General features: G+C 46.4%; 1 protein-coding gene across 1 annotated transcript; it reads left to right on the top strand.

The window, feature by feature from the left end:
- Window positions 1-34,214: 34,214 nt before the first annotated feature.
- Window positions 34,215-60,736, top strand: RPIA (ribose 5-phosphate isomerase A). Its single transcript, XM_027861176.1, has 9 exons — window positions 34,215-34,553; window positions 41,723-41,783; window positions 44,188-44,243; window positions 48,247-48,306; window positions 50,443-50,507; window positions 54,086-54,154; window positions 54,549-54,690; window positions 54,872-54,971; window positions 59,839-60,736. The coding sequence occupies exons 1-9, from the start codon at window positions 34,215-34,217 to the stop codon at window positions 59,934-59,936; spliced, it is 990 nt and encodes a 329-aa protein (XP_027716977.1). The 3' UTR covers window positions 59,937-60,736.
- The last annotated feature ends 10,846 nt before the right edge of the window (window positions 60,737-71,582 follow it).

Raw genomic sequence — 71,582 nt, 5'->3', positions numbered from 1 at the left:
CAAAACCTGAAAGCCAACCTGCTGATACATGAAATCACACACTAGAAATATGATTGGATGGCCTTCAAAAACCTCAAGCCCGCCCCCGAAACCTTGTGACCCTGGGCTGCAGGAGAGACTCTTTTGGGGCTAAACACGAAGAAGACTTCATACCCTATAAATAGCCAATTACCAGATTCTCCAATGATGGGGTCTAGTTGGCCAAGGGAGGGAATTGTGCGACACCTGGTGGCCACACCCCTGCATCGCCTCAGGGTAGGGTACAAGTTTCCTCAGCATCAACCCATGAACCAGGTGAACATTTTTAAGGATATGGTTAAATCCCCTAGCAATAAATTCCATAGAACTGTAGAAAATGTTCAGGTACTGAATCCTTTCTTTGAGGGGAGAGTTGCAGTGCTGGATTTTGTCATTTAATTGTTGTAGGAAACACTCACTCAGTGAGGAAACTCCTTCTACCACCACAGATCAACCCCTGTTCTGCAACTTATAATCTTAGAAAATAGGGCCCAAAATTGGAAATAAAATTGAATTGAGAAGAAAGAGAGAAAGAAAGAAGAGGGAGGCGAGAGATTTTAGAACTGAAAATAAAATTGAATTTAGAAAATAAAAGAAAGAAGAGAGGTAGAGAATTTGGAGCTGAAAATAAAATAAAATTGAATTTAGAAAAAAAGAAAATGGGGCCCATTTTCTAGATGGTTCTAAGAGTGCATCCAGCTCTAGAGGTATGACGCTATGACTCAGAACCAGAAAAATCCTCTGTCAGATTTCAAATCCTGTCCCCCACACATATTAAATGTATAACCCTAGCCAAGTCACTTTATTACCCTGAGCCTCAGTTTCTTCATTTGTAAAGTAGGAATAATAATACTTGTACTTTGAGGAAGGTGGGTAGGGGATAAAGAACTGACCTCAGAGTCAGGAAGGCCTGGATTCAAGTCTTGTCTCTGACATACATTGGCCAAACGACCCTGGGAAAATCACTCAACCTCTCAATGCCCCAGCCAAGGCTCTAAGACTCTTGAGTTTCAGAAGAGTTACCCATCTTCCCATCCATATTAGTAGAAGGAATTTCTTTGCCATTCATATTAGTAGGAGTTACTACAGCAATAAACTCACAGATTTCTAGACCTATATGTGTTTTACATTCTTATCTGTGCATATATATATACATGATATGCCCATACACATGCATGCATGAGCATAGATATCTGCTCTACCTACTTCTCAGGATGAGGAAAGTATACTGTGAGCTTCACAATGCTAGAGAGATATAGGTTAGTGATACTATTTGTTATAATGAGACTTGACCCCAATGGTATTCTAATTTTTCTTAATTATCTGTGTGCATTATCTTTTTTAGTTTTTAAAAATAATATATTTTTCCCAATTATATGTAAAAACAAATTTTAACATTCATTTAAAAAAAAATTTTGACCAAATTTTCTCCTTCCCTCCCTTGCCTCCCCTCCAGACAGTAAGCAAGTTGATATAGGTCATAATATGTGCAATTAGGCAGAACATATTTCCATGTTAGTCATGTTGTTAAAGAAGTCTTTCAATTATCTAAGGGTGGTTTGGTAGAGGTGGCAAACCTGCGGTTAGCCAGCCATAAACAGCTATAAAACTTTCAGTTTGATGCCTCTGGGGTAGTGGATAGGATGTCCAACTTAAAATCAGAAAGACTGTGGGTTTTAATTCTGGTTCTAATACTTAATAGCTATATGACCCTAAGCAAGTCAGTTAATTTCTAGAGGTACCTAGGTAGCATAGGAGATAGAGTTATGCGCCTGGAGTGAGGAAGGCCTGACTTTAAATCTGACATCGGACACTAGTTATGTGACCCTGGATAAATTACTTAACCTCTGTTTGACTCAGTTTCCTCAACTGAAAAACAGGAGGAGGGCTTGTTGTGAGGATCAGATGAGATAATATTTGCAAAGTGCCTGGCATATAGTTGTTGTTCAATCATGTCCAACTCTCCATGATGCATGGGGTTTCCTTGGCAAGGACGCTAGAGTGATTTGCCATTTCTTTCTCCAGTGGATTAAGGCAAACAGAAGTTAAGTGACTTGCCCAGGGTCACACAGCTAGGAAGTGTCTCAGGCCAGATTTTGACTCAGGAACATGAGTCTTCCTGACTCCAGGCCTGGCAGAGCCTGTCTGCAGAGCTCCCTATATCAGGAAAGTCTCTTTCCCCAATCCTCCCTCCCATATCTGTTTATGCCTCAAAGGCATACGTCTGATATCCCAACCAACTGAAGGAAAGACTTTTATTTAAAGAGTTTAGTCCACAGCAAATGCCTTCCCTTTAAGAACTTAAAGAATTTCAGAAGTATTTGTTTCTAATTTTTACATTGTCCTCTCAATACTTGACTTTTTCATTTGAGAAATAGGTATAGTCATTGGGGAAGTGGGGAAGGGGAGGGAACAAATATATAGCACACCCACTATGTTTCAAGTACTTTACAGGAGCAGCTAGGTGGTGCAGTGGGTAGAGCACCAGTCCAGACTCAGACACATAACACTTATTAGCTGTGTGACTCTGGGCAAGTCACTTAATCCCAATTGCCTCACCAAAAAAATCCAGGTACTTTATAACTATTGTCTCATTTGGTCCTCACAACAACTATCCCCCCATTTTATAGTTAAGGAAACTGAGGTTAAGTGACCTACCCATGGTCATATGTCTGATAAGTGTTTGAGGTCAGATTTTGAACTCAAGTAATCCTGACTCCAGGCCCAATGCTGTAACTACTGAGCCACCTCCCTCTCCTAGGTGCAGGGAATAGTATGCCCTAATTGCTCCTATAGGGACACAGAACTGGCACTAGAAAGGCCCTTAGTGGCCCTTTAGCCCAATCATCCCATTTTATAGATGAGAATTATGAAGTCCAGACCTCTCTAGAGGTCTGGTGACTCACCCAAGTTCACACAGGTAGATGGTGGAGCAGGGATTCAAACCTGGGACCTTTGACTCCTTACCCAGTAGTCTTTCCACAGCCCCACGCAGTGTAGAGGGATAAGACTGATTTGATGAAAGAAAAAAGGGGAATCCTTTTCACCTCCTGAGTGCCTTCAAGCCCTTCTCCTTCCCTTTGACAGTTTAATACAAAAACGAGAAGTGCTCAGGACTGGAGTTCAGAAACCTGGATTCTGCCCCCTGCTTTCTCACTCACTGCCTACAGTGTTTGACCTTAGATAAATAAGTACCTTAACTTCTCTGGGCTTTAGGTTCTCGCACCTACCAAATGAGAGGGTTGAACCAGACACTCTCCTAGCTCTAAAATATAAGAAATCTCAGGATTCCTTCAAGGTTTGGAGGTGGGGGTGGGGGTGGAGGTGGAGGGAAAGCTTTCTGTGTGTCTGGGACAGTCTAAGAGTATTAGAACCCAGAAGGTGACAAACAGGGCTGGGACAAGGCATTGGGCCCTCCAGCCCAGGTTTAAACGATATGATACCTAACATACAATACAATTCAACCCCATCCAATGCGATTCAACACAACACAATACAATACAATCAACATTTATTAGGCATCTACTATGTACCCGACACTATGCTTAAACACTGGGGATGAGTATAAGAAAAAGAAAGACAGTCCCCGCCTTCGGGGAGCTTACAATCTAACAGGGGAAGATGACACACAAAGAATGTTTCTTTCCCACCCTCTTTGCCACCATCTACCAGAAACTTTGACTCCTAACTATAATACATATGACTTGCGTTATCACAAAATAAATACCTTCATATCACAGGGAGCAGAATTTTCTGGCTTTAAAAATATATGCATTATGCCACCCATTTCCAGACAGGGGGGATTTTTTTGGACATGGCAAATGGGTGAGATTATTTTGTTTGAGCATGCTTTAAAAAAAAAAAAAGGATTGTGTTTTGTTTTTTTTTTAATTTTGGGGAGGTTTGGGGAAAAGGAGAGGGGAATTACCAATAGGGTTGTCCAACAATAACAACAAAAAAAGATTAAAAGAAAGACGAAAAAGAGCGTCACTAAAGCATTTTTTTAAATGTATAGAAGAGAACTGAAAGTTCAGACAAGTAGGACAGTTTTGAAAGTAATATGTTGAATTAATTATATACTTAAAAGAAGCTGGAGAGTCCCACTTTCACGTGTAGTCTTCCTGTTCTACTTTATTTATGGAAATGTTATTTATTTTTTTCTTCTTCAAGTCCAGAATAAAAATAGATAAAAATAAATTATTTTTTAAAATATAGTTTATAAAAAGTAGTATGAAAAAGTTACCCTCCTTTCATACCCTCCTCTGGGTTCTGTCGACATGTGCATTTTATCTCCGGGTAATATTTAACAAGAAGATTTTTTGTCTTGGGTCCTGCTGTCACAGGCAGAAGCATCAGCCTCCATGTTCTTTTCAGGGCTGAAAAGAACTTTGACATCTTTAGCCCATCTTACTCCCCCCAGGTAAACCATCCCACACTTTGTGGTTAAAAGATCTTAGAGGGAAAAGATCCTACCTTCTCAATCAAACAGAAAGATAGTACAATTCATTCAACAGGCATTTAAGCCCTTACTCGTGCAATGCACCAAGGAAGCCACAATGTATAGAAGCAGTCCCTGCCTTCATAGGGCTCCTAGTCTTATGTATACTTATATGCATACATTTCTCCATGAAGTGTAAGTTTCTTGAGATAAGGGACAATTTCATTGTTGTCTTTGTATCGCCAGTGCCTATCAAAGTGGGTCCTTAATAAATAAAATTTTGCTTGCTTGATAGTAAAGAGTTAAGACTCAAAAGCACATAAGCCAAGGTCACGTAGGTAGTAAATGATAGTGCTTATTTAACAAGCAGATGGTGTCAATTGCCACTCCACTGATTCAGTTTAGCAAATAGATGTGAGCTGGGCAGCCCTGTGCCCACCGTGGCAGGTATGTGTAGGTACCCTGCTGAACCAAAAGAAGTCCCAGGCTCTCTACATTCCATAGAAAATCTCTTCTATTTCTTACCTCCAACTCTTACTCTGAAGGCAACACCCATTCACTGTCAGGGGGTATGTCCAGCTGTAGATTTGTCTAATCAGAAACGAACTCTGAGCCCCCACCACCAAGCCGTGCCTACACACACCTATTGGTCAACCCTTGCTTCCTTGTTGAACTTGCTATATTTCGGTGAGTTCTAGTCATGTCACCATAGCCTAATAGGAGGGAATGAGCATTTATATGGAGCCTACTATGTGCCAGGTACTGTACTAAGTGCTTTACAAATACTGTCTCATTTGATTTAAAGGAAGGGACTCCTCACGGAACAAATCTGTTTGGCCATGGGATACAGGGGTTTTGCTCTTGACATAGAATTGGTTTTGTTATGAAAAAAGGAAGAAAAAAAGATGATGATAAAACATCTACTGAGGTGCTGCGAAAACCTCTCTCCCAGACCTGGAAGTCCCCAGAAGGGACTGATACAAATCCAGGAATTCTAGGAATTTCACAGATTGTGTTCTTCTTTGAGGGCACATGCTTTTGGGGCATGGGCCATGTTTTCAGGAGTGTAAATCTTTATATGAAGACATAAAAACTTTGAATTAGGTTGTCAACTTAGCCCAGGATGCAGTGGAAAGAGTCTGGGCCTTGGAATCAGAGGATACAGCTTCTACCACCTAGATATGTGACCCTAGACAATCATTTGACCTTTCTGATCATCAGTTTTATCATGTCCAAAATGAGGGAGTAGGGGCAGCTAGGTGGCGCAGTGGATAGAGCACTGGCCCTGAAGTCAGGAGGACCTGAGTTCAAATCTGCTCTCAGACACTTGACACTTACTAGCTGTGTGACCCTGGGCAAGTCACTTAATCCCAATTGCCTAACAAAAAAAAAAAATGAGGGAGTAGACAATAATAAAAACTAGCATTTATATAGTATTTTCAGGTTTGTAAATGAATGTTATCTTGTTCTATCCTCACAACAGCCCTGAAAGGTAAGTACTGTATTTATCTCTATTTTACAGATGAGGAAACTGAGGCAGGTAGAGGTTAAGTGACTGGCCCAGGGTCACACAGCTGGTGTCTGAGGCAGGATTTGAACTCAGGTCTTCCTGACTCCGGTTTCATCAGCTCTATCTATTGTGCCCCTTGGTTGCCTCTAGATGTTTTCTACAGTTCTTGTTCAGCTCTAGATCTGGATACCTGGGTAGATACCGGTGGGTAGAACATTAGAGTTGGAGTCAGGAAGATCTGAGTTCAAATCCTGACTCAGTCACTTCCTAGCTGTGTGACCCTGGCCAAGTTACTTAACCTCTGTCTGTTTCAGTTTCCTCATGTGCAAAATGGGGATCATAATAGCACCTACCTCACAGAATTGTTGTAAGGATCAAGTGCGATACAGTATGAGATAATCGCTGGAATGCTAGTGACAACAGTACTCTGCTCGTATGGTAAAAATGGAAACCTGAGAAGGTTGGTGTTTCCCCAGGTTTGGCTGGATTATCACTCCCAGGAGTTCTGACTTAGTGAACCCACCCTGGATCGGAGTGAGTGGAGTTAGTAGCCACCCCCAACAAGGAACAACACTGCCATGGAGATCCCGGTGTCCTGCCCCTTCATGGAGCCTGCTACATCTCTCTTCTCCAGCTGCATCTCTGTTGAAACTCTCCAGCCAAAGACCCCTTTCAGCCAAGTGGGCAAAGGGCCGACCAACTGAGAGAGATGCTACACCTGGATTCAAATGCAGGTCCTCTGACTGGCAAACCCAGGGCCAGTCTCCCTACAATCTGCTGCCTTCTGCTGGTGCTCCCTCTGGGCACCTGGGGTCACCTCTGCATGCCCCAAGGAGGCATGGAAGAGGAAATAAGAACAGTTGTGATGTAATCCATCAAAACATTGTATATTTCACAAAAGATGAGTATTCCCTCCCCAAACACAGATGGAAATGTCTGCCAGCTTCATCAGATGGCTCAGGACTTTCTGTGGCTAAAGAAAAATCACCCACTGCTGGCGATACCCTTCTCCAGACTTAGCTAGGCTGGCTGCTAACAACAGCGACAGTAGAACATTTCTCTTCCTTTCATTTCCTTCTCTTCTATTTTACAGGACTCTGTTAGGATGTAAGCTCCCTGAGGACAGAGACCGTCTCACTTTTAAAACTTGGATACCCGGCACTGGCATATGCCTGACCCTCTTTTTTTTTCTCTTCTTCTTCTCCTTTTCATCCTCCTCCTCCTCCTTTTCTTCTTTTTTTTTTTACTGGACCTGTGATTTCATTGGTGTGATGATTTCACTCTTAGTGAGGAAACTCCCTCTAGTGCCAAAGATTAGCAATTGCTCTGAAACATAATCTCCAAAATTTGCTTCCTACCGCTTAATAACACTTGTTTGAAGACAAAAAAAAAACCACTTGTTTGATTGATTTACTGTGGTATTTCCAGAGACATTCATCTCTGTCTCTCTCTGCCTCTCTGTCTCTGTCTCTCTCCCTCCTTCCTTTTATCTCTATTCCTCTCTATCTCTGTCTTTTCTCAGAAACTTGATGTGTTAACTTGGTTGAGTCATTTAAATTCTTAGTTTCTTCACAGACTAAAGGTGCTTATAGTAGATCTGAAACTCTTAACCTTTTTTGTGTATCTTGGATCCCTTTGGCAGGCTTATGAAACCAAAGGACTTCTTAAACGGATGTACAAAGGAAATCAATTATATTGAAAAATAGCTATCACCAGCTGTGTAACCCTGGGCAAGTCACTTAATCAAAATTGCCTAAAATAAAAAAAATTAAAAAAAAGAAATACAGCTATCAAAATATTTTTTAAAACCCTCATCATCTAGCATTCACATATATTTACATATAGGCAGATAAATGTGTAGTAGATAGAGCAGTAGGCCTGGATTCAGGAAGACCTGAGTTCAAATATTGCCTCAAACACTTACTAACTGTGCAGGCCCTGGGTAAAGCACTTCACAAACCTTGTCAATATATAGGAAGGGAAGAAGCAAACATTTATTAAGCACCTACTATTTACCTATTCACCTTTAGCACTGTACTAAGCCCTTTATAAATAGCATCTCATTTGATCCAACAATCCTGTGAAGCAGGTGCTGTTATTAGCCCCATTTTGCAGCTGAGGGAACTGAGGCATCCAGAGGTTAAGTAACTTGCTCAAGGTCACATAGCTAGTCTTCCTGACTCCAGGCCCAGAGCTCCATCCACTTCAATACCTAAATGTCTATATAAACAATTTCAGGGACTCCCAGGTCAAGAACCCCTTTGCTAGGTGATTTCTTCCAGTCCCAGATTCATGATTCTACGATCCTATGAACTGTGCCTACTGGGTGAGGCCACACAGGTCCTCACTAATGCTTGGAAGGCTTCCTCAGGTGTGAACATCAGTATAGGAAAACTGACCCTGTTCTGATGGGTGCTAGGAGCTCTCTGTTACTGTGACTATGCCTTTTAGATTGCTGATAGTGAGAGCCCAGAGTCCTGAGAAAACCAATTTCTTAGAAGAAACAGGGAGGGGAAGGAGAAACATCTCAGGGAGGTCATTACAAAGGACTTTGTGACTCTCCTGTGCAGTTACTGATTGCGTTTTGTATGATGGCTTCTTCTCTGAGTCATCTAAGTTCCTGAGGCCTGGGATCCCCATGATTTTGTAGACTGCCCAGTTAAGACAGTCAGCATAATGATGAAGAAAGGACAGCAGACCCCCAAAGTCAGGAGATATCTGGGTATTCACTGAACAATCAGTCAGCTTCAAATGCCATCTGGCCACTCACCCAGGTCCTCTCTCCATCTGCTCTGACCTTCTCCCCTTTCTAAGCTTCCCTGCAACAAAACTCCTTTCCCTCACTCATCACGCCTCCTCTAAATGTTCTGTCATCCCCTATTAGAGTGGAAGCTCCTCACAACAGGGACTCTCTGTCTGTCTGTCTGTCTCTCTCTCTCTGTCTGTCTCTCATATACACACACACACACACACACAGTCAGTCAGCCAATAAATATTTATTAAGCAACTATTGGGTGCCAGGCATTATGCCAAGAACTAAGGATACCCCCCCCCAAAAAAGGCAAAAAACAGTGTCTGCTCTCAGGGAACTCACGGTCTAATCGGAGAGAGAACATACAACTATGTACAAATAAACTATAGAGGACAAATAGGAAATAATCAACAGAGGGAAGGCACTAGAATAAATAAGAAGTAGGAAAAGCTTCCTGTAGAAGGGGGGATTTTAGTTGGGACTTGAAGGCAACCAGGAGGTCAGGAGGCAGAGAGGAGGAGGGATAATGACCTCCACTGCCTTAAGGAAGTACCTCTAAGGGGAACTGGGGGCATCTAGGCTTTTTGCCATTGGTTCCAGCTATCACTGATGGTGTCCCCTCAAGTGTAGGGGGTCCCCTGCACCCCAGTTCCATTTAAACACTAACAGGTAGATTAACTTTCACAAAGAAATAGACTTCAAAGGTACAAAACTAATTCAAAGCTTAGCTGGGTCCTTTGAGAGCCTGCAGTCCCAGTTCCAAGTCTAAGAGGTCTCTTAGGCTTGAGGTCCTGGCTTCACCTTTATTCCTGGAATCATCTTAGACTGAACTTCTGGTCCATGAGAATCACCTCCAGCACCTAAAGCTAAGTACGAGAGACACAGAACAAGACAAACACCCCCAGCCAGAGAGTCTAAAAGGGGACAGGAGGAGGAAAAGGTACTTCTCCCTGCCTCCTGGTTCAGTTCTTGGAGCTCAGAACAACGGTCTTTCTCCTCTGAATGCAGCCATTAGACTGTGAACTCCTCGACATCAGGGACTGTCTTTTACCTTTCCCTGTATCAGTGCTTAGTACAGTGTTTGGAACATAGTAAGTACTTAATAAATGCTTGACTAACCGACCTTTTAGCTCTAATGCTCCCTCTCCTAACCAGCAGTGTCCTGATAAGGCTCACTACTTCACCCCTAGGAGTCATCTTACCTATCTGAATCATCGTCCTCACTCAATCAGAACCCTCAGGATTTGGTGCTCCTCCAAAGGTGGCTGGCTATCAGCCCCCTGTACAAGCTGTCAAACTCACAAAGCTTCAAACCAGAGAACAGTTTCATTTATATAAGAAAGAACACAGAAATGTCTGAATCTAAACTGAAGAGGGTCAAGAGATTCCCAAGAGATCTGTGTGGTCTTCCATAACTTACAGTACTTCCCTGGGCAGATCTCCAGCTAAGGGGAAGGATTCTAGGTTTATTCCTTCATGTTATGACTCTCCCTCCTATTTGATCTTTTCTAGAGCTTCTTTCCAAGGTTCTACATTGGGTCGTATCTTCACCGGCAACATCTCTTTGGGGCTCTGCTCCCCTCTGATTCAAATTGATCTTTCATTCAATCAATTATAGGATCATAGAGCTAGAATCACCAAAAAGCAAAAAACAAAAAACAAAAAACAAAAAACAAAAAAAAACCCAACAAAACCTTGTGCAGCTGGGGTCCTTCGTAGATAAGCAGATCCTCCTGTCTTCACAGTCTAGCCTCACAGGGGTGGGGAGCCTGCGGCCTCCAGGCCACATGTGGCCCTCTAGGTCCTCAAGGGCGGCCCTTTGACTGAATCCAAACTTCACGGAGCAAATCCCCCGAATAAAAGGATTTGTTCTGTAAAACTTGGACTCAGTCAAAAGGCCGAGCACTCAAAGACCTAGAAGAGGCCGCAGGTTCCCCAGCCCTGGATCGGTTCCCAAGGGAAAAGGATGCTGCTTTTGCCGTGGCCTCACTCCTCCCCCACTCCACTTCCTGGTTTCTCCTCCTTCTTCCACTGTACTGTCATAAATACGCAAACTTCTTTGGGTTCCACATGCTCACTTCTCTTGTGATAAACCTGGTTTTCATTTAAGTCTCATGACATGGTGACTGTCTGTTGACAGGAGCCAGACCGGCAAGGATTTTTAAATACAAACACAGAGGTTTAAGCTTGGTCCCAGAGGTACAGGGAGCCGCGGCCGGAGCTTAAGTGACTAGGGGATTTAAATGATCCCACCTGAATTTAGGGGCAGACCTTAGATGCAGCAAGGTGGTGCTGCAGACAGAGGCCTGAGTTTAAATCCAGCCTCTGTCACTTACCAGTTGTGTGATCCTGGGCAAGCCACTTCACCTCTGCCTGCCTCAGTTTCCTCATCTGTAAAATGAGGGTAATAATAACACCTACCTCCCAGCATTGTTGTTGATGCTGTTAGGATCCAAAAAGTGTGTGGGAAAACTTTATTGCTTTGTTTGAACCTGGCTGAGAGACCAGAACTGTTGCTTAGAGATCAGATTTGTTTAACGCTTAACTGGCGACCCAGGTTATGCTGACCCCTTTCAGGGATCCGAAAACTGATGCGAGGAATGTAAAGCATTACATCCTGATATCTTATCTAGAAACTGCCTCTGAGCTGGCCAATCAGCTACTCTATCTTTGTTCCAACTCTACATAATAGATAACTACCAGGGGTGGGTGAGGGGTGGCAGGTAAGGCTCCCCCCACCTGCCTCTGCCTGACGACTTAATAACCTTCTTTCTAAATTATTTCAGGTGTGGGTTTGTTCTCTGCCATGACAATAGACAGGTGCTTAGCACAGTGACTGGCCCCTGCCTAAGTAAGCATTATGTAAATGTTAGCAATTATTACTTAAGGAAAATCACTTCACAGCTGTGAAGATGGATTGACCAGAGGAGAGACTTAGGCATCCAGAAGCGCCTGCTCCCTGCTCCCTACAGGCATCTTGGGTCTTTCTCACCTTTCTGGCTGTCCCCTCTCCAGGGAGTCAGGACTGGTCCAGTTCTTGAGCTCCCAGGTGGAGGCTGGATCTAGTGAGGTGCCCTGAGCTCTCTGAGAAAACCCTGCCTCCTCAGCCCTTCCTCACCACGGAGCTCCTATTTAGGGGAAGCCCTTGAACTCTCCTGACTCAGCTTCTAACAGTCCCATGATGTGACGCGACAAAGATGCCTTGGCTCTCTGAGGAGCCTGGGGCCGGGAGCCAGGTATGTGGCAGGCACCAACCGCCATTTGTGAAGGTGAACCTACTCTGCTCCACGCTCAGCTAAGAGAATCCAAAAAAGCCTGGGTTTTGTTTATTTAGGGGGGTACTGTCACATACCATCTCGGAGCAGGCTGTATCTACACTTGATGTGTCCTGGCTAATACCCACTTCTTCATCGGACTCTTCCACACCTGGAGAGTTCTATGCCTTGTGATTATAAAGAGCAGGAAGGAAGGAGACATGCATTTATTAAATGCTTACTGTGTGCCAGGTACTGTGCTAAATGCTTTACAAATATCATCCCGTTTGATCCTCATGACCACCCTGGGAAGTAGGTGCTATTATGACCTCCATTTTATAGTTGAGGAAATTGAGACAGATAGAGGTTAAGTACCTTTCCTGGAGTCACACTAAAGCTAGTAAGCGGAGGGGGGCCCTAGGCAAGTCACTTATCCCAATTGCCTCACAAAATCAATCAATCAATCAATCAATCTGGTAAGTGTCTGAGGCCAGATCTGAACTCAACGACAGCATTCTAACCACTGGACCACCTAGCTGCCACCCAGTTGTTTCGTTATAACGTGACCCATTCAAAAATCATATTTTAGGGGTAGCTAGGTGGCGCAGTGGATACAGCACGGGCCCTGGAGTCGGGAGTTCCTGAGTTCAAATGTGACCTCAGATACATAACACTTACTAGCTGTGTGACCCTAGGCAAGTCACTTAATCCCAATTGCCTCACAAAAGAAAGAAAGAAAGCTAGTAAGTGTCTAAGGCTAGATCTGAACTCAAGGACAGCATTCTAACCACTGGACCACCTAGCTGCCACCCAGTTGTTTTGTTATAACATGACCCATTCAAAAATCATATTTTAGGGGTAGCTAGGTGGCACAGTGGATACAGCACCAGCCCTGGAGTCAGGTGGACCTGAGTTCAAATCTGGCCTCAGACACATAATACTTCCTAGCTGTGTGACTCTGGGCAAGTCATTTAACCCCAATTGCCTCACTAAAAAAAAAAAATCATATTTTGAAGAGAAAGCTGATGGAAAGGCATCGTGTTAATATGTACATTTGACATAGACTTTAAATGAACTTGACCAATCCGAATATGCTTCCCCAGCAATGTCACTCCCTCTCATCCGATGACTTTCGGGGACTTCTAAGTTGATGGAAGACTTTTTATGCACCTAGCCTAGAGCCTTTGATTTATGGATTGATTGCTTGAACCGAAGTAACTAGGCCTTGATCACCCTTAGTTCATACCTCCTATTAGTTGACTACATGGGCGTGTTCTCAGCCTATAAAGCTGATAAAGCTAAGTGGGAGGCAGTGGTGAATTAATTAATTCAGAAGCAGCCAGTAGGCGGCTGGTTTACCCAGGGCCACACAACCTGCCTGCATCAGAGGCAAGACTTCAAGAGGCCAGCTCTCTGTTTGCATCAATGCTGCCTCTTTGAAGAGGGAAAGTCCATTATAATTTATTTACATTTCTGTAGTCCTCGGTGGTTTACCAGATAATGCTCACACATATCACTGAAGGAGGAAGCATGGGCATTGGAAATAACACCGGATATGGAAGATTTAGAATCAGAAGATTCAGTTTCAAATCCAAGCTCTGACATTTACTAACTCTATGAGTTTAGACAAGCCTCACTTTCCTAATCTGTAAAATGGGCATGATGATGCTCTTAAGGTGGTTGTGAATCTTCTTAACCGTAAAACTCTATAGGTATGTGAGTTGACTGTTATCTTAACTGATCCTCACAACAAACCTGTGCAGGTAAGTAGGACAGGTGTTGTTATTGTTCAGCCATTTTTCATTAGCATACAACTAACTCTCTGTGACCCCATTTGGGTTTTTCTTGGCAAAGATACTGGAGTGGCTTGCCATTTTCTCCAGCTCATTTTACAGATGAGGAAACTGAGGCAAGCAGAGTTAAGTGACTTGCCCAGGGTCTCAAAGCTAATAAGTGTCTGAGGTCACATCTGAACTCAGGTCTTCCTGACTCTAGCCCTGAGATCTATGCACTATAGCACCACCTTGCTGTCCCATGACAGGTATAATTGTACCTATTTTACATAAGAGGACACTGAGGCTGACAGAAACTCTGAATCACATGGATTAGAGAAACAGAAGATGTAGGAATTTACTAGCCTTAAGATATACAGTCTAAAAGGAGTGTCAGGCTTGGTTGGGCCCTGAATCCAGGATGGACACTGCCTGCATGACTTTGGCTGGACAAATTCCTTAATCTTTCTGGACCTCAGCTACCTCAACCATAACAGGAAATAGACCAGATGACAGCCAGTGTCCTTTTCATCTCTAAAGCCGTCATCCTATGACAAGAAGAAAAATATCATCTCACTAGGGCTTCAACCCTTCAAGGTTCTGATCCAACAGAGTTTGTCCTTTCTCCAAACACCAGGGAGGTGGGGTGAAGCTAGCAGAGAAATCAGATCAGATGCCAGGAAGCACGTGAAGATTGTACCTCCCAAGACCCTGGCTGCATTTACACTTGGTGCCATCATCTTTGTCTCTACCATGCTGCCACCTTGGGTACCTTTGTGTCTCCCCTTCCCCTTTTCAGCTTCCTTTCATGAGTTATCTTTCCCCATCAGAATGTAGGCTCCTTGAGGACAGGGGCTGTCTTTCTTTCTGCCTGATTTGTATTCCCAGTGTTTAGTACTTGGCACATCATGAAAAAACTTAATAAATAAATACATGTTAGTAATAAATACTAACACACATAATCACAGATATAGATACACACACATAAATGCACAAGTAGGATGGTTGTTTGCAGGCTGCTGTGTGCTGTGCAGTTTTGGTGATGCCCAAGTAGGTTATGTGAGTCCACATGGATCTGTCTAAATATGACTCACAGCGAGGCAAAAATAGGTATCTCTAGTTCCCTCTTCCCATCCTTTCTCCAAGGAGATTTTGATTTCTGCCAGGAGGGGAAGCGGAAGGCTAAGGCCAGAGGCTGGCCACTTTGCTCTCCTCAGTGAGAGGGGGTACTAGATTAGAATTTTATCTATCCTTTAAATATAGTTAGTCATAGGGAAGTAATTTTTAGGTTCGACCGGTTCTCCTGATTGCTATCCCTTAATGGGGAAAGTATCCCAAGCTCTCTATCTAAGACTTGACTCCCTTCCTGCCAGATGCCAGTTCCCTAATGAAATCAACTCATTTATCCAAGTCAATAACAAAACAGAAATCAAAAACTACATACATATACACATATACATACATGCATGCATACATATACACACATATGAAACCATATACCAGACAATACATCGTCAATGGGCTTTCCTATTGGGAGTGAGATAACTCAGCTAAATCAAGAGAGTTTTAGATCTCACCTAAAGGGAAATTCCCTGAAGCATCCAGTGTAGTAAGCTGAGGTTAGGGATATGATCTAAGTTGCCAGTTTTTCCACATATCAGCCTCTTCCCAGAGTCTTTCTCTCCATTTAGGGACCTGAGGAGAGTCCAGAACTGTATGTCTTCTTTCTCAATGTGGGAAGCAAGAACACTAGCATCCTAAGCTTTCCACAGTGCCTCCCCTCACTCAGACATGGAGCAAATAATCTGTCTCCAGCAATGAGGAGAGTTCTATGCAAATTACCCTTTGAGCCGAGAATTACACACACATAGTTACATATATATTACATATATACTATATGTATGTGTGGTATACACAACATATATTGATGCCTTATCAAACATCACGACTTCCTATCTAATCAATTCCCAATGTCCTGCACTCTGCCTCAACCACTCACAGATAGATGAGCATCGTAACTGAGATTTAACCATCACCCATGCCTGTCTCACTTTCATGATCCTGAACTCCCATTCTGATCATAAACTCCTATCTATCCGCTTTTCATCATTCCTCACTCTTCCTAAACCCATTCCTTATCCTCACTAGTGAATCCTGACCTATGTCAGGAGGTTGGGAGATGAAAGAAAGTGATAAAGAGAAAGAAGGGAAGAAGGACCATTGAATCAGCCAACATTTATCAAGCACCTACTATGTGCCTACTCTCACAGAGCTCACAAGTATATAATGAACATGAGACTCTTCCTGTAGAGGGCAGAGCTGTGCCATCTAAGTAAAAGCAACTCATGCTTCTAGGGATGATGATAAAAGTCTCAAGAAAGGTCACATGGAAATGACCAAAGTAAGAAAAGATGAATATGATGGTGGATGACACCTCCAGAGGAGGAAGTGATACAGTCTGAATACAGACTGAAGCATGCTCTTTTCTTCCTTTCTTTCTTTTTCTTTCTTCCTTCCTTCCCTTCTTTCTAAGTCTTCTTGTACAAAATAACTGACATGGAAAAAGTTTTACATAACTGCACATATATAAACTATAACAGATTATTTACCATCTCAGGGAGTAGGGAGGGGTGGGGGGAGAGGAGGGAGGAACGGAGGGATAGAATTTGGAGCTCAAAACTTTTTTTTAAATGTTCAAAAATTGTTTTAACATGTAATTGGGGAAAAATAAAATATTTTATTAAAAAAATAAGTGGTAGATGAATATAAGTGGAAGGGGGTATTGAGGCAGCCCTTTGCCAGTCTGATTCAGTAATAGAGCAGCACACTGTCTTCCTAAGGTATTTATCCATGATATGATGGAGAAACTCCAGTGATTTGCAAAATCTGGTGACCATTTCTCTCTTCTGGTGATTCATGTAGGGACAAATGATATTTCCACAAAGAACCTAGGAGGTCACTAGAGATTGTGAAGTTCTAGGCCAGAAGCTAAAGGCCTTATGGGAAGAGGTGGCATTTTTCTTCACTGTTGCCCACTTAAGGTTGGGGACTTCATAAGACAAAGGTCGATTTTGGAAAGTGAAGAGGTGGCCAGGAAAATGGTATGTTGGGATTTGCCAAGCCAGGAATCATAGAGAGCAGTAGCCAAAAGCACAGGAAGAAGAAATATTAGCAGGGAAGACTAATAATTCACAGGAGGTAATAGCTAAGAAGGGAGTCAACAATAAAATTCCTGGACCATGCCTATTCATAAATACAGAATGTATGAACAAGAAACAAGGTGTACCAGAGGTCCTAACTCAAGAAAGCAAATTTGAAATCACAAACTTGTTGGTAAGAGAATCACAATTTGGAATTTAACTATGAAAGGGTCCCAAGGAGCAGAATAGATAGAGTGGCTAAGGAGGATTATTTTGAATCTAAAAGTTATGTTTGCGTGAGGATATTTAGGATGCAAAATGGGTATTGATGGGTAGAGGACATTTGGGTGAGAATTAATGGAGGGAGCTGGTGGCCTAGTGGATAATGGAATCAGGAAGATCTGAATTCAAATCCAGCCTCAGACACTAGCTATGTGAGCCTGGGCAAGTCACTTAACTTCTGCATTCCTTGGTTTCCTCATCTGTAAAAGGGGATAACCCATCCATAAAATGGGGATAAATAATAGCACCTACTTCCTAGAGTTGTTGTTCACTCTTGTCCAACTCGTACTGCACCAGGGCCCCATCTGGGGTTTTCTTGGTAAAGATACTGGAGTGGTTTGCCATTTCCTTTTCCAGCTCATTTTATAGATGAGGAAACTGAGGCAAACAGGGGTAGGTGACTTATCCAGGGTCACACACCTAGTCAGTGTCTGAGGCAGGATTTGAACTCAGGAAGCTGAGTCTTCTTAACTCTGGGCCCAGTGCTCTTTCCTCTGTGCCACTTGGATGAAGTGAGGATCAAATAAAACTAAGCCTTAATTTCCTTATCTATAAAATGGGGATAATCCCATCTGTAAGATAGGGATAACAGCATCTACCTCCTAGGGTTGTGAGGATCAAGTGAGATAATATTTGTAAAGATTTGTAAAAAGCTTACCATAGTACTTGGCACATACAATAAATGTTTTATTTTTTAATAGAAACTACATTGCCAAATGAATATGTGACAGACCACCTGGGCAGAAAAGTTTCTGAAGCAGATCATACTAATGTCATGTAATCAAGATATAGTAGTGTTGGGGGACTTGTATAAACATTCATTGGAGCTCTATCTCCTTCAAAAAGAAAGACACTAATGAAGTCTGGTCTTACAGATTCATAGATTCAGAGTTGGAAGACACCCTCTAGGTCATTGAGTCCAATGCCTTCATTTTACAAATAAGGATTTGTTTTAGTTACAATTTAATTATTCAAAATGTGGAAGGAATGAGGGCAAACATTTTTCCTTTCATTTTTAAATTTATAAACATTTAATTTCTCTCCCTCCTCTCCTACCCCTCTCAACTGAAAACAAACAAACAAATCCTGGTGATAAATATGGAGAGTGAAGCAAAAGAAATTCCTGCATTGGCCATGTCCAAAAATGCACGTCTCTAAAATAAATAAATAAAAATTAAAATAAAATGGAGGCAGCTAGATGGTGCAATGGATAGAGCACCAACCTTGGATTCAGGAAGATCTGAGTTCAAATGTAGACTCAGACATGTGACCTGCTGTGTGACCCTGGACAAGTCACTTCACCCCACTGCCTTGTAAAAAAATAAATAAATACATAAAAACTAAAAATGCACGTCTCATACAGCCCCCTGAGTCCATCACCTTTCTGCCAAGTGATGGGCAACACTCTTCATCATCAAACCTGCAGCATCCTGCTTGGTCATTGCATTGATTGGCATTTGTAAGTCAAATTATGTCAACTGTTTGTCTTTGCCATGTTGTTACTGGACTAATTGCTGTCCTGAGTCTGCTCATTTCACTCTACATCATTTCACACAAGTCTTCCCTGGTCTCTCTGAACCCATCCCTTCTGTCCTTTCTTAATGCACAATAGTGCATTAAGTCCACTCATATCATAACTTAATTCAAACTAATAAGGAGAAAATGGTTGTTGAAGCAAAAATTACAGAAACATTGGAAGGAAGTAACAGCTGTCTTGAAGAACTTGGGATAGAAAGGGAGATGGAGTGATAGCTAATGTATTAGATGATAGACCAAAACTTCAACAAGATTTTTGCAGGTTGGGACAACGGGCTGCATCTCCTAAGACGAAATTTAATCAGAATAAAATTCAAGAAATCAACTTCACAAGTATAATATTGGGGTGGCATAGCTAAAGAGCGTTTGTCTGAAAAGTACCAGAGGGTTTTAGTGGATTGCAACTTCAATACAGATCAATAATGTGACATGGTAGGAAGGAAACGAGCTTTTATTAAGTACCTACTATGTGCTAAATGCTTTTCAAATATTTTTCCCATTTGATCCTCACAGCAACCCTGGGAGGCGGATGTTTTTATTATCTCCATTTTACAGTTGAGGAAACAGAGGTGAATCGACTTGCTCAAGGTCACTCAGCTAATAAATGTTAGAGGTCACATTTGAACTCAGGTCTTCCTGACTCTAGTCCCAGCACTCTATCCAGCGTCACCTAGCTGCCTCTAAAGTCAAGGTAAGAGAAACAGCTTCCAGAGGTGAGGCAGTGATAGTCCTATTGTACCAACCCTTCGTTGGGGGCAGATGTCAATTAGTGTGTTCAGTTCAGGGGACGCCATTTTAAGAAAAACCCGATAAGGAGAAAGACCAGTATGGTAAAGGGCCTCAAACTGGTTTAAGGAACTGGGGAAATTAATCCTGGAGAAGAAAAGACTGAAGGGAGTAGGGAACAGTGGTCAGGACATTATAGTTGTTTTCAAGTATTTGAAAAATTCTGTTTGGCCCTGGGGACAGAACCCGGAGAAAAGGTGGAGGTAAATTCTGGTTCTGATAACAATCGGAGTCATCTAGATGGGAATGGGCTCCCTAAGAAGTAGGGGGCTCCCCCTCTTGGGCTCTAAGCAGTGGCTAGGTGACCCCCTTAACAGGTATGTGGTAGAATACGTTCTTTTTTTTTTCTTTCTTTTTTTTTTTTTTAGTGAGGCAATCGGAGTTAAGTGACTTGCCCAAGGTCACACAGCTAGTATGTGTCAAGTGTTTGGTCTGAGGCCGCATTTGAACTCAGGTCCTCCTGACTTCAGGGCCAGTGCTCTATCCACTGCGCCACCTAGCTGACCCTGAATACAGTCTTTTTAAAGGTGTAGGTTAGACTCTTGGGCCTCCCAGGTCCTCCCCAGCTCCAATTCTGTGAAATGAACTGGGATCCAATTTCTGGCCTGGGCCTTGGGCAACACTGTACAGCTAGCACTGAGCAAACATACGCAAGGTTTAGGCTTGTGAAGGCAGATATGCCAAGGAAGAAGGAAGAATCCTTTCAAGGAGCTTACAATCCAGGGGAGAAGAGAATCTGGAGCAGAAAACTCTCATATGACAGGCCCACCCAGAGCTGCTGATACTGTCCCTTTTCCACTCTTAAATTCTCGTGGAAGGAGGGGGAAGAAGGCCGAAGGCAGTTTAAGGTAACGGCTATAGATGAGCTTGCAGGTGACTTTTATAGATTGGAGCTGGACCCATTCTGGAGCACAGAATGCAAAGGCAGGACAATACAAGTCTCTGGAGAACAAAGGCTTTCCTTTTTTTCTGTCGGTCTTTGTATCCCCAATGACTAGTACACACTGAGTGCTTGACAAATAAAATTAAATCTGTAGAATTGGACAGAACCGAGGGAGGGCCAGTAAGGAGACAGTCACCCATCGAGCACCTGTCCCCCTGCTATAAGTGAAAATAACAGTCCACCTGAAGTGGGCCAACATCACCTCCTCCTTCGGCCCGGCTACAAATAACCCACTTTTCTCTGCTTCACTGGAGGTGAGGTCTTTACCCAATGGTGTGCATCTGCCTCAGGGAGCCTATCGTCCCCTAACAATGGGTGGCGATGGGCTGAGTCTGAGCTGAGACAGGACCATGATTGACTCTGACAGGAAATCAGGGCTATGCCTCCTTAATCTGGGAACTGTTTCCCTTCCTCCTTCTCCTGTCCTTTCTTTTCTTCAGATGTTTTTTGATGTCTTTTGTCTTCATATCCTGAGAATTCTTCTCTATGGTCAAGTCCCCTACAAGAAAAAACCTCATGGGATTCTTCCAGATGCAGTTAATCTAGACATCAGGAACAGTCAAAGGTCGGTACAGGACAGACTGAACAAGCGCCTGAAGGAGACTTGCCTCATATTTACGAAATCCTCAAAGTCTATCCTCACACAGTCAACACCCTGGTGCAGGCCCTGTGCCCGGACTATTGCAAGAGCCTACTGCTGGCTATTTCATCTCTCTCTCCATTTCAGTATATCCTCTATTCAGCTCTCAAATTTACTTTCCTCAAGTATAGCTCTCATTCTCTCTCTCTCTCTCTCTCACACACACACATGCATATACACACTTCCATTCAATAAACCTCAATGGCTCCCTATTACCTCTAGGATCAAATATAAAACTCTTTTTGAAGTCCTTCCCTACCTTCCCTGGCCCTTCCTACCCTTCCAGTGTTCTTGTCCTTTGCTCCTTTCTGTCTGCTCTCCCCAGCTCCATGCCTTTTCACCGGCTGGCCCTCGTGCCTGGAATGTTCTCCCTCTCCCTCCCAGTTTCCCTGGCTTTTTTCAAAATTCATCTCAAATCCCACTTTTTAAAAGGAATCTTTCCTCTTGGTTTCCTTCCCCCTTCCCCATCTCCCTCTGGGATCACTTCAACTTACACTGTGTTCATTTTGTGCTGTACAGAGCTGTTAGCATGTTTTTCTCTCCCATTACAATAGGAACTCCTGGAGAGGCTGGAATGGTGTTTTTGTTTCTGCCTTTCTTTTAACACCCTGTGCTTAGCACAGCACCTGCACATACTTAAGAGCTTAATTAATGCATATTGATGGACTGAGTTCTACTGGCTGGCTAGGTGATAGGGTGCCACTCTTTTTCCCCCTCTTCTTTTTTGTTCCTTCTTAGCATTTCTGTCTCCTTTCTCTAATGACTTACCTCGCCATTTACTTCTTGCTGTAATTTGTGAAAATAAGGAAATTTCTTCACTGTGAGGTCTGTGTACTGTACAGGCCTGAATTTACAAGACACGATGCAATTTCCTTCCATCCATTAAATCAGATCATGTATACAAAAATTATATGGCCAATAAACCCTAAAAAAAAAACCAAACAGAATTAAACAGAAAAGCAGTTCAGAAGCAGCCACAGTTTGTTTGTTTTTTTTCAAAGCTACTGACTGAGCTAAATTTAACATATGCTTTTAAACAAACTCTGTACAACTCTGCATCTCCTTGAGGGCAGGGGGCTGTTTTGGCCTCCATATGCAGGGAGGTGGGCAGTGGATAGAGTGCCTCAGAATGACTTGAGTTCAATCCCAGCTTCAGAAACTTACTAGCTGTGTGACCCTGTTTGCCTCAGTTTCCTCATCTGTAAATGAGCTGGAGAAGGAAAGGCAAACCACTCCAGTATCTTTGCCAAGAAAACCCCAGCTGGGGTCATGGTGAGTCTGACAGGACTGAACAGCAACAAATGTAGCCCCAGCACAGTGCACAACACATACTACGCACTTAATTACTGACCTGACTTTCATCCACATCTTCTTTTCCATTTGGAATGTTTGTGGCTATTGGTGATTGTTAAAAAACAAAAAAAAATTCCTATGAAACCACTTTAAAAATCGAACAGCACTATAGAATTACTGAGGTTACTATTTAGAATTATTAACCCAAATATCAGACACTCTAGCTATTTATTGGTAATAGCAACGGAACAAAAGTAATAGCTACGTGTGCCACCAGATGTCACTGGCTGGCCTGAGGAGTGAGGCATGGTGGCAGAGGAAGGCGTGAAGGGGAGAAGAGAAACACGACACAGGAAGAAAACGGTGCTGTAGGCCCCTTGGTGGCCCCTTGGCCCAGGCTGCTGGCTGAATCCTACATTAAGCTCCGCTGCCCATCAAAGGCCACGGAAGCCAACCGCTTTGTGTTACTGATAAGGAAACTGAGGCCCCGAGTTATGGTGACTTTTCCAATGTCACACGTATAGTAAATGACAGCTGGGACCAGACCTCCAGCTCCAGGGTCTTCCCACTGTGACGCTTTTATTTGACTTTGACACCCCCCCCCTCCACCCCACACACACATAGGCACGTTCCTCAATGGCAGCAGTCAGCCTAGACGCTTCCAGTCAACACTTCTCACACATCTTTGTATGGGGGAAGGGCTTTGGCAAAAGTCTTCTAATTGGTCTTCCTGCCTCAGGTTCCTTCTCACTCCAGCCCACCCTCCACTCAGCTGCCAGAGATGACTAAAGCACACATCTGACCATGTCACCCCCTACTCAACTCCAGTGGCCTCCACCGGGATCAAACTCACTCCTCTGTTTGGCATTTAAAGTCCTTCAAAACCTGGCCCCTTCCTCCCTTCCTAGTCTATTTATAGTTTACTTCCCTGCACTCCTTCTATGATCTAGTTACGGCGACCCATTCGCTGTGCTTGCCACACAATCCCTATCTCCCGTCCCCACTCCTTCGATTTGGCCTTGCCCCCGTGCCTGATGCCCTCAGCTGCTGCTTTCTCTTAGAGATAGCGTTTCATCTACTCTTTATTTATATTGTATGTACCTCGTTAGTTACATACATGTTATCTCCCTGACTAGAATGTAAGCTCCTAGAGTTACGGCGATGATTTTTACCCTGAGCAATGACCTATGTGTCTGGCATATAGTAAGCATTTAATAAATGCCTTAGTTGATGGGCTATAAGGACGGGACTAGAATGATCTCAAAGGCCCCAACCTGCTCTTGATCTATAATCCTGTTAATTGTGTGTGTGAGGGGGGGAAGGGAGAGCACTATGATGGATGGGAAGGTAAACGTTCCTGCTACATAAGGAACAATGGCAAATGATGGGCCCTCCCTTTCTTTGCAAACTAGGAAGTTTGTAAAGTTCCTTCCTTATATCTGCCCTGTGAGCAAGGCTGTGCAACCATTATTATCACCAATTTGAAGCTAAAGATACTGCTGCTCTGAGTAATTAAGTGACTTACAGTAACATAGGATTCAGACCCAGATCTACTAGTCTTGCTGCATGCAGAGATAAATCTTGTATAACTTATAATAATCTTATTTATTAATCTTATATGACTTGCCCTAGTTAACCTGACCCATATTTCACAACATACTTAATGGCCATTGTGCTCCACGGGAATTAGTCACCACTCCTTTTATTTATGTAACCTTTGTGACAGTGATTCTCATGACTTGAAGATTCTGAGCAGGCCTGGGGAGATTTTCTTCACTTTTTTGGCTTGTAACCTCAGCTAAGGCACAGTGGATACAGAGATGGCCCTGGAGTCAGGAAGTCTTGGGTTCAAATTCTGCTTCTGTTAAATACTGACTACATGACTCTGAACAAGCCCCCCCCCCCACTTACCCTCTCAATTGGTGGAGGCAGTTTCATTGTTTAGAGTTCCCTACACTTATTAAATTACAGGTCTGATTCCTTCCCCACCTCAACTGCCCCTTCCCCCCCCAAAAAAAACTTACCCAAGAAATCTAGGGAGATACATACATACACACATACATACATATACACACACACATCTACACACATATAGCCTTGACAATAGATGATTTCCCCCTCTTGAAGTACAGTTCGTAATACCTCAGAAGAAAGCTTTGATAAAAGGTAGAAAATCAAGCAGAAACCCTTGAATAAGCAACCATTAGCCCCACAAATACACATAAATCTCAGGATCACTTACAATCCTGATTGTAAGGGGTTCTCTTGGAGAGTTTCCCTACCCAGCCCTTGTTTCTGGCTCCTACTTTCTGTAGGTTCAAGGTGGGGACAATGAGGTAGTTTCTCTTTCCTGCTTTCTGACTCCTCTCTTTTAATTCTGCCATTCTTCATTGTTCTCCCCAGAGGCTTAACTAGAAATTCTTGGGCCTTGGTGAGGTACCCCAAACAGTGCCCAGTGTGAACATACCAGAAGTATGAAAGGGGGAATGCAAATTAACTCTGAACGAAATTCAGTTTGGAGGCAGCCTCAGCACTTATAACACCAGGCCCTCCCTGTGGAGAGACCCCAGGAGAGAAGATAACTTCTTGGGGGGCTGCTGGAGGGAGAAGGAGCAAGGTGGAGTTGGGCCAGGAAGGAACCCAGCTGAGGTGCAGCTGATGTGCAGAAGAATTATGCCATCCACTGCTTTCTTGTCTTAACCAGTTATTCTTGATACCTAGGTGCTGAACACAGTGATTTCTACCTGTTGGAGAAGGTGCTGCCAGTGTTGAGGTTTAGGGGATAGGGGTGCTGGGACCCCAAAATCACACCACGTGGGCCCTGCCTGAATGAATTCAACCCAAGCCTTCTTTCAGCCAAAGACAAGGTTTATTAGAACATCTGTCATATTGGGCAGACTCTTAGAGTCTGAACATTAGTGAGCTACTGGCTAGATTTTAAGAATCTGAGCACCTTAATGGAGACAAGAGGGACCTTATATACAGAAAGACTATGGGAGAGATCTAGGAGTGGCCAAGTAGTTTGGGGTGACTGGAGGAGGGGTCTAAGGTGGGTCTGGATGGGAGTGGCAAGTAAACTGAGGTGAACAGAATGCCTGGTACCTGAACCGTGGCCAAGGGAGAATAGAGCCTAGCTAAGATTAAGGATGGAAAGTGGCCCGGGGCCATAGGGAGGTAAGACAATGGAGGGGTAGGCTAGGTTAAGGGTAACAGACAATTGGGAGATTGGGCATAGCCACAATGAAAGGCCAGTTGATGGGATCATAGCCTCAGGAGAATGCCAGAGATTTGGCCAAGTGGGAAAGTCCAGGGTTTTTCCTTTCTGGGGTCCAGATCCCAACCCCATCCCCAGTGTCCTCTAAAGGCTGGTGTCCTGGGGCAAAGCCCTGATCACCCTGTCCCGGTTACAGTTCTGACCCTCTCCAACGCCAAGTAAGGCGAAGCTCCCACCTTTCAGTGCCCCATGTCCCATAAACAAGAAGGACTAAACCTCCAGATTCCTTCTTCTTTCTCCTAGCACCACTTCAGTCCCAATGAAAGGAGAGTGAAACCAAAGCAGACTCCTTTGGGGACACTGACTTTACTATAAGTGACACATGAGTCACTCATTTTCCATCCTGCAGTGGTCTTCTTCAGAAGGCAGTGTGGTGTAACAGAGCAGAAAACCTGGGCTCAGATCCCACCACTGACACATACTAGGTATATAATCTCTTACAAGTCACAAGTCACAAGTTGAAGACAAGAATCTTCAACTCCCAATGACAATTTCTTCATCTTCAAATTGGATAAAATAGTACTTATGGTACCTACCTCATAAGGTTGGGAAGCCCAAATGAGATAATCTATACAAAGTACTCTATAAAATACTGCATAAGTGGTGGTTATTACTAATTATTGTAGAGGTCTAGAGGTTTAGGGGTGCTGGAACCCCAAGATCACAACACGGGCCCTGCCTGAATGAATTCAACACAAATCTTCCAGCCAGAGAAAAAGTTTATTAGAGACAAATCATATAGGTCAGACTCTTAAGGAATCCGAACATTAGTAATGCCCACCTGTAGGGAGGAGCAGGCATAAGAGAATCTCAGCCTTTTGGGTATGAGAAAGTCTCAGCATTTGAATGGGGGCCAGGGTGGGTCTTATATACACTAAAGTCACTTTGGGTGGCCAGAGGAGGGTGCTGGGAAAAGAGCCTAGATGAGAATTCCGTTTGGAAGGTCTGAGAGATTGACTAGACAATGGGAAAGAACTGGAAGGTAGAAGTTTGAAAGGCATCTGCGTAAGATCAAAAGGTGGGGCTAGGGCTTTCAAAGGGAGATAAGGGGAGTTGAAAAGGAACCAGAGACCAGAGTAAAAAAAGTTTAAGGGTTTTCTGGGGCCCAGTAGACAAATGGGAGCCAAATTCCTTTTGGCGAAAAGGGGCAAAGGTCTCGGCTTCTGAAACTGAATGATGGGCCCATACCCCATCAATTATTATTGTTGTTCTTATTCTTCTCAGGTGAGAGACAAAGGCAGAAAGTCTGAAGAGTAATCATCCCAGCCCCATTTCCCTCTCCCATACCCTACCCCAGCATCCCATCTCTTATATAGAAGGGGGTCAGAGCACTGGGTGGTGGGGCTCTGAGAGGATGAAAGTAATGAGCTATAATAGGCACCCCATAAAAGTGGGGAACAGGCTGCCATATGCCTTGTTCAGGGAGCATGGGATGTAAAATCAGCCAAGCTGGCTCCGGGTTGGTCATACCACAGCTACTTAGCTTTATCATCTTCAGGAGGTGACTGACCCACTCTGTCATTGTGTAATCAGGGAGTTGGATGAGATCAATGACTTCAAGGTCCTTTCTGGCTCCAACATTCTACGACTTAGGGGGCAAGGAGCTGGATGGATGCGTTGAACTCTGGGGCTCTCTCCAGGCATCTGAAGGGGCATCACGTGGAAGAGGGATGGATTCACCCGTTCTTGGCCCAAGAGGCAGAACCGGGTGGAAGATACAGAGAAGGAGATTTAGGCTGGATGGCAGGAAATGTGTGCCAACAGTTAGAGATGTATAAAATGTGTCCTCAGCTCTGCCTCTCACCTACGTGTTTCCCACATCTGACTCTCAGAACGGCTGGCTTCCTACTTCGGCTCAAATGCTGACTTCTGCGGAAGATTCCTGGTCCTCCCTGAATGCCCTTGCCACGCTCCCCCTCCGATGTTACCTTTCAGCTACTCTGTGTGTATCTGGTAGGTTCCTACGTATTCACATGGTGTCTCCTTCATTAGAAAGTCAGCTCTGGAAGATCGGGGACTTTCTTACCTTTGTCTTTGCTTCCCCAATAATTAGCTCCGGGCAGGCCTGGCACAGGACAAGTGCTTTATAAATCCTCCATTCCTCTCCAGGCTGTCCTGCTGACCCATCTCTGCCCAATTCCTCCTCTTCAGCTCACTTTTATGTGTCCTCTTCCCCCATTAGAGTGTCAGCTCCTTGAGGGCAGAGACTGGCTTTTTGCTTCTATTTGTATTCCCAGTCCTTCTCCATGGCACATGGTATGGCTTCAACGATGCTTGTTGACTGACTGACTGACTGCTTGTTCATTGATTTGAGAGGCACTTTGGGGACACTTCATTTGCACATCAGTTTTGTGCTTTCTTAACAATTCACAAGATCCAGAACTTCTGGTCAGCCAGGGATAGCTCTTTCGTCTCATCAGGTTCAAGGATGGTCCTGTCCATAGCCACCTCCAGAGGGGATACCAATCAATCAACATTTATTACGTGCCTGCTATGTGCCAGGCACTGTGCTGAGTATCAGCAGAAATAACCTCCCTCCATGTAGCAGGCGTTAAGTTGGGAACCCATGGGCAGACATCAGAAGACTCACAGGGCAGCTGCCAGCACTGGAAGTGCCTGTTTCAGAACTGTGTAGACCTGTGCTCAGGAAAGAAACAGAAAGGCAAAAGGAGGCAGCCACAGACTCGGGCTGCTGGCCAAGTACGTGCTCTCTGCCTTTGCCAAGTGTGCTTACTGGGAGCTACCATGCTACTAGGGGTGGATGGAAGAGAGGGAAATTTCCTCCCCTGCCTTGCTGGAAGTCCAGGCTGGAGCTGGACAGTGTCCAAAGAGGGGATGGCAGCTAGGTGGTGCAGTGGATAGAGTGCCGGCCTTGGAATAAGAAGGACCTGAGTTCAAATGCGGCCTCAGACACATAACACTTACTAGCTGTGTGACCCTGGGCAAGTCACTTAACCCCACTGCCTAACCAAAAAAACCAAAACAAAACAAAAACAAACAGAGAGGGGGCCAGAGCTGTTTCTTCTTAAAGCCTGCTAAGAGGAGAGGTTTCTCCCCAAGAGTCCAACCCCCAGGATACTTGGTGGCCAATCCCCTTTGACACAATCTTTCAGAATGGGAAAGGAAAGGAAAAAGTATTTATTAAGCACCTACTACGTGCCAGGCATTGTGCTAAGCACTTCACAAATATCATCTCATTTGATCTTCACAACAATGCTGGAAGAGAGGAGCTAGGGGGCTCAGTGGGTAGAGCACTGGCCCTGGAGTCAGAAAGACCTGAGTTCAAATCCAGCCTCAGACACATAACACTCACTAGCTGTGTGACCCTGGGCAAGTCACTTAACCCTATTGCCCAGCAAAAAAACAAAAATAAAAAACAACAACGCTGGGAGGTAGGTGCTACTATTATCACCCCCCCATTTTACAATTGAGGAAACTGAGGCAAAGAGTTAAGTGACTTGTCCAGGGTCACACAGCTAGTATCTGAAGCCAAATTTGAACTCAAGTTCCAGCACTCTGTCCACATCACCATCTAGACTCCATTTGCTGCATCATCTCAGCAAAGTGAAGACTTTGTCCCTCCCTCAGTAAGAAGCCAACGAACACGTCCTCCCTCCAGAGCCAGCGCGCACACCCAGCTCCATGGAATCACCCCTGTTCTATTCATCTTCTGGTATCCACAGTCAACATCAGACTGGACGGTATGACTTGGTACCACGGTCAGTCTGCACCGTATGCACCCACAGACAGTTGGCTACTTCTGATTCCCTAAGAGCCGGAGATCTTTCTCTCCTCTTTCCCTCCTGCCCCCTGTCATGGCCAAGGAATGACACTCCAGATGGTCCTTCCCTATCTGAGTACCAAGCAGTGAGAGAAATGATTATTTCTCCCTCATATTAATAATCAATTATTGAATTAGGACCAGGATTTTTCAGAACTCTGTAGGTTGTTCAGTCTCTGAAGAGCACTGCAGATAATGAGACCGAATTATCTTTCTCCTTCATCTCGTTCAGACCCTGCCCAATCTTTCGAGGAATTTAATCAAGCCCTTCTGCTCTACACAGGTTTGGGTGGGGACACATTCTTTGCTTAGATCCCCAAGGCTGGGCAGTTTAGAAGTAAATTATGTAATTGGTTATATTTCCCCCCCCTCCCCTCAGGCCTTCATTAGAATACCTTTCATCTTAACATTAATTTTTTCTCATTGTTAATCAATCCGAGTTGATTGCCACCCTCAGAACACCCACTCTTCCAAGGGCATATAAACTGTCAGCCCACTGCCATGATCATCTTTGGTCTGCTAGACGGCCAAACAACCATTCCTTTTATTAATAAAATGACTAATTCCCCAGGAACTATGTCTTGAACTTTTTAAACATCACAGTAGCATGATGGGTGCACCACTAGAAGCAGTGAGAAGTCCAAGATGGGGCAGAGACTATATTGGGGGACAGGATCTTAGGATTTAGAGGCCATCTTGTCCAACCCTTTGCTCTACAAAGGGGGAAAGCAAGGCCCATCGAGCTTAAATGACTTGACCAATTTTAAAAAAAATTAAAAAAAAAACAGGAGGTAGCAGATCTAAGATTTGAACCCAAGGCCTCTGAATTTCAGGGCAGCTAGGTGGTGCAGTGGATAGAGTGGCAGGCCTAGAGCCAGGAAGACCTGAGTTCCAATCTGGTTTCAGACACTTGCTAGCTGTGTGACCCTGGGCAAGTCACTTAACCCTGTTTGCCTCAGTGTCCTCATCTGTAAAGTGAGCTGGAGAAGCAAATGGCAAACCACTCCAATGTCTCTGCCAAGAAAACCCCAGATAGGGTCAAGGAGAGTCAGACAGAGATGAAACGACTGAACAACAAAAGTCCTCCACCCTATCCATCCATTAGGGTTCAATTTCCAGGTTTGTGATCTTTGGAATTCCCTCATTTGATCATAATCCACTGTCATTCTACTTCTCCCTCTGCCTTGCGACCCTTAACATGATTCTTCCTCATCACAATCTCCAATCCCTTTACCTCTTATTTCTTTCTCATACAATCCCCCCTGCATTGGCTGCATTCTCTTCCTTTCCTTATCTTGACTCCGTTGGGATCCTGTTCAGCTCTACACCATCTTCTTGCCCCACTTTTCTATCATATATCTTGCCCTGCCAACCTTCAGCAGGGGATTTGTTCTTACCGTTGAGTCAATTCAGTAAGGTCTAACCTTTCATGACCCCATCTGGGGTTTTCTAGGCAGACACAAGAGTGGTTTGCCATTTCCTTCTCTAGCTCATTTTACAGATGAGGAAACTGAGGCAAGCAGGATTAAGTGACTTGCCCAGGGTCACATAAGTAGTATGTCTGAAGGTGGATTTGAACTCAGGTCTTCCTGACTCCAGGCCTGGCACTCTATTCAGTTCGACATCTGAATGATATAAAAATATAGCTGTGGGTTACTCATTCTCAGTATTCAATATCCACCAGCTTGGTATGCGCTGCTGAACAGAGCTGAAGAAATAAAAATGATTTTTAAAAAAGATACAGAATAAACCTTTTAAAATGTGTTTTAGATTTTTGTCAGGAATACAGGTCAAGTTCCCTGGCCTATAGTTTGCAGAGTGCATCCTCTATCCCTTTTTGAAAACTCCTTCTCATGATTTAGACATAAAAGGTGAGACCATAAGCAAATGAGGAGAACAAGGAATAGTTTACCTGTAAGATCTGTGGAGAAGGGAAGAATTTATGACCAAACAAGAGACAGAGAATATTATGAAATGCAAAATGGATCATTTTGATTCCATTAAATTGAAAGGTTTTTGTACAAACAAAGCCAATGCAACCAAGATTAGGAGGGAAGCAGAAAACTGGGAAAGAAATTTTACAACCAGTGTCTCTGATAAGGGTCTCATTTCTAAAATACATAGAGAACCGAGTCACATGTATAACAATACAAGTCATTCCCTCATTGATAAATGCTCAAAGGATATGAACAAGCAGTTTTCAATTGAAGATATTAAAGCTATCTATAGCTATACGAAAAAATGCTCTAAATCATTATTGATTAGACAAATGCAAATTAAAACAACTCTGAGGTGCTACCTCTCACCTATCTGATTGGCTCATATGGCAGAAAAAGAAAATAATAAATGTTGGAGAAGATGTGGGAAAATTGGGGCACTAATGCACTGTTGGTAGAGTTATGAATTGATCCAATCATTCTGGAGAGCAATTTGAACTATGCCCAAAAGGCCATCAAACTGTGAAGACCCTTCGATCCAGCAATACCACTTCTAAGTCTGTATCCCAAAGAGATCATAAAAATGGGAAAAGGACCCATATGTACAAAAATATTTATAGCAGCTCTTTTTGTAGCGGCAAAGAACTGGAATTGGTGGGGATGCCCATCAATTGGGGAATGGCTTGAACAAGTTGTGGTATATGAATGTAATGGAATACTACTGTGCTATAAGAAATGATGAGTTGGAACCCAAAGTTTCAAAAAAAAACGTTTTCACATGCAACTGGGAAATAAGAAATACAGGAAATGGGGTACAGAAATCCATCCTGCCCTACAGGAAAATTGAAGGGGAAGGGAATAAGATAAGGGGGGGAGAGATAGAAGGGAAGGCAGACTACGGGAAGGGGTATTTAGAATGCATGCCATCTTGGGGTGAGGGGAGGGGCGAGATGGGGTGAAAATTTGGAACTCAAAATCTTGTGGAAGTAAATGTTGAAAACAAAAAAATAAATAAAAATTACCATAAAAAAAAAAGAAATGATGAGCAGGTTCAGAAAAACCTGGAAAGACTTAGATGAACTGATGCAGAACCAGGGGAACGTTGTACACAGTAACAGCAACATTGGGCAATCCACTTTGATAGACTTATCTATTCTCAGATCCAAGACAATTTCACAATACTGTTGATGGAAAAGGCTGTCCACATCCAGAGAAAGAACTATGGAGTCTAAATGCAAATAAAAGCATACTATTTTCATTTTTGGTGTTGTTGCTTTTCCCTTTTGTCCTTTTTTTTTTTTTCTTTACATGACTAATGTAGAAAAATAGGTTTAACATGATTGCACATATGTAACTTAGATTGCTTAGAGAAGAGGGATGGGAAGCAGGGAGAAAAATCTGGAGCTCAATCTAATAAAAAATGAATGTTAAAACAATAAAGAAAAAAGAAAAAAAAGAGAATTTCTTCTCCAGGTCAGCAGCAGTCTTTCCACCAGATCTGATGGTATCACATCTATCAGATTTCTCAGCACCCTAGAATGTGGCTGGTCTGTTGTGATGACTGACAATGTCAGTGAGCTAAATGCTGCCTGATCCTCATGTCCTTTGGCTTCCCCCCTACTTGTTAACTATTTTCACTTTATAGTAAGATAGCTAGCTTTAAGGTTTGTAAAGCATTTTATGAATACTATATCACTTAATCCTTATGGCAACTCACTGCACTACTTACCATGCTTCCCTTAACGAACGAGGAAACTGAGGCTCATGAGTCTTTTTTCTGGGGGGGGGGTCGGGGGAAATGGAAGTCAGGAATTCTATTACCTCCGCCCAGGCCCCACCCTATCACTATCAACCAAGTTCGGTTCTTCTCCACTTATAATGTTAATTCCCGGAGGTCGGGACTGCTTGGCGTTCTTGTGTCTGTATCTGTATCCCCAGCCCTTAAGCACTGAGCCTGGCACTTAATAAATGCTTTTTCCCCCATTCATTTATGCAGTGCTCTATGTTAGCTATGACAGAAGTGGGATTTAAACTCAGGTCAACAAACCGCCTGGGATAATAATAGCGAGCATTTCTACAGCACTTTGGCAAATGCGATCTCGTTTTGCGCTGGCAACAACCCTGAGAGGTAGGCGTTACTACCCCCATTTTACAGATGAGGAAACTGAGGCCGAGAGGTTGCTATTAGCGCCAAGCACCGTGGTATCATTTCTTTTGATCCTCTAAACAACCCTGGGAGGTAGGCGCTGTTATCACCTCCATTTTACAGAGGAGGAAACCAAGGCAGACGGAGGTCGTTAACACTTAGAACTTTACAGTTGTCATCTCAGGGTACGTGGCTGGTGCTGGGTTCCAATCCACGGCTCTTTCCACGGAGGGCACGCCGAAGCAGCGCCCATCCTCAGGGAGCTCACAGTTTCATAGGCTGGGAGGGGGGGTGGGACACCGACGACTGGATCAAAGGACCCTCCTTCACATCCCCCTTCTGCCCCCCGCAGCGCACTGACCCGGGCCAGTCACTCGGTACGCGCACTGCCTCTGGGTCCCAGCGCAGCCTCCAGGAACACAGCTTCAGCGCCAACGCGCCTGGGGGCCCCAGTACGTGAGCCGGCACTCGCAGACCAGGACAGGATAAACCAGGGCGTGCCCCGGCCAGGGGGCGAGGCTGCAGGCGCGCTGCCTTCTGGGGCCAGTAGTCCGAGCTTCCGGGAGGCCGCGGGTTCTTCCTCCTCTCCAGAACTACATTTCCCAAGAGCGCCCGCTCGCTCGGCGTCCTCCCTCCGGCCGAGGCCCGACTTCCGGGGCGGTCTGGGGCGGGGCGAGCTGAGGCAGGCGCGGCTGGGCTGGCGGCAGCAGGGATGCAGCGCCCGGGGCCTTTCAGCACGCTCTACGGGCGGGTCCTGGCCCCACTGCCCGGGCGGGCCGGGGCCGGGGGCGGGGCCTCGTCAGGGGGCGGGGGGAGCTGGCGCGCTGGAGAGCCGCACGTGCCGCCGCCCCAGCACCAGCCCTCGGGCGGTGGGAGCGGACATATCGTGGCCTCGGCCGCGGCCCCGGCGCGCGCCCCTCCCGCTCCCGCGCCCCCGCTCCTGCTCGCTCCCGCGCTCCCGCTCGCTCCCGCGCCCGCTGCCCGGACCATGTCCAAGACCGAGGAAGCCAAGCGCCTGGCCGGCCGCGCGGCCGTGGAGAACCACGTGAAGGTGAGCGCCCCCCGCGCCCGGCCCTCCTCCTCCGAGAAGCCCTCTCGATTCCACCCGGGGCCGCGCCGAGGAGCCGTGGGGAAGCGCCGCTCGGAGGCGAGTTCGAATCCCGCCCCTGACACGGACGAGCTTCGCCAATCTCCTGTCCCGCCTCAGTTTCCCCATCTGTAAATGCGGGCGGGGAGGGTTGCTTGCACCCTGCAGCCTCCACGCTCCCTTCTGGCTTCTGCGGTCCTGGAATGGAAGCCCCTCGAGGGCAGGGACCGTTGCCTTCCCCGCGCCCAGCGCGCCGGCACCTGTGGAATGGAGTGGAGCCAAACTTGTATTTGGGACGGGAGTAGTGGGAGGGGGGCGGGGAAGCCCCCTGGGACTCGGGGGACCCCCTCCCAGGCGCCCACGCGGCGGGCCGGCCGGCCATACCGGACCCCGGTGGTGTGGAGGTGCAGGGGCGTGCTGGGAGGTAGGGCCGGGCCGCTGTGGGGGGCGCGCCCCGGACCCCCGCTCCATGTGTCCCCCCCGTCCCGTCCTGGCCGTCGCCTTTGTCCCTGCCCGGGTCCGAGGGAGCCTCCAGCCGGTGCAGAGCCGAGACTTGGCGGGTGAGGGGCAGGGGGCCGCTCTCACCTTGCCCCTTCGCCCCGAAGTGGGCTGAGGTCTGCCTCGGTCACTCTGGGTTTTTCTCCCCCCTCCTCTACCCCGAAAAATGCCTGTTTGTGAAGAGGGGAGCCGGCTGGGGAGTAAGGTGGAGTCCGTTTCCGTGGGTTCGTTTACGGCCTCCGAGCGAGGTAATTATGCCCATGATCGCTCTTGGAGGGGAGCCGAGTAGAATCTCCCTGCCCCGGGGGCGTTCCTCGGCCTCGTCGTGACCCTGTGCCCTAGCAGTCACCCCACTTGTGCTCTCAGCCGTGCCCCCCCTTTTCCCGCCTCCCCGAGCAGATGCGCCTTTTCTTTATTGCAAAGCTCTTGTGCAGGACCGGGTCCTGGGGGGCCTTTACCGAAAGGAGAAGAGGAAGCAGCGGAGAGGCTTCCTGGCACAGGCCATCTCGTGTCTCGAAGCGGAGTCCTGCGGGGCCAAGTTCTGATAGCGTGTGTGCTAATGTTGGCCGAGCTGGTGAGGGCGTCCCGTAGTGGGGTCCGTGCACGTTGTAGCCTCAGACCTCCTCTCCCCGAAGGCCGCTGGTGTTGAGGTTTGGAGCTGGGAGAGCTGGTTCAGGTGTGAAAGAGTTAGACCTTCTTTGTAACCATGGGGAGCTTTAGTGAGGCAAAAGCAGCAGGCTAGCTCTGGAAAGAGGGCTAGCAACTTAGAGAGGGATAGGGGTTGTCATGACACAGGATGAGGGAGACAAGGAATTTTCATGGTCCAGGATAGGGGGGAAGTTTTATGGTATCTCAGGATAAGGGAAGGAGACTCTAGGATGCCCTCAAGTTCAGGAAGGGCCTCACAAGGTGCTTGGGAAAAAACCCTTAATTAAAATTTGTTTCTTTAAAAAGCTTTCAGCTTTTAGGGCACTGTTTGCTTTTACATCACTGGGACCCCGTCCGGCCTTCGGACCATCACTGCTGCCTGGGTCCAGTGGGGTGACGACTTACTTATGAGGGGAAATTGAGTTTCTTGGGCATTCTGACCTGGCTTCCCACACTAGTTCTGTTTATGAAATGTTCAAGCTGTCCCAGTCTCTACTTCCCTTTGAAATTCGTTTATTCAACAAATACTTATTAAGTATTGGCGGTATACGGGGCACTGTGCTAACTCTCACTCAAATCAAAAAGGATCTCTTTGAGATCGTAGTGGGTTGTGGACAGGTCTATAATCAGTTGTTAATCACTTGTTTTTCAGCCGTGTCTGACTCTTCATGACCCCTTTTGGAGTTTTTTTGGCAAAGATACTGGAGTGGTTTGCCATTTCCTCTCCAGCTCATTTTCCAGATGAGGAAACCAAGGCACACAGGGTTAAGTGACTCACCCAGGGTCACCCAGCTAGTGTCTGAGTAAGGGTGGCACTCTATCCACTGTCCCACCTAACTGCCCTGTACAATCAGACTCATCATTATTATCTGTCTATATGCATTTATCATTGGGGAGTGGGTGGGGGTGGTAGTTGAGCTTAGATTTAGAATGGAAAGAGTCTCGAGCATCTCCTCTGACACTCCTGCCCCAGGCCCTCAGCACACCCAAGTTGTAATGTGGGTATTCTCCAGTCTTTTTTCTACACTTCAGTGATACAGACTGAAGTTCATCTGTTCAGCCTGTCCTTTGCAGCTGTTATCTGTGCTGGGAGTCCGCTCAAAGTGCTGAGGCACTTACTTGAGATCTCATTTAGATAGTTCTGAGATGTTCTGGGGCTTCATTCAGTGATTAGTGTTATCCTTGGAATGAAAGCTTCTGGACATCCTCCTCACTATCCTTAGGGCCTCCCTCTTCTACTTGGACCCTGCCCTGGACAGCCTTTGCCCTTGGTAAACATTTAATAAGTGTTCCCTTCATTCATTCATTCATCCATTCGACGTTGTGTGAATTCCAGTGAAGCATGTGGGCTGTTCATGGCTTATCCCTTGGGTTCACTCCATGACCAGCCCAATCCTGACCATGCGGGTCTTGGAGGACAGCTTTAGGCTTCTCTTGTACAGTTCTTTGGCCCACCGTGGGCCTCTCCCTTGTCCTCTGAGTAATCCTCAGCTTGTATTCGTAGGAGAGTATAGATTTCCATAGCTTATTGTAAAATACAGCATCACCAGAAGACTGTTTCTGTGGAAAAAAGATAGGTCTTTGTTTCAGGGGGCAGCTTGGGGTCACTAAGAGAACAGCAGCAATCCATCCCTTTCTCCTCCTCCTGTTCAGCTCTGGGCTTAACCCCTTCCCCTCTTGTAGGGTCCACCCCAGATTGGTGTGCTACTGTAGCAGGGCTGACCGTCCAAGAGCTGCGTATCATTGCCTGGTCACTGGGCATTTTCCATCTACTTCGTTCGTGGATGGGCTTGGTTCTTAAGAGTGATTGTAGATCCTCATTTAGGAAGCTCTGAGATGTTCAATGACTTCTTAATGCTGTGATCACAGTGGTGTCTACAATCAGGAGCATTTGGGGAACCACACTCACCATCCGTACTATAGATGCAGTAGGGATCCCCTCTTTTACTGGTGCTTTGAACTGAGTGACCTCTATGACAGTAAGCCTTTTGCTTCTTTGACTTTACGCCTTATCCCTCATCTAATGTTTTTTGTTTTGTTTTGGAAGCAGCCAGGATAAGTGACTAACCCTAAATGCCCAGAGTCACCTAGCTAGTAAGTATCTGAGGCCAGATTTGATCTCAGGAAGGTGAGTCTTCCTGACTCTGGCCTGGCACTCTATCCACTGTCACACAGGGTCACACAGCTAGTAAATGTCTGAGGCCAGATTTGAACTCGGGTCCTCCCGACTCCAGGGCTGGTACTCTATCCACTACACCACTTAGCTGCCCGCTTCTCTCATCTAACATTAATAATTGGAGAGATCAAACATGGTTACTACCTCTGTCAGTATCTTTCAAGGATTTTGCCACATGCATGGGAGCCACCATGTTGGAAGAGAACCTTTAGGTAGTGTTTTGCTCTACCAAATCAAATGCTTTTTTATGGTCAACAGACAACTGCAGTGGAATCCTGAACATTTTCTACATTTTTCAGTCAACCATGTGATGGTAGAGATGTGATCTGCTGTGGATTATAGATGGTGAAAATTTACCTGTTCTCTTTTAACACCCTTATCAAGGGCACCTGCAATATGTGTGTAGTAAGATCATTCTCATAAATACTGTTCTCACAGTTATATTTTCATATAACTATGTATTGATGGGAAAGGCCCATGGGTCCATAAGGACAGGATCTGGACCTGTGATTCCATTCCTATAGGGAGCTCCCAGGTCAGGAAATTCCTTCTGGTAGTTCAGGAGGGCACCTTCTCTTTGAGGCTAAATTGTAGTAGCTGGGGTGGATCTGAGGTAGGATTTCTATCATTATTATTATTAATTTTTTTTTAGAGAGAATCGGGGTTAAGTGACTTGCCTAGGGTCACACAGCTAGTGTCAAGTGTTTGGTCAGAGGCGGATTTGAACTCAGGTCTTTCTGACTTCAGGGCCGGTGCTCTATCCACTGCGCCACCTAGCTGCCCCTAGAGGTAGAATTTCTATCCACTCACTACACAGCTTCCTCTCTCTGGGTTGGTTATTGCTAGTTTCACCTCTTTGGGGTAGTAATAAGTTCTTGTATATTTTTTTCAAACCTTTGGTGTTTTTTTACTACTTCTGATACCTTGAGATTCAGTCCCTTAATACACTCAAAATTCCTGCCTCCATCATGGGAACTTCCCTCTGCATCCTTGGCCTCGTCCGGCTGCTTTCCCCATCTCTCTTTTCTTCGAAGACATTTCTACTTCCTCTGTAAACACGTCTGGCCCTGGGATGCTGGCTTCCAAACATGGGAGCTGCCCTTGTGAACATCTTTGCAGGTTTTCCTTCCATTTCATCCTTAAATTTGCTTGGGACAGGTTAGGTCTCCTTTCAAGCTCTCTTTAGCGGCCTTTCCCACCACTGTTCCTCACTGTTTTGTAATCATACTAACAGCTAATATTTACAAGCCCTTTAAGGTTTATAATAAAAATAGCTCAAGCAGATAGAGAGTTTGCTGTGTGCCAGGCACCATGCTAAGAGCTTTACATGTGTTCTCATTTGATCCTCACAACCACCCTGGAGGGAGGGGCTGCTATTATCCCATTTTACAGTTGAGGAAACTGAGGCCTGGAGAGGTGAAATGAGTTGCGCAGGGTCACACAGCTATCAGGTCCCCGAGGGAGAGTTTGAACTGAGTTCTCACCACCAAGGCTGGCACCAGATCCTCTCCTCCCCAGCTGCAGTGATGGCATCTACAAGCCTTTGGATTCCTTTCATTTTTTACTTGTGAATAGTATTTTCCAGGTTGTTAATAATAACAGCATGGTGATGTCACCCTTTAACATTTATAAGGTCCTAACATAATAGAGGCAGCATGATGAAGTGCCCAGAAAGCCAGCCTGGGTACCAGGAGGACCTGAGTTCAAGTCTACTTCTGACATGTACTAACCACGTGACCCTCAGCAAGGCTCTTAACTTCTTGGTGTTCTGAGCACCTGTGACCTGTCTTGGTGGAAGGGATTTCCTCATTTAGGAGTTCCCAATGCCAAAGAAGTCATAAGCTTGGCCCCTGTCTCTGTCCTTCGCTTATAACAACCCTGTGAAGTAGGTAGTGTAGTTACTATCATCATTTTCCAGGTGAAGAAACTGAAACCGAGGCAGGTAAAGACCCTTACTCTGTTTCACCCAGTTTATCTGGTAGAGCCAGGTCCCAGGTCTCTTGACCCTAGTGTTCTTTCTGCACTCCTGTTGGCCCTTTAAGGAAATGCCAGCGAAGGCATTTGTTGATAAGGCGGTGCTGGGAGGAAGTCACAGGAACTCAGGCCAGAGAGCGGGATCTCCGTGGGCCTCCGGGAGGGTGGCCTCTCAGTGCTGTTATTGCACAGTCCTCGTCCCTTGCTTCATCGCCCTGTAACTTCCCCCATAAGGCCTGTGGTCTTCTTCTGCCGGCTTCATCTGAGGTCCCAGGCCGCTTCCAGGACCCTTCTCTGCCCTAGGAGAGCAGGTGCCGAGGTGTAGGGTTTCCCACGGCCCGGGTCAGTTGTTAGTCTATAACTGGACCATGGGTGAGATCCAGGATGCTTGAGAGGAGATGAAGTTTCAACAAACTGAACTGTTTACTTGAGGCAGGCTGACCTGAAGGGAGGTCACAGTCAGCTTGGTCCTACAGCGCAGAGTCCTGGGGCCAGGGAGAGCGGGAGAGCAGTTTGAGGTTTGGGCTTCGTTAATCAGAGGTTGCCAGGCGGCCATGCTCAGGGCCTCGGTCCTCGTGCACACCTGGCCCCCATTCACAGTTGGTAGGCAGACAGAAGTTAGTGCAATCTGGCAGCTGGGCTAAAACTCATCAGCACAGAGTACTTTGTAAACTTTCTCATGGGCCTCTGCCTCAAAAGGTGCTTGCTTCGGTCTAGCCGGAGCCGCTCCTGTTGGAGGCAGAGTATCAGAGGACTGCACATTGAGAGCTGGAAGGCACCTCAGACGCCAGCTGTTCTGACCCCGTTCTTTACAGGAGGTGAAACCGAGGCTGGATGATTTGCCAGTTGCACTGGCTGGGCCAAGGGGAGGAGTAGGTTTCTTGCTTACAGGGCCAGCCTTCTTGCTTGCCCTTGTGTCATGTTGCAAGACACGGGCACTTAATTTAACGCGCTCAGGAGCTCCAAACCATTCCGACTGGTTCTTTAAGTCTTTGTGACTTTGGGGGACTTCAGAAGCCAGAACTAAGATATTCCCTGGGGCTACCACAAAATTCATTCATTCACTCAGCACACATTGGCATATGTGAAAACAACAGCGGGCTTCCTTCCCGGTAGATTACCAGGGACTAAAGCCAGAGGTATCTACATCCTGACCCCTGACAATCCCTTTAGCTTCCCTCCCTCCCTGGGCTTGTCTCTAACTGATCTACGGCGGTTTGAGAGCAGGGGGGCCCTGCCTGACTTTTGTACTTGGGCTCCGGGTGTAACTGGTAAAGCAGGGGTGACGACTTTTGGTCTTGTGGCATTTGGGGCTTACTGTCTTTTTGAAAATTATCTTTTGTTTTCCATGGTCATTTCTGGATACTTATAACAAACACAGGCAGGCGGAAGCTCTACCCCACAGTCCTCTGCACCTCCTCCAAGAGGAGGGAGGAGGGTGATGTGCCATCCTGCCTGAGCTGACAGCCCTGTCTACGGTGCTGTCCCTGGTCAGTCTAGACTTGGTATTGGGGAAACGCCCTGCCCACTGGAACTCTGGACAGGTGAAGTGGCTGCCTTGGAGAAGACGGCCCCCCTCAGTGGAGATGGGGAGGTGCTCTTTTCGGGAGTGGGCTGGACTCAATGGCCAGCCTTGTGGGGTTGGTTCCAGAACTCACATTCTGTTCACGTTCTCTTCTCTTTCCTTGGTGTAATCTGTGGCTTTGGTTTTCCTCATGAAATGGGGAAGATACACAACTCCTCCATGTATAGGAAGAAACTCCAAGACCTCAGGAAACGAGCTTGCGGTCCTGGAGCGGGGTTCTGACATCTTTGTGCTCTTCCTTACCTTTGGCAGAATAACCAAGTTCTGGGGATCGGCAGCGGCTCCACCATTGTCCATGCCGTGCAGAGGATAGGTATGTCTCTGGCCCCTTTTTTCTCCTTCTCAGACTCAGGACTGCCTGGAGGTTATCAGAGAATTAGCAAAGACCTCCCCTGCTCTGCCTGCCTGCCCCCGGGCTCTTCCTTGGTGGGGTGGGGGGGTGCCAAAGTGAGAAGGGGACTGGGTGGACAGGTTTGGTCAGTGAAGGGGCCCCGCTGAGCCTGGGAGGGGGTGGGAGCAGCCTGAGACAGGCTGAATGGCTCCTCTTTCACTCCTGAACTCTGTCTACAACTCTCTCTGCATCTTCTTGTGGAAACAATTTGGGCCTGTTGCCAGCCCCCTTAGTACGTGGGCTTCTTAAAGGCAAGGACCATGTTTTTCTCTGTTTGTACTCCCAGCACTAAGCATGGTGCCTGGCACATAGTAGACCCTTAAGAAATGCTTGTGGACTGGCATTGGCCACTGATTCTAATGTTAGCGTCAGAGGAGTAGAATTGGCCCCAAAGCTCCCAGAGGCCTAGATTTAGAGCTGGAAGTGAGCTTACTTTAGTAGTCTTCTGGTGTAACCCTCTCAAATCAGTCGTCACGTTTAGTACCTACTGTGTGCCAAGTATTCTGCTAGGCTCTGGAGCAGGGTACAAATACCCAATCCAATGAGGAAAGACGGCACACAAGCGGAAGCCGAGAGGAGGAAATGTGCCCAAACAGGATATGGGGGGGAACGTCGAAGATTCCCAGAGTAGTGCAGCCGGGTGAGGAATGAGATGTTCTGAGCTGAGTGCCATCCGCAGTGGAGGTTTGGGGCTTCCTGGGGCCCGCCTTTACATGGGGAGGAGGTGGAGTCCCAGGACCGTGGATCTTACAGGATGATGAGATTTATCCCAAAAGGGCGCTTCCTGAGACGAGTACCAGGGTAGCACAAACAGTGAAGATTGAGGAAATCTCATTGAACAGACATAAACACAGAGACATTCAAGGCAAGGGTCGTCTGGACAAAAAAGCCCTGAAGTCAACAGGGGTTGTGGGACTTATCAGAGGTCAGTGAGTGGCAAAGCCAGGATTTAAACTGGGGCCTTGTACCTCAAAAGCCCTTTTTGATGCACATGTCTCTGCACTTCAAGGCCCAGTCCCTGACCCTCTTTCCTTCCTTTGTGGGTGGTTGTATGTACTGACGGGCCTGGCTAGAATGGCTCTGAACCAGCTGTGACCTGTGCCTTTGTGCCTTGGCAGGTGGTGGAGGGTCAGTCTTTCATGGGAGTTCTCAGGTCAAGCTAGGGCCTTTGACCAGGTCCGACCAGGATCACCTGCTTGGGCTGGAAAAGGGAAGATTGGCCCTGCGGATGAAGCCACAGCTCTGCTGGGCCTGAGTCCAGGTTCCCGGTTGTTTTTCCTCTTTACCCTGGAGTCCTTGAGGCCACTCCCCAGATTCTGATCTGGCCCTTTCAGTTTGTTCAAAGCCCTGGGATTATTTTGCTTTGGTGGCTGCTCAGCAGGTTTTAGTAACCTGTTTTCCTACATCAGTGATAAAACACCAACTGGATGACTCTTTGGGGCTGATGTAACCATCTCCCAAAGTGCCCCAAAGCCAAGGCCTAGAGCCTGTGGTCATTACATGTCAACTGAGAGGCATTCCACCTGTCGCCTTGTTGACAGCATGGATAGTCTAGTCGGCTCATATAGCCCACAGCTGTCTCTTGTTTAGTGTTGGGTACATTTGGTTTTTTGGATGACTTAAAGATTGAAGGTGCCTGCAATTTTAACTAGACGAACTGTTTTTTTTTTTTTGATGCTTTCTGTTCATTTTTATGGTGAAAGATCCAAAATGGGAGGAGAAACTTCAGTCCTCTGAATTTGACGTGCAAGTTTTGTGCCAGATAAGTTGAATTTTGAGCTTAATTGCCTAAAGTGAACTTTCATGTTCAGCTTCCTTGGCAGAAGATCTGAACTGATATCCTGCCCGTTACATACCAGCTGCATGTGATTTCCTCATTGTCCAGAGGTCCCAAGCTAAAGGTGCATCAGTGGAGTTAGAGGTTCTAGACTCAGAATTCCACACATCTGATGAAACCGCCGATCTGGATCCCCCTCCCTGAATCCCATACCCCCTTCATAAAAGTAGGGCCATTGCCCCACACATGGAATCTGGAGAAGAAAAGGATCGGAAGGGTCATTTAGTCTGATGTCCTTATCTTTTTAGACCAGCTTCGGCAGATTAAAGGATTTACCTAATGTCCTCCACTGTTATGGAGCAGAGTTGATTTTTGGATTCAAATCCTGACCCCAAATTTAGTGTTTCTCTCCCCCCCACCCAAGCCCTTCAGATTAGACTTGCCAGCAATGTGGAACATTTATCTGAAGCATATCTCGGCTTTTTTTTTTTAATGGCTTTCCATATTAAAAATGGAGAAGGAATTCAAAGCTTTTTTTTTCCCCCTCAGCTGAAAGAGTAAAACAAGAAAACCTGAAAGTTGTCTGTATTCCTACGTCCTTTCAGGTAGGTGCCTGGTTCTGTGACTTTTCCACACTTGGGGCGGCCCTTGTTTTGTTTTTCGTGTTCATTCCATCAGCATTTGGATACTCTGGGTTGGGGTTGCCCCCATTCTGAGCTCTGATCACATCTGCTCCCTCCTCAGTGGCTCTGCACTGTCTATCAAATATAGGTTAATTCACTCACCATGGCATTCCCGGCTTATCATCATCTGGCTCAAACCTACCTCTGGATCCAACAAATAATTATTAGAATGGTCTCTGTATACATGACATTGTGCTTGGCAACAGAATACAAAGACAGAGGAGAAAACCTTTCCTCAGAGGGGGTGAATGCGTACACCGTCTGCACAGATTATTGTATACAAGGGAAATTGAGGTGGGAGAGAGCTCTGAGAACTGAGAGAAGGAGGGAGGCCTTCCTGAAGGCGGCATCATCACTTGAGTTGAGCCTCGAAGGACAGGAAGACAAGGGCTCTGGGCAGACCTCCTTTCACTGTCGTATTGCACATCACTCCTCTCTCCCCTCCTGCTTTCTGGTCCACCCATTTCTGGGTCTTTGCCCTCCCTGAAAATGCCTAGCCTCTTAGAATCTCTTATTTCCTTCAAAACTCAACTCAAGCAACACTTTCTACATGACACTCCAGCTCCTAGTGACTTGTATTAGCATATACTTAGATATGTGCATTTTGTGTCCCTCACCCCCCAACGGAGACTCTTTTGAGGGCAGAAACTGTTGAATTTGCCTTGTGTAGCCCTGGCATCTTAGCAAGCCTGGTGAATGGTTTGTGCAGATGTACAGAGGGGTTGGAACCTTTCCAGCCTATCTCAGACCTTCTTCACTAGCAAAAGGGGGCTCTCTCCATTCCCCCAAATTTGTCCTGCCCTTTTCTGCCTTTGCTCATCCAGTTGTTTTCTGCTTGGAATGCAGAGGAGACCCCCAAGCTATGGAGGCAGCCCATTTCACTTTGGGACAAGGAGAGATGCTAGCAACACGTTTGTTATTTTGAACTGAAATCTGCCTCACTTGTGGAGCTACCCACTGGGCCTTGTCCTTTCAGGCCAGGCGGAAAAGTCTCCTGCCAATCCATCGTCACTTAACTTTTTTTTTTTTTTTAAGAGATGTCATTTCATTAAATATTTCCCAATTATGTGTAAAAATTTTTAATGTTCATTTTAAAAAATTTTGAATTCCAAATTCTTTCCCTCCCTCCTGTCACTCTCCTCCCCTTTGAGAAGGCAAGCAATACGATATCATATTATGATATATCATGTGAAGCACATGACAATCTTAAGAATAAAAATACTTGGGGCAGCTAGGTGGCACAGTGGATAGAGCACTGGCCCTGGATTCAGGAGGACCTGAGTTCATATCTGACCTCAGACACATAACACTTACTAGCTGTGTAACCCTGGGCAAGTCACTTAACCCCATTGCCTAACCACCCCCCCCCCAAAAAAAAGAATAAAAAGACTTGGGAAATAGGTATTGGGGATGTTATCTTCATGAGAGTGGTTTTGAAATCGAATGAGCAAATAAATGTCAAATGTAAAAGGCTTTCAGTTGTCATTAATAGCAACAACAATTAGATTAGTGATGATAACATCCAAGCACACTGTGCTCTGGGCAAGTGACGTCCTAGCTGTTCTCTGAACACAACAGTCCATCTCACCTCTAGGGAGAGCTTTGCCCAGGCTGCCCCTGAGCTGGGGATGCCACCCTCAGGCCTCTCCTAGCTCCCTGTAAGGCTCAGCTCCAGGGCCAGGCTCCTGATTTCTGTAATAGTAGTGATGGGTCATGCTGAGCCGTCTACTTTCTTGCCTCGAAGTGAGGTGAATGAATGAGCATTTTATCCAATGTTTTCAAGGCACCAAGCGCCCTGCTAAGTTCTGTCATACAAACAGTAGCTTACTTTAGAATGGAGCCAACATGGGGACGGGGAGTGGAGCCAGAGGATAAGAGATTGACGTTCTTCCCAGTATTGGTAATGGTCCCAGAACGAGAAAGCTGGGGGTGGGGAGGACAGGATTGGCAGGAGGGGGATGAAGAGAAGATGGCTGCGGTCCAGTGCAGAGCGTAGAGGGGTCTGTGCAGATGCCGTGAGCCCTGGGAGGCACTCACCACTTAGGACAGTGGGGTTCCAGGACGTGCCCTCTGAGGCCTCAGACAGAATTAAGCCTTGACCTGGCCTTCACTAGTACCACCCTCTGAACCAGTGGGCCCCACAGCACTTTGATTCTGGGCCACGTTTGTGGCTGCTGCGCAGGGCCCCGACTGAGCCTGTCCCTCCTGCTCAGAAAACCTCTTTGGCTTCAGACTAAAGAGCCTTCTTGGGTCGGTACTTCCTCCAGACTCCCTGCAGTCTGGCTTATACAGGACCTGTGATTTCATTGCTGTAAGGACGCTGCCGAGGAGAGAGCCCCTGCCAGTGCAGAGCAGACACTGTTGTGGTCTGCCCGGGCATACGTAGCCACGTGGGTCAGAGCTTGGACCTGACCCCGGGGCTTCCTGACTACCTGCGCTGCCTCTTCCTCTTCCTCTGTCAAATGAGGGTTAGGGTCAGCGTTCAAGTCAGGCTCCCGAGATCTAGTGCTGAAAGGGATCTCGGACCATTTAGTCATTTTACAGGTGGAGAAGCTGAGGCTCAGGAAAGTGAAGTGGCTTGCCCAAGATCATGTAGGTAGTAAGAGGAACCTGGAGCCCATTTCTCTGCCTCTCAGCCCCGGGTCCAGTAAGAGGTGAGAGCTGGTGGCTTGAGTTGCAAGCCAAGAGCAATTTATTTGTGACCTCAGAAGTAGGAGCTAATGATTAGCTCTGGTTTTCTCCACACTCTTAATATTTCTTTGGCATGATCCCCACCTTTTTTAATGGATGGATCACAGGCTTCTGGTGTGGTCTTGGACAAAACTTTGTGCCTCAGTTTCCTCATCAGTAAAAAGAAAGGATTGGGATAGATGCCTGGACATTTAGTAAACTCTTGCTGTATGCAGGGCCCTGTAGCTCTGGATTCCTGTGGTGCCCGTTATATGGGGGGCAAGGGAGGCTTCTCAGCACTAAGCTTTGTCTTGAGCCTGGTGGCATTCAGAAACTCACACTGACCCCATCTAAGCAGTTTGGACAAAGATGCTTTGTAAAGCAGAGGCAGTGATCAGTGCAGTTTACAGTGTCATCTTTACTACTAGCCATTGTGTGAGGGGTTTCCAGAACCTATTTGCTAAAACATTTTTAGGGCTTCACAAGCTTTTTAGGTTTGGTTGTTTAACAGAAAACTTTCTGTCACGTTGCTACTTTGGTTCCCAGGTTTGGGGAGCTCCTGGTTTGGCGTTGGTGCCAACCTGTTACTTTCTCAAACCAAAGTCATGATTAAGGACCTAGTATGTGCCAGGCATGCTGCTGGGTGTTGGGGGTTCACAGGCAAAGTTAGAACAGTCCTTGCCCTTGAGGAGTTTACAGTCTGTCTGGGGAGACAACATGTACTTATAGAGGGATATACAAAACAGAGACACAGGCTCATTGGAGGAGGAAGGTTGGAGCAGTGGATTTAGTTCTGGACAGGATGGAAGCCTTCTAGGCTGGCTTTCTCATGTGACAGAGAGGAAACAGCCTGGAGAACTGAAGTGAGCTTACTCAGGGTCCCCCAGGTGATAGCTCTGGCCTCTGACTTGGGGACTCTTTCTGCGGTAGACACTGGCTTCCCTGCTCTCTCCACACCCCTCATGTGTACCTTACCTGACTTGTGAGTGGAGAGACTTGGAAGGGAGCCTTAAGAAAGTGTCCCATGTCTTCGTTGAATTCCACACCCTCACTCCCACCCTCGTCCATCAATTCCAGAGGCTAGCTTCTCCTAGTTTGTCTTTTGGGGAGAAGACCCTCATTTGGTGAGTTAATTAGGCTTTGGAGAAAAGCCTATGTCAAAGCAAAGCATATGAAACTGGAGTGGGGGGGGAGTTCCAAGAGTCAAGAATTTAGAAGAAATGTGAATGATGGGCCCTTTTCTTCATTTGTGCAGGCCCGGCAGCTAATTCTTCAGAACGGCCTACCCCTAAGTGACCTGGACCGCCACCCAGAGGTAAGGAGGAGGCCTCATCCTTCTCACAGCCTCCCTTTCCTTCCTTCCCATGCTTTGGGGACCACGCCCTCGGTCTGTGTCAGATTAAAAGAGGCAGCAGCACTGGCCAGTTCTGGTCTGAGCTGAAGTTGGTGGGCCCTCAGCGGCCATGTAGCCCAACCCACGTGCCAAAGGAATGCCCCACTGGAACTCCACCCAAGTGGTCTCATCCCCCGTCTGCTTGGGACCGCCCCAGGGGGTGCCCACCACCTCCTGAGGCTGCCCTTGCTGCTTGGAGGCAGTTCTAGTTGTTAGGGCAAGCCTGGTTTGCCTTGTTTGCTGCTTCTGCCCATTAGCCCTCCTCCACACAACACCTGGTCACAGGGTTGAAGGCCTGTCCTGCCTCTTCTGGCCTAAGCTCCTTCTACCAGCCCTCAGGTTGTGGACTAAGGGTGGCCTCCTGAGCACTGCCCTGAACTCAGTACCCAGTGAGGCCCGGCAAAGGTAAAGCCCAGGAGGCCATCACCTCTGGAAGCTGTGGCTCCTGTTAGCTTTGGGGCTTCCCATGGGGAGCCTGCAGCCCCTTCAGACCCCAACATGCTTTGTCCATTTGGGAGAGAGTGAGGAGCCCTAGTTTGCAGACTTAGGAGGATCATTTAAAGGAACCAGACACTTTGCTGGAGAGAAGAAATGATTCAGAAGGGACGTGATAGCGGCTTCATGGAGTAGATTTAGAATTCGTTTCTTTGGTGCTAGAGAGCCCACCCAGGAGCAAAGGCAGAAGGTGCCAGGAGCCCAACTGAGGCAGGATGTCAGGAAGACTGACTTACCAACAATGAGAAGGATTTGGGTTTGTTTTTTTTTTAAGGCAATTGGGGCTAAGTGACTTGCCCAGGGTCACACAGCTAGTAAGTGTCAAGTGTTTGGTTTGAGGCCGGATTTGAACTCAGGTCCTCCTGACTTCAGGGCCGGTGAATGAGAACGTTTTTGCTGTAAGCGGAGGGGAGGTACTAGGTTCCTCCTCATTAAAGGCCTTCACACCAAGGTGGGCACTGGGCTGGGAGCATCTCTGCCTCTCTGAGGTCTGTGAAGTCGTGTGGGAGGTGGGACCCCTAGATCGGGCTAGTTAGAAGGTTCTGGACAGATGCTGGAGCAGATAGGAAAAGGGAGGAAGAAGTCCTTCTGGAGACTGGGAGATTAGAAAGGTGTGGGCAGGCAGAGCTGGGGGAGAGCCTGCTTAGTCTTCTGATGGTTGGAGGCCAAGGGACCCAAGCTGAGTCTGGCCTGAGGGGCTTGGGGACAGCAGCTGGGACCTGAGTTTGAGGGGCCTGGACTTGGAGCTCAGACAGGAGCTTTTCTGTGGAGATGAGTTCACTTGGTGCCAGGGTTTGAGTGTGGAGAGAATTGGACGTGGGACAGGAGTCATCATCCCATGAACCTGGGAGTAAGTGATTGGGAAGGCCAGGAAATTACTAAGGCATTCAATCTGTGCCCAGCTAACTGATGCCCTAGGAGGCCATACTGTAAATGTGTCTGTCGATGGCTCTTACCTTGGGGCGATGGACGGGTGTCCATCTCTCTCGCTTGTGTGAGTGAATGTGTATGTGTGCACACACTCACTCTGTGGGCTGAGGTAGGGGAGGTGTTTGTGAAGAAAAGGAGAACGCTTTGATTCCTTGTGTGTGACCATCAGCCCAGAAGTCCTGGGTTGGCCGCAGAGGTCCCGTTCGGTTCATTCCTTGTGGTTGCAGAGAGAAGGGCCAAAATAACGGGAGGATAGACTTGCCTGCAGCCATAGTTGTTTAAAGAACAGGCCCCCTGGAGCGGTGTTCTGAAGCAGAGGCTTGTCCCGGATAGCTCCAGGGTCCCTTCCAGTGCTAACCTCCAGTGACTGCATAGTTGGGAGAGCTTGACTTTGGAGAGGGAGGAGAAGTGACATCCAGTGTGGATAAGGCTTGTGCTGGAACCACGTTCCCGCTATTGTAATACCGTTCAGTCCTCATCCATGGACCATCCATTCAAGAGCTGTTCAAAATCATGGGTTTTTTCCCTCTTTCAGTTTTTAAAAATCACCTCGTGTGCTGTTCTCTGACTGATTGTGGCTCGGTTTCAGACTTCATTTGCCTCTGTCATCTACCCTGGTTTCTTTCCCAACAGCTTGATCTTGCTATTGATGGTGCTGATGAAGTAGATGCTGACCTCAATCTCATCAAAGGCGGCGGGTGAGTGTTAGGGGCCAGGATCTCTGGCCAGACAAATATCTTCAGATTTCTACTCAGAATTCATCAGGGTTGTGGTGTGTCCATCGCTGAACTTGGTTATGATATGGGAGGTGAATCAACTCCCTACTCTCCCCTTCCTCCCTGGGAAGCTCTGGGACCCCTACCTTGTTCTGACTAGCAGTTTCTCATCACTCCCTCCCCCCAAGGTAAACTCCTGGAAATCTCTGCTGAGCCCAGCAATTTCTAGCTGCCCCTGTTCTCAGACAGAGATAGCCCCTAGGACTCTTCTGCAACCCCTCCCTCCCTTCAGTTCGGCTAGTCTGATAACCCTACAGGTGACCCTGATTAGGGGCCAGGTCAGTGGCCTTCCCCTTGGCTAGAGGTGGCCTGCACGATCCTATGATTTTTCTAGGAAAATGCTGCCATCCTGCAGTAAGTAATTCCTGACCCACCCGCTATTCCGTCTCTCTACACAACCTCCCCTCCTGAGTGTATATGGCCTCTTGTAACTCCCCTCATGGAACTTCCCTGTCTGAATAAAACAGCGCTTCGTTCCAAATTGCATTTTCTTGACCTTGAATAAACTGGTCTGATCTTTACACAGGCTTGACACCCCCGGGTCTGAGCCTTGCTCAGAGGGTGGTGACCTCCAGTTGAAGGGTTCACAGGCCCGGGAGTGAGGCCAGCTCTCATGGAACAGCCCAGCCTTGGTGGGGCTTCTATAAAAAACAAACCAGCTTTGTTCCTATGAGGCCCCTAAGCTCTGGGATCCCTTCTTAAAGACTCAGGGCCACACCCTTAGAGCAAGTTATAAACAAAAACAAACTGCTCAGTGCCAATTAAGAACCTTTGTTTTTATTCTGAGCCGTTTTTATGTGCTTCTCTTGCTGTCTTACCCCACCCATTGGGTGTTAGGGACTTAGTTACTATCTTGACCCATTCCTGGCTCTCTCCTCTAGCCATTCTCAGCTGTTTTGTCTGGGAAAGTGGTAATTGTATTCACAAATATTGTGTTGGGAGCGAGAGGTCCTGGGTTCAAATCCTGACTTTGACTCCCATTATTTATATTATCACCTAACTGGGCCTTTCTTATCTGTAAAATGAAGGGGGTTAGACTAGATAATTTCTAAGATCTCTTCCAGCCACAAAATCTCCATTTTCTCTGACTTTCCTTCAGGGCTGGAATGTTCTTCCCTCCTTATCTCCAGCTTCCAGCTTCCCTGGCTTCAAGTCCCAGCTAAAATCCCACCTTTTACCAGAAACCTGTCCAACCCCTATCATTATTATCATTATTATTACTACTATCTACCCCTATTGTCATCATCATCATTGTTCCCACCCTCTCTTTTATTTCCTGTCTATCCTACATAGCTTGTTTGCACACACATATTGTACATACCTGTTTGCTTGCTGGCTCCCCTATTAGAATGGGAGTTCCTTCAGGGCAGCGGCTGTCTTTTGCCTTTCTTTACGTCCCCAGTACTTAGCACAGGGCCTGGCATAGCATTTGTTATGTGTCTACTAACTTCAAACTTGTGATCCTAAGTTGCTTCTGGTTTCTCCAGGCAAAGGCCCACCTGTTGAGCTATAGCCCTGCCTGGCAGCTGCTAGCCTTTTCTTTTTTTTTTTTTTTTTTTTAATTAGGCAATTGGGGTTAAGTGACTTGCCCAGAGTCACTCAGCTAGCCAGACTTGAACTCAGGTCCTCCTGACTTCAGGGCTTGTGCTCTATGCACTGTGCCACCTAGCTGCCCCTAGCTGCTGGCCCGTTGACAGAAGCATTCACCAATGGAGGCCTGGACTCCTCTGCCTTATTTAGTGCCCTCCCTGCCCCTGGCCACACTCCAGCTCCTGATTCACACACCTTCTCTAAGTGCAGTAAGAGGGTTGTATAAAGGATTTATTTGGTCCAGGAGCTATAGTACTACAGTACAGTGAGACTTAAACTTGCCTTCAGGAAGACCTGGATTCAGATCTTCTCTTTCTCTGTCTCTCTGTCTTTCACTTTCTCTCTCTCTCTCTCTCTTTCTCTCTCTCTTTCTTTCTTTCTCTTTCTCTCATACACGCACACACACACACACACACACACACACACGCACACACGCACACACACACACGTCTCCCCATTAGAATGCAGGCTCATTGTGAGTAGTAGGGCTTGTTTCATTGTTTGCACTTGTACCCTCTCTCCCCAATTCCTAGTTTACTAGTGACTAGTACATAGTAGGAACTTTATTTGCTCATTGATTGACAGCTGGATGACTCTGGACAAGTGCTTCATCTGGAAATGAAGGGTCTGGATTCTGGGTAGTAGCTACTGAATGAAGTTGACCGAGAATCCTGGGAGGTGATACACTTGAAGTACTTTGGGTGGAGGAAAACCTGGGTTCAAGTTCTCTCTCACACATGGGCTGTTTGACTCTGGGCAATCACTTGGCCTCTTACAAGCCCTGGGTCACTCTCTAGGACCATCAGATGTAGAGAAGGTGTTGGGTCTGGGAGCTCCCTATTTCCATGAAATGGCAGGTTCCGAACCCTGGCCGTTTTATTCAAACGTTCAGAAATTTTTATGCAGCTCCATTTTACAGAAGAGCTTCTGGTTTTAGTAGGTGGCCTGGCCCACTACTAACTACTAATTTATCAGTCAGCATTTATGAAGCAGCTCCTGTGTGCCAGGTCCTGTACTTAGAGCTAGGAATCGGGTACGAGGAATGGCATCCCCCCCACTTCCATTCTAAAGGGAAGGCCTGGTGGTGACCGACTTGGAATTCTCTTCAGTAGCAGGGGAAATAAATAAATTTCCTAGTCTCCGTGAATTTCATTGTCCTTGCCCATGATCAGTCAAATCCCCCTGGGAAGCTTGCTGGGGAATGCTTAACTCTATCCTAGCTAATGTCCGAACTGACAAGGAATAGATGGGCCTTGGGTGCTGGAGCCGTAGTGGCAGAACTGGAGGTGGGAGGGAGGGTCGTGTGTTACGTGTAGACGCTTCAGGGTGCCTTCATCTGGAGTGGACTGGAAATAAGAATATGTAATCAGAGAATTGGAATGGGCCTCAGGTTATCATCAGCGTACGTGGGGGAGAAAGTCCTTTCTGTGACAGGTTGGAACCAATTCGTAAGACCCTAAATTAAAGTGGGAAGGGCCCTTAGCAGCCATCTAGTCCAACCCCATTTTGCAGATGAGGAAACTTGTACCGGGGACGTGGTCGTCTGCACTTTGTTTGAAGAACTCTAGGAAGAGGGGAGGACCTTGTTACCTCCCAGAATGTCCTTCTTTAGGGACACGCATCTCTGAGGGTTTGGACATTCTTGCTGCTCTTGGGCTGAATTCTGCTTCTCTGCTTTCTACCCTTTTCTCATAGCAGGGCTGTTGTCTAGCCTTTTCCTTCTCAACATGCACTAATGCTTTTGTAACAGCCAGGTCCATTGAGAGAGCTTCAGGGGCTTGGAAATGGTTCTTAGAAGCTAAGCATTTCATTTCCCAGAAAGGGTGGGAGTTGGCTTTCAGGTTTCTCCAGACCTGACGTAATTTAATGTCCCCTCTTAATTTTTTTGTTTTGCTTCTTCCCACTTTCAGAGGCTGTCTGACTCAGGAGAAGATTGTTGCTGGCTATGCCAAATGTTTCATTGTTATTGCTGATTATAGGTAAGGCAAGACCTGAGATGGTGGATGTATACTTGACATTGTCTTGGCGACATACAACATGGAGACTGACTGAAGGTGCGGCAAATCCTCTAACCTCATGGTGGTCAGCCTGCCCTGTGAGCTCCCAGGGTGGGAGCCAGAACGTAGGGAAATCTGCAGACGGACGGGTCAGCGGGAGGGATGAATGTCAGGCTTGTCGTAGGGTGTTTGTGGTGACGCACTGGTGGGGCCCTCCTCCTTCCTGCCTCCTCTGCAGGCTGGCCACTGACGTGCTACACGTCGCTGAGGTTCTTGAGAGACCCCAGATTTCAGGCCCTTTGATTTCCACCAAGCACGTCGCTGTTGGTGCTGAGAGCAGTCATCTTGGCTTTCTTGTCTGACCTGGTTTCCACAGGAAAGATTCAAAGAATCTTGGTGACCACTGGCTGAAGGGAATTCCCATTGAAGTCATCCCAATGGCATACGTCCCTGTGACCAGGGCCCTGTCCCGGATGTTCGGTGGAGTGGCAGAGCTTCGGATGGCCGAGCGCAAGGCGGTAAGTGACCGGCGGTGTTTCCTGGGGTCAGTCTGCGGCTGGCTGGCTGGTCAGCTGCTCACTGAGCAGCTTTCTCTCTCTCTTTCTCTCTCTTCGGGGGCAAACTGCTGAGGGAAAGCTGGATTGCCTCTGCTTTCCTCTCGTCCCAAGGGCCCTCATTAACATGGATGCCTCTTCTTAGGGCCCTGTGGTGACGGATAATGGAAACTTTCTGCTGGACTGGAAGTTTGACCGGGTGCATAAATGGAGTGAAGTGAACACAGCCATCAAAATGATACCAGGTAACCCAACAGTGTTGGGCGGGGGAGCCCTTGGGGTCCTTGGTCCCCATTCCCCTGCCCCAACCTGGAATGATGAGCCTGGAGGGGGAAGAGCTGGAAGGGACCCCAGGGGTCGTGTTGTCCAGCCCTCCTCATTTACAAATGAGGTACCTGAGGCGCTGGCCCTGTTCGCACATATGGTGTCAGAGAGAGGATTCGAACTCAGGTCCTTTGTCTTCAGACCTAAGGCTCTTTCCAGCGTACCAGGCTGCCTCATGGAAGAGGGAATGGGTTTCTTTATGTTGGTCCTAGAGGGCAGAACTAGGGTCAGTGTGGATTAGATTCAGGCTCGATGTCCTTAAAAAGGCAGGATGAGTCAGGAGGTGGTAAGGTCTTGCAGGCAAACCTGCATGGTTTTGGTTCAGGTGTGTGTTGGATCAGGTGGCCAGGGAGTCTCCCAGCCTGTGGCAGAAACAATGCGCACACGTGTGTGTGTCTGTGTGTGTGTGTATATGTATGCGTGTGCGCACGTGTGTGTGTGTAAACCAGACCTAAGCTTTGACAGCCACCTTTGTCCCAGGTGCCTGTGGGTGCTGAAAATAGAGACCGTCTGGACTATTTCTTTAGTTTTTAGGAACTTTCTGTATCTTCTTACTTCAAATTCTGCAGATGTCAGAATTTGGGCCTCCTTTCTGAGGCCATTTGAATGTTGGGGATGTAGATAGGGGCTGTCTTGTGACTGTTTATTCCTAGGAACTTAAACTATATATATGTGTGTATATGTATATGTCTATATATATATACACACACACACACACACATATATACACATATATATATATACATATTATTCTACGTATTAAAAAAATACATGATCTTGTCTCATCCCCCATTGACTCCGATCAGAGGCAGGCCATTGCGACCCCGTTTTCTACCTGGACAAACAGAAGCTGAGGGAGGATGGGATTTAACTGAGGAGCGGCCTTGCAGCGGCCTCGGCCGTGTGTCCCTGGGCCAGCACGGTGCTGAGTAGAGAAGGTCTGCTCGCTGTCTTCAGTAGTTGGAATAGCTGCTCATCTCCATTGCCTTGTTGGAGCCTGTGGATGGGCCCTGTTAATTATCACCCCTACTTTATAGGGAGGCAGGAGCATTCATTTTATTTTTATTTATTTTCTCCTGACCACGTAAGGAGGCAGCCTGTGGAGACATGAGGGCCGCCCTCGAAGCCAGGGCAAGGTGGGTGTGTGGGACCCTGGTGGACAAGCCCCCCGACCTCTCAGTGGTGTCAGCAACTCCAGAGAGGGTGCCAGAGATTTCTGTCCTGAGAGTTCCCTGTCCCAACAGGTCCAGGCCTTGGTCTGTGTAGAAGGGGAAAGCGAGGTGCAGAGGAGGCAAGCAGGCAGGATTGAGCCCACCTGTGGCGAGGTGGAGTCCTTCCCCGAGGACCCCAGGGGGTTCTCACTTCTCTGGGGTGGGGTGGGGTGGGAGAAGCATGGAAACACGCCATGCTCATAGGTGATCCTAAGAGCCTTCACCTCAGACCAGTGTCAGCCTCCTCCTCACACCCAGCCATAAAAGCCATTACTGGTGATTTTTTATATCACCGTCACTTCCCAGTGTTCCCCCCTCAAATTAGCCTTTAGAATGGAGAATGAAAGGGGGGCACAGTCCATCATCACGATGAGAAGGAAGGATCTGAGTGGGTAAGCAGCGCTCCACACCCATAGCCCCCCACTCCTACAAGGAAGCAGGGGCTGTGGTCTCTATGGAACAGAGCCAGAGAATGGGGTTGAACACGACTGCCTGTCTTACCAAACATCTGCCCTTTGATGGAGGCGCTGAAGAGCAGCAGAGCAGAGAGAGCAGACGGCCCAGTGAGAGCCTGAATGATGAAAGGTAGCCCCAGATGCAGGGGAATGCCAGACCGTACCTGTTTAGCGGCATTTCTCCTGGTCTCCACCAGGGGGCGGCATTTCTCCTGCCCAGAGCCCAGGCTTCATGGCTCGGCTGTTGGACCCCAGTACGTAGAGGGGAGGGACCTTAGCCGTCATGGGGTCCAACCCTGTCATTTTACAGATGAGTAAACCAAGGCTAAGCGGGCTGCTGGAAGGCACTAACATGCCACATACAGGCAATTTCGTCCCAGCAATGTGTGGTTCCCTCTTCGGGCTGTGTTGTCATGAGAGATGCCTGGGCTCATCAGGGACATAGAATCACAGAAGAGCTTCTGACCCTGGGGGCCATCAACTAGCTTTTTAAGATGCGTTGATATTTGTATCTCAATAGAATTGATTTCTTTTGTAATACCGTGGATTTTATTCATTTGAACATGATTCTGAGAAGGGATCCCTAGACTTCCTGGGGCTGTCCGTGGCACAGGCAAGGTTATGAAGTCTGACTCCGGTGTATCCACAGATGGTTGTCCAGCTTTTGCTGGAGGTTCCCAGGGGGGTGGTTCATTCTACTTTGGGCAGCTCTTACCTGTTAGGAATTTTTCCCTGATGCGTCGTCCCAGAGCTGCCGCTTTGCAGTGCCTTCCTGTGATCCTGGGACCAGCCACGAGAAGTGTCATCCCTGTTCTTGTGGCTGCCCCTCAGATACTTAGAAACCAGACGCAGAAAGAGTGAGTATGGATTCGGTTAGGACTAAGGGCTGTGTCACCAGAGTTCACTCTTCTCTCCCCCTCCCCCCCATCCAGTAGATTGCATCCTAGAACTTAAGAGGAGAGTTCACATTTCATAGGAGAAAGTTTTTTTTTTTCCATGTGAAAATAGACTTAGGCCTCAGAGGGATCCTTAAATTAGTAAGAGCTTGTACTTAGTAGTTTATTAACCCCGCTCCTCCCAGCCCTAGCTCCAGTAGCTCTTCTGAAGCTGACATCATGCCTGGAATATTGGCCCTATTGTAGGAAGGATTTTAATGTCTTGGTTTGCTGGTTCCTGTTTGTACGTCAGCCTGTCTCTGCCCTTTATTGGAGATGTGACTTCATGGGTGAGCCACCCAGCCTGTGTATGTCAGAGGCAGGCCTGGAACCCAGCTCCTCTGTTTCCCTCTGTTTTCTCTTGTTGCTGCTAAATCTCACATGTGTTCCCTCATGTCACAGCATTTGACATGGAGAGGATTGGGTAGCAATCAGTCTGCAGGCGTTTACGTCAGGTCCTACTGTGTGCCAGGCACTGGCGTTGGAGATCCAAATGCCTGAGTGAGGCAGGTGGTTCCTGCCCTTAGGGAACTGCTAGTCTCCTTGGTGCCAGCATCACAGACTCTTTGCTGGAAGGGGTCTCTGAAGCCGTCTGGTACGGCCTGTACCTTGTACCAGAATCCCTTGGATGGCATGGCCAAGTAGTACCCAGCTGGCCTTAGCCTGCAGGCCTCCAGTGAGGGGCAGCCCTCCACCCCCCAAGGGCACAGATGCCTCGTTGGACAGCTCTGACTGGTAGGACGTCTGTCCTGACGCCCAGCTGTGGCAGTTCCCACATGCTGGTTCTGGTTGTGGTTCTTGGTGGCCCTTCTCTCTTCCAGGGGAGGCCTTCATTGTGTCTCAGTCTCATCTTCTCCATTGCTGCACCACGTGCCCAGTTCTTTACCTCTTAGGGCATGAGTTTCAGGCCATGTACCATCCTTCGTGAGCTTTGCTAAAGCTTGCCTTTGTTTTGTCATTGTCTTTGTTAAAAGGAACCATGACCCCACAACTCCGCATTCCTGGGTTCATCTCATTATAGGTTTGCTTTAAAAAGATAAATTCCCTGCAGCCTGGTGGAGGAACTTGGCTCCAGCCTGAGAATGAGGGAGTCAGAATTAGTGGGAAGGGTCCTCAGGAGGTATCAGACCAAGCCTCCCTCACAAGGAGTCCCCCCTCCCATTCTGGGGCTCCGTTTTTGTCGTGAATGCAGAGACTCTGTGGTGGAACAGGAGTATGGAGTGTGGAAGACACTGGAAGAGACCTTAGGGAGAATCTAGTCCAGTGTCCCCCTTTCACAGGTGAGGAGAGAAGCTGAAGGATGCCCGGCAGTGACGGAGCAAGGGCCTTCAGTGAACTTGTGAAACACATCCAGTTGGCAGCCCAGGTGGAGGTCTGTTGGGTAGCCTCGGAGAGCAGGAGTTCAAGGCGCCAAGGAGTCTGTGGGCTCAGCCTACTGGAAACAGCTTCTCTCTGAGAAGCTTTCTCTGTGCCCTCCCTGGAGGGTCCTGGACATCGTTGAAACCGGCAAAACCATCCAAGAACTGCCCCGAAGGGGTGAAGGAAGGGCCCCGGCAAGGAGGTGGTGTGGCTGGTAGGGCCATGAGGGGCCTTCTCGGAAAGGCTCTTTTCACACACCCGGCGTGCTGTCCTCAGTTCTGGGTGCACCGCACTGGAGGGAGGATTTTGGTGTCTATTCAGAGGAAGGCGGTCAGATTCTGTGCGCAGGGAAGATTGGCGAGACTCTAGCCCACAACAAGCACTGGAGGGGTTGTTACCGTGTGGAAGGGGGCTTGGCTTCGTTCTCTTTGTGACGACCTCCCCACCTTCTCCCCAGGACAGCATCTCTGAACGCAGGCTCGATGTTAGGAAAGAGCTTGCCAGTTGACTAGAGCTGTCCTGAAGTGAGACAAGGCGGTCTGGGAGGGGTGGGGGCTTTGCTTTGGGGTCCCTTCCCACTCTGGGAGTCTGAAGTTCCAGCATGAGAGGGGCAGAACTAAAGTTCTCTTCGTTCGTCCAAGGCTGGCTCTCGTGGCTGCCCTTGCTGATTGTACTAGCGGAAGCATTTAACCATAGAGCATCAGATCTGGCAGGGCCTGCTGATCATCTCATTGAGCTCATTTAGTCCTGCTGTAGCAAGGATACTCATGGTAGTTTTCATTTTTGTCTGGACAGTGCAACACATTGCCTCTTCCTTGTCTCTTGTAGGAGTCGTGGACACGGGTCTCTTTATTAACATGGCTGAAAGAGTCTACTTTGGCATGGAAGATGGCTCCGTCACTGTAAGGGAGAGGCCATCGCACTGACCGAGGCCTTGCCGGTCGCCGAGGCACAGAAGCCCGAGAGCCTTTGCCTTAATGTACTTGCCCCAGGACGGCCGGTCAGAGCTTGGGGGTTTCCTCAACTGTTGTTGAATGCCCCTGTTCTTTTTTTTTTTTAATGAAATAGAGAAGCATATATTTTTTCTATCTAAAAATACTCACTTTTTTAAAGAAAAAAAAACTTGATTTCATGTTTTATATGAAATACTACCAAAAAAAAAAAGAAAGACAATTTTTGAATCCTTGACTTGAGGCTGCTGGCTTCTTGTTAAGTTTCTGAGTGTTTGGTTTGCTGGGGAATCCCAAAACGCACTGTGCCCGCCCAGCCTGTAAAGGGCCGAGCCGGCAGCCCCCTGATGCCTTACTGGAACCGCTGACGATCTCTATGCCTTCGTTCTTGCTTTGTTGGTTTGTTTTTGAGTTTACATTTTAATAGCTCATAATATGTAGTCGCACTTTTAGATCAAGTGTGTGTGGAGCCGAGTGGTGCCCTTGACAGTGACCTTCATGGACGAGCTGTATTGACCTCAGTGCCATCACCCCTTGGTCAAGGTCAGGCTGCTCACCCAGACTGGGAGATGAGTGAGCTCTCAGCCTCCTTGCCTGGAAGGACTTTCCCAGTACAACCCTCTCTCATCAGGTGGATTTTTTTCTGTTGTTCACCTTTTTTCGATTCTTTGTCTGCCTTGCTAACCCCAGAGTTCGTTGTTTGCACAGTTGGGCATCAGATGTCTCCTCTTTACATTCTGTGTGTATTGAAATAAAACAACTCAGTGCCACTTCAATCTCCTCCCGTGTGCTGGTTTTCCTTCTCATGCTGGGGCATAAGAGACGCAGCCCAGCGTAAGAGAGCAGGGCACCTTCCTGCCCTTCCAGGACCGAAGCTTTCTACGGAACTCCCGAAGGACTGGGTTAAATCTGGGAGAAGATTTTGGGGTCCTGGGTGCAGAGCTTTGTCCCTCTGGGATGGTAAGGTCATTGACCGTTTGATAAGAGCAGATTTCACCTGGATTTCACCTCCCCTCCCTCAGCACCTTGTGGAGCAGTAAAATTCCAAGATCATAACCTTACTGTACCCCATGGTCCCCCCATCTTTAGGAATCTTCTTGGGCCATGGGTGCTCACACGTGACCAGCCTTTTTCTCCCATCTCCCTTTCCTGCCCCAGCCCCAAGTACAGGGAGTTCTTAAGCTGGGCTCCAAGAACTTGTTTTTGTTGTAAAAAAAAAATTTTTAATCATTATTCTAAATGATTTATTGATGCCTTTTGGGTTGATTTTTTTTTTTTTTACATCACAGTCATTTCTGCACAAACCACATCCTCCTCCCAGCCTTTTCTTTGTAACAACAACTAGTTAAGCAAAACCACTCAAAACAGCCATACTGATAGTATATGGGATGTTTTTCACCCATTTTCTTGTACTTCGTCAAAGGAATCCACCAACATGCATTTCTTAAGCATCTATTATAGAGACAGAAACAAAAATGAAAATCCTGCTCTTAAGGAGCTTTCCTCAAGAACTTTTTAAAAAAATATTTTGGTAATATTTCAACATAATTTGCTCCATTTGTAATCAATCCCAAGTATTTTATACATTTAAAAACTTTGAGTAAGTTCATAGGCAGCCCACCAGTGAGGTCCATGAGGCCCTTGTTCTACTCAACGATGTTGCTGCGTCTCCATCCCTCTGGACTTCTACTGCAGTGGTGCAGATCCCAACCCTTCCCTGCCTGCCTTGCCCTAAATGCCCCTCCGTGAGAAAGACAACTTACTGGACAACTTCTTTTATGTCTCTTGTTATGGAGAGGATATACTTTGAAGGCCCGGCTGTCCATCAAGTGCTGCAGATAAGTGAAATGGTGCTAAGTCAACCAGGCAACTTGGGAAGAGTAAGGGGTGAAAGGCCTGGAGATTAGAAATGGAGGAATGGACATGCATTTGTTAGGTGCCTACTGTGTGACAAGCACATACGCCGAGCCCGGAGGGTCCAAAATAAAATGAGACAGGAGCCTGCTTCTGATGGGGGCTGGGCGGTGGCCCCAGAGGGAAGCAGAGGTAGAGTGGAAGAGAGAAGGGCTATACCTTTGGATGTTGACAGGAATGAATGGCAAGAAAGTGACCAGGGTGGAATGGGAAGCGCGGCTGGGGCTGTGTGATGCGTCAGTTAGGATAGGAAGAACTCTGGGTCAGAAATCCGTACCTGAGAGGGTTAAGTTCCCTAGGGCCCAGTCACGGGCCTGGAGGATGCAGCCCCAGGATGGAGTTCAAGGACCAGCGAGTGGTTCAGAGGGCAGCAGGAAGATAGCTGGGGTTTGCTATCTATAAAGGCCCTGCTGATGTGTATGTGCCCATGTCCTAAGTGTAGCATATGTTCCGGTGGAATAATCAGGGCGAAACATATCTGAAGGTCTATTGCATCTCTACGCTCGATTCCAAAACAAAACTATCCCAGGCAAGTCTTGGCTTAGGGGTCACGACACCTAAGGACAGCTAACATTTAGGCAGCATTTTACTCACAAGCCCAGGAAGTAGTGTGAGCATTGTTTTACCAATGGGGCAACTTGAGTCTCAGGGTGGTCAAGTGACTTACAATCTCATAGTTTGTAGGTATCAGACAGAGGCAGGACACCAAGAAAGGTCCTCTGACTTTACATCTAGTGCTCTCTCCCACCATGCCCTACCTTGAACAAATCACTTCATGCCTCTGGGGTTCAGTTTTCTACCTGTAAAATGGAAGGGGATCTTCACCTGTTTTGGGTCGTGGATGGATGGGCTCCTCAGAACCATGGTTTTAAATGTGTAAAATAAAGTACACAGGCTTATAAGGGAAACCAATTATACTGAAATAGTTATCAAAAAAACCATTCATAGATCATCTGGACTAAATGCTCTCATCCGAGGTAGCTCCTTGCTCTGACATTCCGTGATTCTATATGGGCCTATGTCCTTGTCCCAAAGATGGTACCACTGGAAAGAAGCGTCTTTGGAGTCATGATCTAGTTTCAAAACTGGATTCTGATGCTGTCTAGCTGTGTGACCTTGGGTGAGTCACTTTACTGGGCTTCAGTCTCATCTGTAAAAGAAGCAGCTGGACCAGCTCACCTCTGAGGTCCTGTCTCACTCTAAATTTCTATGTCCAGGTTAAGAGATTCCCTGCCTTCCTTGGCAACATACTTGCCATTATTGGGTTGATTTTTGTTCCCAGGGTACTTGGTGTCCTGAAGTTTTGATTCTCTTGTTTGTCTTCCTCTAATTGTTTACTGCAGAAGATGGCAGATTCAAAGTTGATCTGCACATCTGAAAAACAGCTGCAGGTTACGTGTCGCATGTAAATCATCAGTGAGTTTTGCAGTCTTCGCCACAGGTGGCTGAGCTGTAGTTCCTTCTGGTGTTAAATTGAGATTTTCATCTAATGCCCTGAAAGCACACGTGGACGTACACACCCACACCCACACACCCCGCCATATTGGCTCTTTTTTAGAACAAGCTTCTTATGTGCCCCTGTGCTTGTGATGATCTGTGATGATACCCTTTCAATAGACTCATTACTGAACATGGGATCAGAGATTAAGAGCTACAAGGGACCTTTCTGAACTCATTTTGTAGAGAAGGAAACAGGCCCAGAGTGATGCTGTAGCATGTCCAAAGTCACCCAGGCAGTAACCAGAGCCTGCATTTGAACCCGGGTCCTCGGATCTCCCAATCCAGCTCCCTTTTTTCATGCTGCCACCTTAGTAACAGGTGGAGGCCATTTACCATCTCAGAATCAAAGCTAAAGGCAGTCACTTGAGAGACCATCTGGTCTAACCCCTTCATGTCATAGATCAGAAAACTGAGGTTCACTTGACCTCCATAAGGCCCAGAGAGGGCAAGGGACTTATCCCAGCCTTAGTTAAAGAGCGGTATCTTATGGTGGAGAGAACTCTTAACCTGAGGTCAGAGGACCTGTGTCTGAGGGCTGGCAGGGTGACAGGAAAAAGCTCCCAGTTGAATCAGATGATATCTAGTTTCTCATGTATATATATGTGTGTGTTTGTATGTATATATGGATATGTATATATCACATTATATATATACTACATACATGTATGTGTATTTGTGTGTTTATATGCACATATATGTATGTCAGCTATTGAGCTACTGTGAACACCCTCGTATTGCCCTAGGCATTGTGTTTATCTATATCTATTTCTCAATATCGATGGATATATTGATTTATCAACTATATATGTACATATATGTGTATATATGAATGTGTGTATGTGTATATATATGTGTGTGTATATATACATATGTACGTGTATATATATATAGCTGTACAGAGAGAGAGGGAGAATCAATGAATCTCTATCCACCATCCTTTTCCCCACTCCCCAAAAGAGTGATCAGAGCTGAAGAATAATTCTATTTTTATCAATTCCTTTTGGCGGCAGCTAGGGTCCTTTTTTGTATCTTTATATCACAGATTCACAATGTTAAGAGCTGGAAGGGGCCTTTGACCTCATTTGACCCAATTGCCCCATTTTTTAGAGAAAACATAGGCTCTGAGAGGGTGGGTAATTCAGGGCATGGGGTTAGTAACTGGCAGAGCCAGTATCCAAACCTAGATCTTCTGGCTCCCAAGTGCCTTGTTACCCGTCATGCGCTCCTAAGTCATAACTCCAGTGACTCAGAGTAGAGACAAAGATGGCATCATGGAAGGAACACTTGGGTTTGGAGTCGGGGAGGCCTGACTCTCCCTCCTGGTGCTCTAGGTAACTTTCTCTAAGACTATAAGTTGGGGGCAGCTGGGTGGTGCAGTGGATAGAGCACTAGCCCTAGGAGTTAGGAGGACCTGAATTCAAATCCAGCCTGAGACATTTACTAGGTATGTGACCTTGGGCAAGTCACCTAACCCTGATTGCTTTAAAAAAAAAAAAAAAGACTAAGTCAAAGAGAAGTTGCTGACCGTATATTGGTAGAAGGGAGTTCCTTAAACTAATGAAATCACAGGTCCAATTCTTGTTATTCCTACTTTATGGATTAGAAAGCTGCTTGCTGAAGTGAGCAGAACCAAGAGAACATTGTACACAATAACAGCCACGTTGTATGATGACTAATATTGATAAACTTAACCCTTCCTAGCAATACAAGGGTCTAAGACATCTCCAGAGGCTTCGTGATGGGAAATGCTATCCACATCCAAAGAAAGAACTATGGAAGTTGAATTGCTATTTTTTTTCTCTTCTGTTGAGTTTTGTTTCCTCTTTCTGATGGTTCCTCCTATTGGTTTTAATTTTTACTTACAACATCACTAATATGAAAATATGTTTAAGAGTAATGTAAATATATAACCTATATCAGATTGTGCGCCATCTTGGGGAGGGTGGTGGGGAGGAAAGGGGAGAAAAATTTTAAACTCAAAAGCATATGGAAGTGATTATTGATAAATCAAAATAAATTAATAAAAAAAATTTAAAAAAAGAAAGAAAGCTGCTTGCCCACAGGCACAGGGCTGATAATTAGCAGAGCCAGAACTTGACTGGTGGACTTTCTGGGCATAAGGAACATTGTAAGTTAAGCCAGTGAGGTATATATAGGGAGTTTATAGGGCATGGTGGTGTATCCAGTCAGACAAGAGTATAACATTCACATTAGGCAGTTATGAAATCAGACTGGAAAAGTAGGGTGGTGTCAGATTGTGGGAGGCTTTTATTTTAGGCCAAGGGAGGAGACAAGTCTTATCCCCATTCCAATTGGCTACCCTTCAGATACTTGAAAATTGGACACAGAAAGAGGGAGTACAAAGTTAATTTGTACCATTGCTTGGAAGGCAACAGAAAGTGATAGGCCTGGATTTGTGCCTTGGGAGCATGGACTTAATGTACTCTCTTCTCCCCTACCTCTGCCTCAGGCTTGTAGGCTGGGAGTGGGTAGGGAGACACTTGGAGGGTTCAGGAGGGAGCTGACCTCTGGTCTAGAAGGCCTGTGGGCAGTCTGTAGCTGACTTTTGCCCTGATGGGGCCCTCCTCTGAACCTCAGTCCCTCTGAGGAGCTGCCTCTGCCCTCTTCCCTTCTTGCCCAGCAGAGCTGAAGCAGCTAAATTAAGCATTGCGTCAGCCTTCACTCTCCACTGACTTCATTTTTAGCCCTGATCAGATGTTTTGAACTTGTACTGGGGCTTTTAAAAAAAAATAGTTCCTTTGGGTTGTCTGCAAGACAGCAAAAACACTCTGATATAGCCCAGCATTCAAATGGGTGCTTGTTTACATTGGCTTATAAGACGTAAACATGAATTAGAATAACCTGTTTTTGAGCGGATGTAAACATGAGTGTGATGTGTCATGGTGGGCTAGGAGGTCTTTGTTGCAGGTGCAGAGTAAGGAGGGCCTTAGGAGGGGATGGGGAGAGAGCCCAGGAGACACATTTCAAATGGAAGGCCCAAGCAGGATGGCTGTGAAGACAAAGTTTGCTTTGTAAACCAGAGGAGCCAGCTAGCTGGAGCCTGCTAAATTTAACCCCAATGTCAATCAGCAGCTTCCATGACAACCAAGCAAATGCTAGATTCAGATTGTTTGGGGAATTTTCAGGCAGGGGAGGAGGAGGTATGGGTGTCACAGACGGAGCTTATGGGCTCATAGAATCTTAGAGCTAGGAGGGGAGTCAGAGGTCCAAGTCCTTCATTTTACAGATGAGGAAACTGAGGCATAGGTGATGAAGTACCGTGCCTACAGTCACATAAGTAGTAAGTATTGGAGGGATTTGAATCCAGGTCCCCTGACTCTAGGGTCAATGCTCTTTCCATCTTGGAATAACTCAGCTTATTCTTACAGCCTTAGAAGTAATTTGTATCTAAATGCAAGTGTGTGTGTGTGTATACATGCATACATATATATATATATATACACATACATGTATGTATATGTATATACATATATATCATGTATTTTTGTATATTCTTGATGCTTTTTATTTTTATATCACAGTCACTGAAAATCACGCCCCCCAACCAAAGTTGAACTCTCTTCTATCACAAAGAAAAAAAGGCATGCGAAAATATTCAGTACAGTGATCATATTTGACAATGTCAATCACATTTTGCTTTAGAAACCCCCTCCCCTCTACTGAGAGGAAGATGGTGGGTTGGGTTGAGGAGGCGTGTTTTATCAGTTTTGCTCTGGGACCATTAATATTTTTTCATTTATTAAGAGTTTGGTTACCTAGGAGTGATCTTTCCATTTTCACAGCTATGGTCACTGTGTACATTTTTCTCTTGGTTCCATTGTTTCCCTCTTCATCAGTTCAAATAATCTTTCCATGTTCCTCTGAATTCCTTACATGTACTTAAAAGGCATTCTTTTTTTAAAAATAATTTTGAAATATATTTTGCTTTTATATCACCTCCATTTCCCACTGTATTACTCCCTGAGTCCCCTCTGCCCCAGAACCATTCCTTATAATGAAGAGGAAGAAAATATATTCATCAAAGCTAAGATCTCAGAAATGTCTGACCTTATATATAGTGTCCCATGCCCGTGGTCCCTCACTTTTGCGAAGAAGCTGAGAGGGGTGACTTCTCTCATCCATCCTTTGGGGCCAAGTTTGATCATTATCATTTTACAGCATCCAGTTTTGATTGACTTGTTATTTTTTGTTGTAATCATTGTATATGTTTTCTTGGTTCTGCCAACTTTACTCTGCATCAGTTCACATAAATCTTCCTATGCTCCTCTGTATTCATCATGTTCATTATTTCTTCTAGCATATTCACATTCCATTACATTCATGTACCACCACTAGCTTGTTAAGCCATTTCCCAATTGATGGATGGGCTTCTATTTTGTTAGACACTATTATATGAGAATCTGGAGAATCACAAAATGGCAAATCACCATTGGAGTTGACTTCATCAGTTCTGAAGGCTCCATGTTCAATCTCATTGAATCAACACTTGTCAATTGTCTGCTGTATGCCAAGTGACGTGCTCTCTTGGACCATCTCCATGAACTGTCTCTCCTGACTCTCACCAGCTTTAGACAAGACTAAGTCTCTGCCTTCATGAGGCTTTCAGTCTGGAAGGGAGATGTGATAGGACAAAGGCCCAACCAAGCACAGTGCCCTGTATACATTAGGCATTTTAACAAGTGTTTGTTGAATTGAATTATTTTTAAAAAAGGAGGGATTCTGAATAAGTGTATAATCAATGTGTAAGCTGTGGTGTAATGTCTGAAGAGGAAAAAGTCACTAGCAGCTGGAGGACCAGGGACAATTGCCCAAGTGGGAGATAATAGTATTTGAGCTGGGCTTTAAAGGATTAGTAGAAATGTAATAGGAGGATTGAACAGCCCATTCCAGGCACAAGGACTGTTTTAGGCAAAGGTCTGGAGGTAGGAAAGTACAGGGCCTATATAGGCATAGCTTATGGCCTGCTTTTGCTGGAGTATTAGAATATTTGGAGGGAATTAGTTTGAAAAAAAGTTTTGGAAGTTAAGTTGGGTCAGATTGTGGAGATACTTGAATACCAGACAAAGGAGTTCAGATTTGGCAAATGACTTTGCGTATGAATCCATTTCTCTAGGGTAGGCGTTTCATCTGAGCCTGAGGCCTACATCTCTTGATAACTTCAGGACATCTTATGAGTATCCCACAAACACCTCAAACTCAACACTGTGGGAGGCAGCAATTTCAGACAAGTTTGTCTGAAAAAGGCTTGAGTCACAAGATAAGGGTCAAGTGGGAACAGTGTATACTCTGGGGTGGCTAAGTGGTGCAGTGGATAGAGTACTGGGCTTGGAGTCAGGAAGACTCATTTTCGTGAGTTCAAATCTGGCCTCAGCCACTTAGTAGCTGTGTGACTCTGGGCAAGTCACTGAACCCTATTTGCCTCAGTTTCCTCATCAGTAAAATGAGCTGGAGAAGGAAATGGTAAAGCACTTCTAGCGTCTTTGCCAAGAAAACTCCAAATGGAGTCACAAAGAGTTGGACATGATTGAAAGGAATGAGCAACAAAAAATGGTGTAAATTCTACAGATTAAAGCAATTTTTGAAAGGCAGCATATGGTAGTAGAAGCATCAGCAGAAAAGGTCACGTGATATTAATCTGCACAAGGGAGGCATGTCAGGACCAGGATGGGGATAATCCCAGGATCCTCTGCTCTGTTTGTTTGTTTTTTTGGTGAGAGCAATTGGGATCAAGTGACTTGCCCAGAGTCACACAGCTAGTGAGCATTATGTGTCTGAGGCTGGATTTGAACTCAGGTCTTCCTGACTCCAGGGCCAGTGCTCTATCCACTGTGCCACCTAGCTGCCCCCATGTCCTTCGCTCTGGTCAGACCTATCCGGAGTATTGTGTTCAGTCCCGGGTGCCTCGTATTAAGAAGGACGTTAATAAGAGGGGGAGTGTTCAGAAGTGGCCAGCCAGGATGGGGACGGTCCTTCAGTTCATGCCACACGAGGACTTGAAGAAGCCTGGAGGAGAGAACACTGCCAGGGACATTGCAGCTGTTGCCATTTAGAAGAAGCATTAACCACGTTCTGTTCTTCTCCAGAGAGTCAAACAGGAGCAGCAGATAAGAGCTGCAAAGGGACCAGTGTAGGCTGATGTCAGGAGCGACTTCCTGGCAGTTAGAGCCACGGGTGGAATCTGCTGCCTCTCACTGGAGGTCTTCAGTGAAAGGCTGAGTGACCGCTGGTCAGCCGGGCTGCAGAAGTGATGTTTGTTCAGCTGTGGGTGGAGTAGTGGCTCTGAGATTCTGCGATCCTGAACTTGACACAGTAGGTCATCAGGAGCCATGAAAGGCCCTTGAGCAGAGGGGTGGTGGGCTCGGATTCATGCATGAGAAGGTGAGTCTCATGATAAGTAGTTTGATAAAACAGACTGTAAGTTCCTTGAATGCTGGGGCTGACTTTTACCTTTCTTTATATTCCCAATATTTATGTACGTAGTAGAGACTTACTCAATGCTTATTGACTGACTGAATGAATGAATGAAGACAGGGGAGATGGTATCTCTTGTGAGGTAGTTACAGTTGTCCAGGTGGGTGATAATGAGGGCTGATAATGGGGTGGTGGCAAATGGAATAAACAGAGGTAATGGGTGCATGAGATTGTGGAGAGAGATTTAAGGTCAAGAGGAGTCCCTGAGCATCTCGATGGCCTAGCAGATAGAGCGCTGGCCCTGGCGTCAGGAAGACCTGAGTTCAAATGCAGTATCAGACACTTGTTAGCTATATGACCCTGGGTACATCACTTTAACTTCTGTCTGCCTTAGTCTCCTCAGCTGTATAGTGGGAATCGTAACAGCACCTACCTCCCAGGGTTGTTGTGATTCTCAAATGGTAGCTTTGTCAAGTACTTAGCACAGCACCTGGAACATAGTAGGTGCTTAATAAATACTTGTTCCCTTTCTTTTCCCCTTTGCTGTCATTCTGACTTCTCTCTAGTGGTATCACTTAAAATGCTGGGTTTCCTACCAGGATCTTGTGAGATGCTCCATGGTTCACTCTAGACCGTCCTATGTATAATCTAGAACACAGCCAGCCTTCAGAGTTCTCCAATTTTAGCTTGGATAGTTAGCTCAGAGGCTCTTGGATGACCTCAGAGGTTCCTGTTTGAACCAGATTAAGCTCGTGGATCTTAACAAGCGTTTAGAATTGTCCAGAGAGAACTGACCACTCCTAAATTGCTCCTTGTGACTTTTAGAACCTATAAAGACTGCCTGTGTTCAGGGACCTCTCTAGGAGGTTCAGGCAACCCAGGAGTCCTGGTCCGATCTGAGACTTTTTTCCTCAGTGTCCTCAGACTATAATCCTTTGGTCCTTGGAAAAGACCCAGCCAAGTTCCCAAGAAAGAGGAGGCTCCCCACCTCCTAAGACCTTGCATGGCAATACTGATCTAGAATAATGTTCCAGACTCTAAAAGGAGATTTTCCATGTTTTGTTGTTAGTTTGTTTTTTAAAGGTTATAGGCAGTGTGGTGTAGTAGATAGAGAACTAGCCTGTGAATCTGGAAGCCCTGGGTGCAGGTCTGACTATGGTGACCCTGGGTGGGTCACTTAACTTCTCAGTACTCTAGGTAATACTCCAAGATTGTAAATTGCAGAGAATGTATTGACCTGGTAAAGAGCATTTTATTACCTGGGAGTCCCTCACACCAATGAAATTCCGAGTTCAGTTTCAGTTTTTATCCCTCTTTTTAAAAACATTTTCTTCTGAAAACAGTGGGATTGCTTGGTTCTTGAGTTTCACAATTGTCTGGTCTAGTCATAAGCAGTCGAATGCATTAAATGCCTTGCCAATTTTTATTCTGAAATTTGCTGAAACGAAAACTTCAAAAAATTTGGAGCCCCATTGATTCACTGATGGAGCTATGGATTGTTCTAACCATTCTAGAAAACAATTCGGAATATGTCCCAACTGATTTTAGGCCTGTACCCCAAGGAGATGAAAGAAAGAGGAAAAGAAGTACTAAAGTACTGGAAACCTAAGGGGATGTTGCCTTACTGAAGTCTCAGTGCGTTTGGGGTTCCAAAGTATAGGACTTAGGGTAGTGAGGCTAACGAAGTCCTTAGACATGCCCATCAACTGGCGAATGGCTGAATGAATTATGGCATAGGAATGTAATGGAATGTCATTGGGCTATAAGAAATGAATG

The sequence above is a fragment of the Vombatus ursinus genome, unplaced genomic scaffold (assembly GCF_900497805.2).
Source record: "Vombatus ursinus unplaced genomic scaffold, bare-nosed wombat genome assembly UNPS02014489.1, whole genome shotgun sequence".
NCBI classification, from domain to species: domain Eukaryota; kingdom Metazoa; phylum Chordata; class Mammalia; order Diprotodontia; family Vombatidae; genus Vombatus; species Vombatus ursinus.
Note: the sequence above shows the minus strand (reverse complement) of the source record. Positions and strands in the feature narration are given on the sequence as shown.

Coding starts and splice junctions, on each gene's coding strand:
- RPIA (XM_027861176.1), top strand. CDS start 34,215: ATGCAGCGCCCGGGGCCTTTCAGCACGCTCTACGGGCGGGTCCTGGCC. Junction 34,554..41,722: donor CCGTGGAGAACCACGTGAAG/GTGAGCGCCCCC, acceptor TACCTTTGGCAG/AATAACCAAGTTCTGGGGAT. Junction 41,784..44,187: donor CCATGCCGTGCAGAGGATAG/GTATGTCTCTGG, acceptor TTTCCCCCTCAG/CTGAAAGAGTAAAACAAGAA.